This window comes from Lactuca serriola, chromosome 5 (assembly GCF_051521515.1).
Source record: "Lactuca serriola cultivar US96UC23 chromosome 5, Lser_US96UC23_V15, whole genome shotgun sequence".
Lineage (NCBI taxonomy): Eukaryota > Viridiplantae > Streptophyta > Magnoliopsida > Asterales > Asteraceae > Lactuca > Lactuca serriola.
Window position 1 is genome coordinate 435,427 of NC_136412.1, and position 72,089 is coordinate 507,515.

The 72,089-nt window shown below is 42.0% G+C and overlaps 1 protein-coding gene across 1 annotated transcript; it reads right to left on the reverse strand.

Moving 5' to 3' along the window:
* Positions 1-30,450: 30,450 nt before the first annotated feature.
* On the reverse strand, positions 30,451-30,970 carry LOC145053516 (uncharacterized). The gene is made up of 2 exons (XM_079001568.1): positions 30,865-30,970; positions 30,451-30,794 (listed from the first exon to the last, which is right to left on the reverse strand). Exons 1-2 carry the CDS (start codon positions 30,968-30,970, stop codon positions 30,451-30,453), a joined length of 450 nt encoding a protein of 149 aa, XP_078857694.1.
* Between the last annotated feature and the right edge of the window lie 41,119 nt (positions 30,971-72,089).

Below are 72,089 nucleotides of genomic sequence, written 5' to 3' on the forward strand. Positions count from 1 at the left end.
CACTGGCCGACTCTCGGTAGCTCTGATGGCGGCAGGGGCAGATCTCTGAGGTGCTCCCTGAGATGATCCTCGCAACTGCGGACACTCTGCCTTCCGGTGTCTGGTCTGATTGCAGTGAAAACACACTGCAAACCCCTTGGGGCAGTCCTTGGCCATGTGCCCCTCCTTGCCACACTTGTAGCAAGATCACGCTCTACAGACTCCATCATGACCCTTGCCACACTTCCCACAAGTGCGGCCCTTCTGGCTCCCTAGTTTGGGATCAGCGGGCTTTTCCCGCTTGGCTGCCGGCTGAGACTGTGCCGGTCGCCGATCCCTCCCCTGAGACTCCGCCTCCTCCCTGGCCTAAGTCTCTAGCTCAATCTCCCTCTTCTGGGATTTTGCCTGAAGCTCAACAAATGTCCGGTACGAGGAGTTCGCCGCGAACTCCCGAATGTCTCGCCTCAAGATACTCAGATATCAACTCATACGTGCCTGCTCGGTGGACACGTGCTCAGGGCAGAACATCGCCCTCTCATGGAACATCCTGGTAATCGCTGTAACCGACTCAGTACCCTGCTTGAGGGTCAGAAACTCTTGGGCCAAACGCTCCCTCTCCACCTGGGGAACGTACTCATCTCGGAACATGGAAGTGAACCTCTCCCAGGTCACTGCCGCAAGCTCAGCAGGCGTAAAGTGCGTCGTCACAAACTTCCACCAGTCCTTCGCTCCCAAGCGAAGCTGGTTCAGCGCGAACCGAACCTTCAAATGCTCAGGAGAGGAGCAAGTGAAGAAACACCCCTCTATGTCAGAAATCCACCTCATAGCTGCCACCGGGTCCTGGGTCCCATCAAACTCTGGCGGTTTTGTGTTGCTGAACTCCCGGAACAGCAACACATCACCACCTTGCGGCCTCGCGGCAGCAATAGCTGCGGTGGCTGCTGCAACAACAGCCTCAGAAAGAGCGGCATAACGCTCGTCAAAGGTCTCAATCAGCGTGGTCTTAATAGACCCGAACATCTCTGGTATCTCTGCCCCGATGGCCGCAACCACCTCCTCGTGGATGATCCGGCGGATCTCCTCATCACTGGTATCACTGCTCTCAGGCATCAAACGTGTCCTCACCATGATCTACCTCTGAAATACAACATACGATAAATTAGAATCCATTCGAGCATACTCACACTCGACAACTCATCCCTCCTTGATCATTGGTATTCCAAAGATTCTTACTAGGGCTGTACACTGCTCCGGTGCTTTCAGTAGTACGGGCCCAATACTACTGTCCGCACCGTATCAGAATACACCCCAAGTCCTCCTCTTCGGATCCCAAATTCCAAGTACTCTATCATGCATAGGCCACTCTCTAATAGATCTCTCATAAGCCCCTCGCTGCTACCTACTCACTCCCAAGCATCTCATAGCAGCTCACCTCTTCCAAGGCTAAGGCATCACAAATCAGGCCACTCTAGTCCTAATAAGAATACCTAGCCTACTCTAGCATGCGAATACATCATATCAATATCAATATCACATAACATGAGGGTATTTTGGGAAATCACCGTTCGGGCGCGGACCGATCGTACACACACTCTGCTCTTCGTTTTTCCAAAATCTTTTACTCTTTTTGAAAATACTTCTCAAATCCTCAGTTTGAGTTCAAATACGCCCGAAGGTGTACTCGAATCCCTCAAACCAAGGCTCTGATACCAAATTGTAACACCGTGAATTTCAAAATAATTTTTCGCATAATATAAAAAAAACATTTTCATTTAATTTTCATAAAAACATGAATGTTTTAAGACTCCAATCCATATCATACAAAATCCCAAGATCACATATCATAAAAATCCCATGCGTGTGTACAGATCAAGCCGGCGCCTTCCCACGGTCATCACTAGTACCTGAAATAAGCAATACTAACACTATAAGCACAAAGCTTAGTGAGTTCCCCGAAATACCACACATAACACATATTAGCCACTCGAGGCTATAACTCTGTGGGTCCGTAGACCCTGCTCTGTGAACCCACTGGTTCTAACTCTAGGAACCTTCCGGTTCCAACTCTATAAACATGCACAATATAAATCATATAGAAATAATGCAGTACAACACATAACAGATATATAGCATACAAATACTCTATCACATAACTCTGATTACCTACTCAAGGTAAAGTATAGTGGGAAGACTCACCTCGTATATCTCGACAACTCGCAAATCCTGGAAATCACTCGTGCTCGATCCTCCGAGCTATAATCCTCCTATAACATCATATATCTCTAATTAACACTTTTACCACTAAGGTTGACTACCCCTATCAAGTCAACACTGGTCAACTCTGGTCAACAGTCAATGGTCAACTATGACCGGAATCGGCGAGCGCACTAGGGCGACTCGGCGAGTCTATACGTGTTCACTGACTCCTTAGGATCCTCTCCTGACACGTCGAGTACACCCCCAACTCGACGAGTCCCAACTGGCATGAATCGCGGGGCCACCACGACTCAACTCGCCGAGTCTCAAGAACAACTTGGCGAGTTCCAGCTCGACTCAGTCCACCTATCAACCCTCTCTAACTCTCCCTGACTCACTGAGTCAACCCTTAACTCGGCAAGACCACTCGCTGAGTGGTTAAGGACAATCTTCAAGCTACTCGCCGAGTCTGTTCTTTGGACTCGGCGAGTCCATGCCATGCATCAACTCAATCTCGCTTCTGAGGTCAGATCCGCTCCAACAACTCATAGATCTGGCCCTCCCAAGCACATTCATCACGTAAAGTCACAGTCTTGGCTACCATGCAACGCCTACAAGGCTTCTTTTGAAGAAATGACCTCTAAAATGGCAACCTAAGTCTCCAACTCAAAAGGAAAGACATAAAGCATGGCATTTGGGACTCTCTGGACCTACTAAGGTCCAGATCTAGGTACCATATCCCCATGGGATCTCTTACACTCCAAATACAAGGCAAACAAGGCATGAAGAAACCCTAGATTTGACCATATCAAGAAAAACACGAGAATAAGCTTTGAATGTTACCTCAAATAGCTTCTCCTGCCGAAATGGGAGTAGATCCAAGCTCCCCAACTCTTCTAGTTTGGCCTTCCTCTTCCATTCTTGCAATCACACACAAAATTGGTGAATAATGGCCTCTTATCTCACTCACAAGAACTCTCAGCTATTTTGGTGCTCTCAAGGTCAAGGTAGCCGCAATGAAGGGCCATCAGGTCCTTTAAATAGGGCTCAAGGCCGGGAAATTAGGGTTTCATTAAACAACATGGACTCGCCGAGTCCATTCCTTGGACTCGCCGAGTCTAGGCGCGAACCCGCGTCCAGAACTGCGATCCTACTCGGCGAGTTTGAGCTCCAACTCGCCGGGTCCCCTCACAAAACACCAAAAATATATGAATAAAAGATACTTGGAAATCCGGGCTGTTACATGTATTGTTTTAGAGTGTTTATTTCATTTGATTAGGCAGAGGCTAGATCGGATTTTACAGAGTTCGATATTTTACCGAGTTACCCGAGGTGAGTCTTCTCACTATACCTTACCTAGAGTGGTAATTAGAGTTATATGATAGAGTATTTGTATGTTTGTGCATGATGAGATTTCTATGCATTTTGTGCTATGCATGTTACAGAGTTTTCAGAGTTTGGACCGTAAGGCCCACAGAGTTAGGGCCAGAGGGCCCACCAAGGTTATGGGACCGGAAGGTCCCACTGAGACACATTGACCAGAGGGTCAAACAGAGTTATAGCCTCGAGTGGCTAATATGTGTTGCATGTGGTATTTTGGGGAACTCACTAAGCAATTATGCTTACAGTGTTGTGTTATGTGTTTTAGGTACCAGTGAGGATCGCGGGAAGGCGCTGGTTTGATTAGTACACACTCAAGGAGCTTTTACATAATTTGATCTTGGAATGTGATGTTACGAGTCGATTATCTGATACAATGATGTTTTTATGACAATTATGAATGCAAATGTGTTTTTATAAATTTGAAAAATTATTTGAAAATTTGGGTGTTACAACAAAAAGTTTGTCTTAAAGAAGATGTTGCACGTGTAGACACCTTGGAACTATTCTTGGGATTTGGTAAAATGCCTTTCCATTTGTTGAAACTTTGAGGTGATTTTAAAAGTGTTGGACTGGGTGAGATACCCTTCCATTTTGGATCATCTGAGGAATAAATTTGAAAACCACTGTTTTGAAAAGACCTTTCTTTCTTTTGGGTTTCGTCAGATGAGTTAGGAACGGATGTTGGAACAGCACATTCATTTTTCCATGGTTTCTTGATGGGAGAGTTTTTTGAAAGATAGTGAGCAAAAACAAACTTTTCTGGACTCTTAGATTTTGGAAATCTGATATGTCTTTTGTTTTTAGAAAAGATTTGTCGATTTGTGCCTCGAGATCGAATATCCTGTTTGAAAGGATTTTTTGCTTGAAGTTCTTGGAGATCCGCAGTCATTAGTGTTTAAATGTGGTTTCCTGGAAGCCTTTGAAAATTTTTGACACTGAGGGCTTGAATCATCAGAACTTGAAAATTCAGGATTTTGAGAACATTGACATACTTCAAACAATTTTATGGGTAGTTCATGGTCAATTGATTGAAGAGTCACAAAACCTTTGATTGTGGATTCTGGTAAGGAAGACAACAGTGAGAGGCACCGCGGTCTGAGGACAAGGGTGGAAAGTCCTGTGAGAGTTTGGGACTTTCTATGACTATTTCATCAACAATAGATGAGGTCAGAGAACTTGGACTGATTGTGTCACAGATACGAGGTTGATAACTTGTGTGATCCGAAGCCTCAGGCACAATTTCCTCAATGAAACAATTATTACTTAGATTATGAAGTCTACCGAAGTGTGTTCTGATATCTTCGGGAAAAGTCTTCTCATTGACTGGAAAATGAAATTCTCGGTCCGGAGGGACATAAAGTCGATCTTTGTTAAACCGGGGTGAGGAATCCTCTGCGGTAGGATATCCATTAGACCAACCCCAATTGTATGTATTGTCCACAGTTCCATTATTAACTAAATTTTCAATAGCTTCACTTTCATTGAACAGTTTTTCTATTAAAAGATTTAAGCATACAATCTCACTCTGAGCTAAATCTCTTTGATTCAAAGCTATTTCTAGTTGGGTTTCACTCAACATTCTTGCATATTTTTCTAACTCTAAATCTCTTTCTAACATAGCCATTTTGAGTCTTTTGTTGTCCAGTCGTCCTCTTACATGAAACATCTCTTGGGACGCTATGTTCTTCTCATCTAAGGCTTTGTTGTAGTCTGAAAGGACGATAACACATGTGTCATTAAGATTGTCTATGAAAGGTTGACAGTCATGCATGTTATAGTTTAGAGTTCGGATCATGAGTTTTACCTGATCGACGATGCTTAGAGTTCCATCCTTTTCCATGAAGAGTAGTTCCTTTCCAGCTTCATAGAGCCATCATCAGCAGCAGTTGCTAGCATGCAGATCTTGCCTTTCCCTTTGATGTTGCTGATGTTTTCTTCTTCATCTCCAGATGACCAAACATGATGGTCTCTTTTAACATGATCCACATACGCCCTAGCCTTTTCCTTTTCTTCCAGTTTTTGAGCCATTCTAAGGTAGAATGCTCTGTCTTTCACTACGTTGGCTTTGCATTCCTTTGCAAAATGATTCTCTTTGTTGCATTTGTGGCATATTACAACATCACTTTTGTCTTCTGAGGGGGTACCGGAGTCAGAGGTTTGCATGGACTGCGGTGTCTCCTTTGGTTGAGTGTTTTGAGATTGTGGTTGTGGCTATGAACTTTTAGGATAATGAGAGTGATTGTTTTGTGGATTGAAGCTACGATTGAAAGGAGGTTTGTTGAATTGTTGATTTTTGCGAAAAGACTGAGGTGGTAGTCGGTTGAACAGTTTACTAACTAGATCAATAGCCTTCTGAAATTCTTCTCCATCATCATACTCTGAGTCAGCTTCGTATGACTGCGGTGTAGTATCATACGAGGGACAGTAAGACTGGTTGTGAGGAGCTTGTGCTACAAGAGCAAGTGGTCCTCCGAAGTCAGCACAATCTTTGAGTACGGTGGATTCTTGTCCTTGTAGTTCCCCATATAGCTTGTAAAGAGACAGGGAATGAATCTTTCTATCTCCTTGAACTATCATATTAGCAGTAGTCCAATGTCTTCCTAACTCGTTGAGAATTTGAAGGTTTGTTTCATGGTTACTGTGGATGGTGCCAGCATTTGATAACTTAATAACAATCAGATTGAACCTTTTGAAGGAGTCCTCTAAACTTTCACCAACATGAGCTTTGAAGTTGTTGAATTCATTGAGTGTAGTTGTGAGCTTCTTATCTTGATCGTGTTCTGAACCTTCATACAAGTTCTTGAGAACATCCCATATCTCCTTTGATGATTTACAGTTTATGATAATGTCGAAGTTGTCAGAAGCAACTCCACAAGAAATTTCATAAAAAGCAACAACATAATTTTCCATTTTATCAAGATCATCCTTGGTGGGACGGTTCAAGACTGGTTATCCTCCTCCTAGTCTGGATGTGGCGACATCAGTTTGAAAAGGTGTAAGAACAGGGACATGTGGTCCTTCTTCAACATATCACCACACATCTCTACCAAGTCTCCTTAAGTATCTTTCCATTCTTTGAGACCAGTGATGGTATTCATTTGCAACCAATATTGCAACTCAATTTGAACCACCAACACTGTTGGAAACTTTTAGAGAAAGTGCTTGTGCCATTTTTTTTTTGTTTAAAAAAAATGAATTTCAGTGGTATAGAAGGCCTTTTGAAAAATCAGAGTTCCGTTTTTCAAAAAGCAACCACTATGGCTCTGATACCAATTGTTGAGAGAAAAACTTGAGACACAATTGAACAAACGTTAGAACAAGTATGATTGCAGAATTAGTTAATCTCAAAGGATATAAAAGCTCAACAATAATAAGTTAGTATGTTAGATGGTTAGATAGTTAGTTGCAGAAATATAAAGAAACATAAATGACAGCAAGTGATATATCAAGTAAACACATAAGTTGATTCATAGCATGTAATGCATTCAAACCAAGTTAGTGAGTGAGATCAATCTTAGTGATAAAGTCACGAATGACTTGCTCTGAAGAGAACTATTAATCAGTTATGTTTGAGAGCTTTTTAGAGAGTAAGAAAGATATGAGATAACTTGAAGATAATTAAGATCTAGAGATGAGTAAGAAGAGATCCGTATAGATTGATAAAGTGTAGTCTCTATTTATAAAGACTAAAGAGATACAATATATTTACTCTCTAAGAGTAGCCATGCAAGGCACACTGGAAAATAGATAGTATTACAAGAGATATATACAAAATAGACTAAGTACAGAATGAAAGATTGTGGTAGCTTTGATGACTTTGGATGTGATTGCTGAAGGAGCTTGACTATGGAGAGCTGTAGATTGCGGTAGGCAAAATTAAGAGGGCCACTTCATGTATCAGCAGTGTGTCACTTTGTGATCCTCAGCCTATCAGGAAGAACCGCAGGCACAGACAACATGGGCCTCAAATTACTGGAACTAGTTGGAGCATCTTCACGGGCCATGATGTCAGCTACGGCCAAATCTTATGGGATGATTTCCTTCAGTACATTCCCAAGGAAAATTCAAGAGAAAACCCCACAAAGCTCACATTTGCAAGATTTTTGGCTCTCTACATTTCAAATCTTCACTCCAATGCCAAGATCAGTATGGGCAATGATATCAACCTCTTTATCACATGTGATCTCAAAAGGTATGCTCCTTTGAAAGATCAATCTATTTTTGGACCAATTCGACGCTTACCTATCCATATCTTGTCTACCATTGGACTTGAGATGAAAGAAGTATCTGGTCAAATTTAGGCTATAGAAGATATTGAACCATACATTTCTACCCCGACTCTTCTCAGTCAGAATATAGTATTCTCTACTGACCCCACCAATCCAGGGCATACCGCAGATCCATCTTCCACTACTTTATCTCACTTAACCTTAGCTAAAAGACTCAAGAAGTTAGCCTCACCCCAACAAGGCCCCCGCAACATTGTCAAGAAACATGCAACACCCAAGAAAAGTAATCCCCCAAGAAATCTGAACCAACCAAGAAAAGAAAGCTCAAACACGTTGTGTCTTCATACGACGAATTTGATCACAATCGATCTCCTACCCTTGAACTTGAAGATGAGTCTGATGATGATGAATCCCTACCAATTGATATTCTCAAGAAAAGGAAAACCAAGCCCTATAGCCAAATGCGTGACCGAACAGATACCTCAGTCTCTCAAAAGGCTCCGGTAGTCCTCGGGGTGGCCGCAGACCCATTCGCTTCAATCATTCCTAACTACTCAGATACATCAAGTGTATCTGTTTCATCATAATGTCGAGACTCACCACCAGCTAAATCCGAAGAGTATTTATTTGGTTCTCCTCGCCCTAAGGTTTCCATGGCTTCCAAACTTCATGTCTTTGAGGAACAGGAGTTGCGCTCCATTCTAGACCTTGTAATCAAAACACTCGATACACCTTCCCAATCGCAGGGCAATTCTTTAGCCCATGATAGAACGGAGCCGAGGCCAAACTTGACCACGGGTCAAGAAGACTGAGGAAGCTCTGGAAATCCTACTCTACTTACATCTAATACAGGTGGTTTAGGCACAGTGAACACAAATGTGCAAGGATCCGTGAACCCGAGGGACACCTTGGTGTGTTTTCAAGGATTTGATAGTGATGAATCTAACGATTCCTGGAGACATTACAAACCAACCACAAAATCCGAAGCCAAGAAGTATGTCGCTTTCTATAGGGTATTTTAAGAAAGAAAAGACCAACAAACCAAGCAACTTCAGCAAAAGCAGCAAGAAATTCAAACGGTAGCCAAATATTTGGCTGATGCAATCAACAATGCAAACACCGTTGCCAATATTCTCAAAATATAGGATTGGATGTCTACAATGGCTGAGACAATCCACAATTCTCAATCAAGTCCTAGTGGTGCAGGTCCATCTCAGCCCCCTCCAACTCAAACTTATAGAGAATCACAAAATGATGGAACCGAGATTGAAGTCAGTTCCGCGCCAACCTTCTACTTTGATGACTTCGACATAAATTAGGTAAACCAACCTGATCCCTCTGATGATCTTATGATTTTTGATGAAGAAGAAGAATCAAGTGGTTCTCAGCACTCAACGTCAAAGCCCAAGGAGAAGAAAAAGAACAAGAAGTAAACCGTTTCCAGAAAAGAATTTATGAGTTTGCAAAACAAGGTTAATCGGATCTTAGCCGTAGTGAAATCGGACCAACCGCAACCAGATGATATGACTAGACCACAGTTGCTAATTGACCGGATAGAGCAACTTGAAGCCAGAGAATGACTTGCTGCAAAAAAATCTCACTTAAAGTTGAAATGTGTTTTCGAGCCCTGGATACCAACCGCAAAGCTGATCATCAGCAATTTTTGGCAACTGCTGAGCGACTCATCTCTAAGGTATCCGCAATCAAGTTAGAACTTCAAGCGATAATTGTGGATCAATCCACTCAACAGAAGAAGTTTTTGGATGAAACTCATTATGTATATGAGTCCACCATTTCAGTTCTACAGTCCACTATCAACAACCTACGTTGATCTTTGACATCGAACTTTCATAGTACAAAACTCTTGCACCTCACCAAGGAGATTCACATATTGCTTTTCAACACCGCAATCCCAAACAACCAATAGCTTGCTGATGCACTAAAGGCTCAAGTCAACGAAGTTTGTGGAAAGATAGATGGTCTTAAGCAATGGATTGAGGAAGTACCAATTGCTCCTTCCTCAAGAAGGGGAAGTGAAGACCGAAACTCAGATCAAATGTTTCATCAACATTCTCATCTGCACTATCCCATTCAAACAAATATTGGTCATCAGCATCCCATCATTGAAGAAAAAGTCTCTACTCCACAACCTTCACCACAGTTATCTCCACAAAATAAAACACTTGTTCCCTCTCCTCAAAAGAGTCCAAGTCATCAGTCACCACCGCAACATCAAACAATACGAGAATCTCATCCTTCTCCCGAGCGACCGATGACTCCCCCTCATTTCAAAAACCTAGCTTCTCATATGTCATCCGAACATTCCCTCGACTCTCCCGCAACAAAACAGAAGAAAGATGACTAGAAATCAGCTACATTTGCTGAGTTGATCTGGAGGGAAAATGGCATTGACATCACAATGGATGAATCCGTCATCAATTCTTGGGTCAATCCGCACAGAAGATTATTTGATGAGGATTACAAGCCTTATCTTACATGTGCAGAACCCCCTCATGACGATTATTGGGACATTCCAAATGCAAAATACTTCACAATATTTGAATCCTTTGACCGTAGTCTCCCCGACGATAAGAGGTTTCCCCTAGAGTTTGAAAGACTTAACAAATTCCAAGCCAAGCATGGTATTCAATTGAGAAAATCTGGTCGAAAGATAGGCCCACTGCAGTCAAGAACTTCAAGTCTCGAAAATTCATGAAAGCAGATTTCATCCAGTACACTCTCACCAGAAGAAATCAGGACTATGTACGAACCCATGCTGACTTTTGTAACACCCAAATTCTGGTATGATATTTATATATTTATTTTCTTCAAGTTTTAGGAGGAACTCGATGAGTCAGTAGCCGGACTCGTCGAGTAGAGTCGGGATTTCGAGCATGTTTAAGTTGGCGACTCGACGAGTCCATATTCTGGACTCGGCGAGTCCGCCAGTCTGCATGAAACCCTAATTTCAAGGGTTTGGACCCTATTTAAACAACTTTTGGGGCCTCAAGTCAGCCCCCATCACCCCTCAGAGCATCATTTTCGAAACCCTAGAGCGATCTTTGCATTTTTGTGTGATTTGGTGTGTTTCTTTGAAGATATTAAGAGAAAAAGGAAGGTAGATCAAGAGGAGAAGAAGGAGATCCTAGATCCTTGAGGAATTTCAGAATATAGTAAGGTATATCTTGGCCCTTTTTTGTTTCTATGCTTAAATCCCCTTTTTAAAGCCATTAAAGCTATTCTTGAACCATTTATTGGCTTAGTAGTAGCATAGAGGACTCATTGAGATGATTAGCCTTCGGATCAAGCTAGGTTTGAGTTCCAGAAGCTTAGATCTAGTATCTTTATGGAGCCATTTTGCATGAAAGCTCTAGATCTACTCTTATAGTGTGCTTTGAACCCTAAAACCTTCATTTGATGTTATTTATGTTGGATTAGTGTTTAAGTCCATAACTATTTTGGTATGTACTTGACCCGATGGTGCATGGTCCTTTTGGGTTGCCTTCACCAAAGCAACTTGATAGGATGAATTATGGAGAGAAAGGATTAATTATGATTTATTAATGTATTATGAGAATAATATATTAAAGGAGAAATCATATTGTTTAATTAATATTAGTCAATAATTAATTAGGCATTAATTTTGTGGCTAAAAGACATTAGTTAAACTTAAGGGACTAGAATTGTCAATTGTATGATAGTTGAATATTGAGCTAATGGACTCCATATTAAAGGGGTGGACGAATTCTATGGGGAAACCCATTAGATATCGTCCTAGGCCTTTAAGGAAGGGGTCCATGGGTTGCTTAGGGCCTAAGCATCCAAATTAGGGTTTCCTTGTTAGATAACCCTAATAGCCTCACTATTTAAAGATCCCTAGAGCACCAAAAACGTGTGGAATTAACTCCTTAGGGTTTTGAACGGTTTTGGGCTGCCTCCTCTCTCCTCATTCTTCATCCTCTTGCTCTTGATGTTTGTGAACCATTAGAGGAGTGACATTTGTGACTCTAAGCTTTCTAAAGTCATTACAAGGAGGAATTGAGATTGTTATTGCTACATAACAATCAAAGGTAATTCTTTAAACCCTAATTTCAGTTTATAATCTGTTAGATCTAAGATTGTAAGTCTTGGATACATTGCATGTACAATAAAGAAACCTAGATCCAAGCATTAGGGTTTGCATGAGCACATAGGATGTTCTTATGGCTAAAACCCATCATTTGTATCAGAGCCTTGATTGGTTTCTGTTGTATGTGATGCTATGTTGAATTATTTACTGAAAATCGAATTCTGGCCTTTTGTTCGATCTGACTCGGCGAGTCACTACATGGACTCGGCGAGTCTGCCCTGCTCGGCGAGTTCTAAAGTGTGACTCGGCAAGTCGGAGCGTCAGACAGAGGAAATTTCGGATTTACTTGCTGTTTTGCTTAAGGATAATTACTATATTCGTTTTAAACTAATAAAATATGATTTTTATTGTTTCTAAAAGATTATCCTTACCAAAACACAAGATAATTACCAATTGATTAGATAATAACTTCCTTATATGATTAAAGATTGATTATTTGTATTAATTGGGTAACTTATCTTGCAAGAAATTGAAATTAGGTCAAATATAGATAGTGATGAAATTAATTGTTTAATTTCTATTATTTGTTATTTGATCCTTGTGTTGTGAAAAAGTTTCAAATGTGCCCATTTAAGTTTTATGGTTTAGATTTGAACTTAAAGGTTTTGTTTTGAAATTTAAATAGTTAAAACCCTAATGTTTAGAAATGTTTCAAAACTTGCCCTCAAGTTTTTGGATTTAAAAGTTGATTAAAAGTTTAATTTAGAAATGTTAAATTCTAAAACCCTAGTATAGTTTTGAAAAGTTCAAATCACACCCTTATGGTTTTATTAATTAATTAAAGTGTATAATTAAAAGAGATTTAATAAATCCATAAGTTTTGGTTGACAATTTAATTAAATTAAAAGTATAATTATTAAATTTTACCATCTAGTATTTTAAAAGTGTAAAATACACCCTATACTATATATAACATTAAAAGTCTAACATTATAGATATGTATGAGTAAAAAGTCAGTCTTACCGTTAGTAGGCCTCATTCACGAAGGTGGTCTATAAGGGGTGTTTAAGGCCTATAAAATGGCGATTGAATGGGTATCCACTCTTACCCACCGCACTCCTGACTAGTGGAGGGTCGTTAGCCGAACGGGTAGGATAGGACAGAAACCTTCCATTATAAGTATAATGAAGTACAAAAGTAACTAAATGTTTTTACAAATCCCCAATCTTAGTTACTCTAGGCAAAAGTGAATTGATGCAATTCCATGAAATTACACTTTGTACCCTTGCGAAGACGTTAGTGGAGCGTGTGTGGTTAACCGACACACTAAATGGGTCTAAGCAAAGCTAGCAAAGGGTGACTCAATGTTTGTCATAGTTCGGTGGAGCGTGTGTGGTTAACCGGCACATCGAATAGGTGACTGTAACATGTTGGGGCACCATGTAAGTTTGCATGGTTGTTCACACCCGCTTTGTGATCCTCGGTATCCCAGTCACAAACTAGAGGGGCATATCGAGATTTAAACATGCCATTGAAAAGTTCAATGAATCTCAAAAGATCTAGGAGTTTTCATAGATTTAAAACTTAAATTTCTTTTTCGTTTTTCATGGTGGAAATTAGTGAATCGTCATTCACTTACCTTCAAATATTCTGCAACTAGATTACGACATCCATTTTCTAGGTTGTAGCGTATTGTGTTGGGTCATAGCCTTAATATCTCTTCTGGGTGATTAATTAAGGATTCAAACAATCAACTAAATTGAATTCGTTTTCTCCCGTTTTGTAGATGTCAAAGTTCGACAACTATGGTCTTCCCAAATCCCGTGGAACAAGCATTCCACATGAAGATGATATTCCACGATTCGATCGAGGAACAAGAGATCATGTTTCACTTCCTCCTCCTCCTCCAATTATTCTCCCTAACCCACAAGTTCAAAGGCTTGAAAAGTTCAAGCTCACTCAAGCCCTTTTAGCAAGTAAACATAAAGAAGGAAAGTCGGTGTGTGCACATGTCCTAGGGATGAAGTCACACATTGATAGGTTAAGAATGTTGGGATCCGTTGTTTGTGAGGAGATGGCTGTTGACTGGGTTCTTCAGTCACTTCCTAACTCGTATAGTGAGTTCGTAAGAGAGTACTATATGATGAACCACGACGTGACCCTTATAGATCTCACTTATATGCTTATTGTTGCTGAATCAGCAATGGTTTGGCGCAACGGAAAAGCAAAGTTGATTGGTGAATCTACCTTTCAGACCTCTATGGATATAGGCAATGGCAACGAAAGACATGCCATGATCGAAGAGTTTGATCATAAGAGAAAGGCAATATCTGGAGTAGTTCCATGTACTGTTCCAAAAGAGTCAATTTGCTTTTATTGCCAAGAGAAGGGGCATTGGAGACGAAGCTGCCCTATTTACCTAAGAGATCTAAGAGATGGGAGAGTCAGAACGTATGGCTCTGCTTTTGGTAAAAATCCATTGACTAACTCCTTTAAGCTCCTATTCTAGATTCTTAATACATAATGTGATAAGATTACAATTGATGTTTTGTAGGTTCGAAGAAAAGAAAGGAAGATTAAGGGAAGAAGTGAGCAGAATATAACCATGAAGGAATGGATTTCGATCGCATTACTTGAAGATTAGATTCTTGAGCTGCTACTTAGAGTTAGAATTAGATTGCTAAGAAAGATGTATTAGCATAGTTTTTCAATGAATTGCATTGTAAGGACAAATTTTTCCGCAATAAAATAAATTTTGACTTTATATTATTTATTTATCCTTGCAATGGCGTGTATGAAAAACTGATGTTTGAATGTTTCTATTATTAGCAATAATGGGTTTGATTCTTAATCATGGAAATGTCGAAAATTTACCAAATAAGGAAAGTTTCTCATCGCCCAAGTTTCAATTGGACAGAAACTTGGAATCATGCAACATGGTTGCACGATGAATGAGAAATTTCATATTTAGAAATTAGACTAATTCATTGACAAAGCGTCAAGTGAAGGACTAGGAGATCAAGTACACAAGGTTGTGTGTTGATCAAGTCCACCACAAGAATGACAAAGATATTCTTCATGATTTACTAAAGTTTTAGTGGATATGATTATACTTATAAGATTAAGTGTAATTCCAAGTTGATTTGAAGGAGTTTAAATCAATAGCAGAACCAATAAGAAGAATCAAGTAGGCAGAAAGATAAAAGTTTCTCTATTCTAAGAAGAAGGGAGAGTACATTTTATTATGTTTTATGATAGGTCTTAATGATTAAGAACCAAATCTCAATTGATCCTCTAAGTGAGTATTAGTACAATTGTATGTCTGAGAAGAGGAATCAAGAATTGAAGAAATGGTTAAATCAAGAAGTCCATCATACTTCGTTCCAAAACAAGTCTTAGAGTTAAGATTGTGACATTGAGTGACAAGTCTTAAGAAGGTTTATAGCATTCATCAAATGTAGAATTTGGAAAAAGGTTTTCTTATTCTTGCACATTTAAAATTGGTAAGTTGTGATGTCTTGGATTAGACAAAGACCTATGAGGACCAATTTTGTGAAGTGTTTTGTCTTGATAAAAGCTACACTAACTCTTGAATATTTGTTTGTCAAGAAATGTTTATTGACAAGAGAATCTTATATGTCAAGGAGTCAGTGGGAGTCTTAAAGGTCTTGAAAGGTTTCAAGAACAAATCAAGAATAAACCTTATCGATCATCACTAGCACACGAATTGAGGTTTACAACCTATCGTGTTGACACTATCTTGTTTTTGTGTCGTTCCAATTGAGTTAATTATGCATGTGAGTTCTATGAGTTCTCATTTGAATGCATAAAAGGCAAGGACCTTGATCAATGAAAAGTACATTGATAAGAAAGGATGAGCTGCTTAACTACTTGGAAGACATGGTGGGCACTCGTGTTACTATAAAGCAAGAAATCAAGATTAAGAAACTTCGGTCCATAAGAGTTTGTATTTGTCTCAAACTTTAGTTTTGGACAAATTCGCATGGATAGGAACACATACACCATTAAAATCTAAGTGTCATAAGATTCCCTCCTTCATGAAGATGACTGTGAGGAAATGCTTTCACTAAGAGAGATTTCAAAAAGATAGTGATTGTGAAATTGTATTCTCGAATTCGATTATAGTTACGGTATCCCTTTCCATGATTCGAATTGTGAGATTTGGCAATTAGTCTGAATTGTTTAGACACGCATATGAGCTATCTAAGGAAAAGGTGTATAAGTTTAAGAAGCTTAGATAAAGGATTATAATGTCAAAGCTAGTGGGAGCATAAGTATTATGCTTATTTGATAATAATCATCATGATAGTGGGAGCATAAATGTTGTGCTTGTATGATTATTAAGGCAAGTATTGCAAGTTAGCAATACTAATTATAGAAAACAAGAGTTATACTTTGCAAAGTCGTAAGGGTTAAATAGTTGTTTTGCTATAATTAAGGGAGAAAATATTATGCTTCATTTCAAATCTAAAGGCTTAGGTTGTGGAATGTTAATAAATATAGTCAAGGATACATAGTGTATTCTTAAATTTCGATTATGATTACGGTATCCCTCTTCATAGTTCGAATTGTAAGAACGAGACACATAAAATATTATGGCTGAAGATTGATAAAGTATCAAATCTTTATGTAAGACATTATGCATCGTGTCTTATATGCTTCGGGTATAGGATTGATTGCCAGTGCTATTATATTTGACCATTCTAAAATGTTCCAAATGTCTATCGCATTTAGTGGGAAAAAAGGACAAGAATCGGTTTTGACTAAGATAATTAAACAACTATCAAAGGACGATCCAAAGTTCGCCGAGGATTGGTCGCTTGTGAGTAGTTGGAAGTATAGTATTGGATGGACCATATCAACATTATTATGAATAGATAAGATTCTATTAAGAATGAGTTGTCATATGGAAAATATAGAAATGGTTCCATATTGGGAGTTGGATATTGAGAGTCTATGTCTAGATTAGAAATTTTATGCAAGAGGATGTTCAAAGGAATGTTCTTTGAGTGAGAGACATCATGTCTATGGAATTGTATTGTAATCTCAGATAAAGGACTTTGTAATTTCATTGGCAATAGTCATTGTGACTTTTGTGCTATAACATTATGAAAGGATCATTGCATAAAATGTTAGAATCTAGCATATTATATAAGTAGTAAGAATTTGATATTCTTTCACTTGTGAAAAAGGATTAGGGGTTGTGAAATGAGTATGATTGGAAATGTGTTCATTTGATCTATTTTACAAAGTAAGAACCGTAGGTAAACATTGTGTGCATGCTAAGAGCATGAGACAAATGTAGTAATGATTCAAGTAAGAAGTTGATTACCCGAAACGACAAATAATGAGTAATCGATATGGTGATAAATAAAAGGTGTTTTATTTATACTCAAAGGTTTGAGGCCATATGGGATTAGTATTATTCTTGTGTTTCACTTTGCATGTTTTGACTTCCTGAATAATTTAATTGGTGCAGAACAGTCAAATTATTCGAACGGACCACAGTCGTTCATATGTTGGAAGTAGGTATGAATGAAGACTGTTGTGAATTGGTGTGTGGATTGTATAAAGTGTATTAGACATAAGCAAATGTTTGCTGCAACGTTCATGAGTGCTTATGAATATGATTTGACCATTGGATTAAACCCACACTCACTTGGATCACTCCATGAATTGTATCACGAGTGATTGGTGAGATGATAATACCTTATATTCTTGAAGCCGAGATGTGTGAGTTGTATCTTGCGAATCGGTTGCACATTGATAATATGTAAACACACCAGTAACTTGGTGTTATAAAACATATTGTTGTGTGTAATTCGGTAAGTGAGTGCAAGCGAGCATTGAGTCAAAGTTTATCCGTTCCTTTTATCCAAAGTAGGATAAAAGCGATATCTTTGGGCCCCTCGATGATTTAGTGATGACACCCAAGCGCTTGGCCGAGCCAAGACTAAATTAATGGTTCAATTGTAGTCTATTGTCAGTCGTCATAAATCGGAAGTCGGGAAATAGTATAGAGGGGATGATTAAGTTCATGTCTCATATCTATACGATATCAAGAATGGAGGAATATATGATCCCTTATCTAAAGGACACACGTATCTGATAAGATAAGAGTTGACAGCGGCTTTAGAAAGCTACGATTGCAGATCAGAATCTGAAGTCATACGCATAATAGTTATTAGACTTATCCAAGTGGGAGACTGTTGGATTAGTGTCTAAGTCCATAACTATTTTGGTATGTACTTGACCTGATGGTGCATGGTCCTTTTGGGTTGCCTTCACCAAAGCAACTTGATAGGATGAATTATGGAGAGAAAGGATTAATTATGATTTATTAATATATTATGAGAATAATATATTAAAGGAGAAATCATATTGTTTAATTAATATTAGTCAATAATTAATTAGGAATTAATTTTGTGGCTAAAAGACATTAGTTAAACTTAAGGGACTAGAACTGTCAATTGTATGATAGATGAATATTGAGCTAATGGACTCCATATTAAAGGGGTGGACGAATTCTATGGGGAAACCCATTAGAAATCGTCCTAGGCCTTTAAGGAAGGAGTCCATGGGTTGCTTAGGGCCTAAGCATCCAAATTAGGGTTTCCTTGTTAGATAACCCTAATAGCCTCACTATTTAAAGATCCCTAGAGCACCAAAAACGTGTGGAAGTAACTCCTTAGGGTTTTGGACGGTTTTGGGCTGCCTCCTCTCTCCTCATTCTTCATCCTATTGCTCTTGGTGTTTGTGAACCATTAGAGGAGTGACATTTGTGACTCTAAGCTTTCTAAAGTCATTACAAGGAGGAATTGAGATTGTTATTGCTACATAACAATCAAAGGTAATTCTTTAAACCCTAATTGCAGTTTATAATATGTTAGATCTAAGATTGTATGTCTTGGATACATTGCATGTACAATAGAGAAACCTAGATCCAAGCATTAGGGTTTGCATGAGCACATAGGATGTTCTTATGGCTAAAACCCATCAATTTACACGTAAAGTTGGAAACTTTACGTGTTAATCAAGCCCCAAGAACCCAGATCTATGAATGGAATGGACTGGTTTCAAGCAGAATCGAGTATATAGTGTTTGCATGTATACGACTCAACGAGTCGTTCTTCAGACTCGGCGAGTCGAGTCGCGAGTCCCCTGTTTTCCCCTTTTCGAGTTATACTGAGTGGAACCAATGAGTGAGAGATGGACTCGGTGAGCTAGAGGGTTAGACTCATTCGTGGAAAAACTCGGCGAGTCAATGCCCTGACTCGGCGAGTCCAAGGCAATCTTCATGCCTCAAGAATAGACTCGACGGGTTGTTCATACAACTCGGCGAGTCACAACTAGAGTGTTCATCTGATGAAGGAGAACTCGACGAGTTATTCATACAACTCGGCGAGTCGGATGCAAATTGTCGGAGTGTTAGTAACGATGAGGAACTCGCCTAGTTTATGCCAAAACTCAACGAGTAGTAGCAAGTAGAAGCAAGAAAGTAAGAGTAAGGACTCGACGAGTTTGTGACCCAACTCGACGAGTTAGGTCAACTGAATGTTGACTTTGACCGTTAGGTTGACTTGGACCAGGGGTAAGAGGGTCATTTTACCCTCAGTATTATTATCAGTATTTGATTGATGGTACTTATGGAAGTTGTAGCCGGGGTGAAACCAGAGCCGCAGCAGTCAGATTCCGGAGCAGTTCCTTCAGCAGCTAGGCTACGAGGTGAGTTTCCTTCGAATAGGAACGGGTCTACGGCCACAAAGCCGACCCGATTAGCTAGGAGTAGTTTCCGGACTTCGGTCTGATGTAGCATATAGTGTGTTTGATGCCTTCGTGGCTCAGACGGTATTTATACGTTATGTGTTTCGGGTTACAACTTGATGCAGTATGTAGTATATGTGTTCATGTTAGATGATGTGTGTTATGCTAGTTGATATGTGTTCCGGACTTCGGTCCGATGCCGTCAGTTTCGGACTTCGGTCCAATGCAACTAGTTCCGGACACCGATCCGATGCAGGGGACAAGGTCACAGTTAGTTCTGGACTTCGCTCTGATGCAGTTTCCGGGCCTTGGTCCGATGCAGAGGGCAGGGCCCTAAGTAGTTCCGGACTTCGGTCCGATGCAGTTTCTGGACTTCGGTCCGATGCAGTGGGCAAGGCCCAGTATGTGTTATATGCTAGTGTATGGTATGTGGTAGCTTGGGGGAGCTCACTAAGCTTCGTGCTTACAGTTTCAGTTTTGGTTTCAGGTACTTCCGCAAGTAAAGGGAAGAGCTCGGGATGATGGCATCGCACACACCACAGCTTCAGTCTTATTCTTGGGAGTTTGTTTTGATTCATAGTTTGATTTGGCATAAATGTTCATGATATTTTATTATGGGTGGAGATATTTGACACATGGTTTTATGATGTGAAGATCAGTATATCATTTTTATTATTATTAAAACAAAAAATTTTCGGTTGTATTTTTTTTGGAAGTTACAAGTTGGTACCAGAGCCTTGGTTTGAGGGATTCGGGCACACTTTCGGGTGTGTCTGAACTCAAACTAAGGAAGTGGTAAAATGTTTTCAAAAGAAAAGAGTTTTATAAAAGTGAAAAGAATTTTTAGAAAGAAAGAACTATGAAAAGAGAAAAGGGGTGTGGTGCATGCGATCAGCCGAGCTCATGTAAGTACTCCCAAATTACCCATAAAAGTTATGTTAAGATTATCAGTTTCAGTTTCAGTTTTAGTTTCAACTTCAGTCTCAGTAGAACAACATGCTAGTATAGGACTAAGGATCTAGGAGGATGCCTTATGTTCCTGCTTTATGTGTTTTAGCTTGATAAGAATTTTATGCTAGTACTGAGTAGACAGCAGTAGGATAGCCTATTTAGGTTATGCCTGATAGTAAGAGCTTAGCATTGTATGCTAGTATAGGTCCTTGTTATGAGGATATAGTTGCTTGAGTAGTTTTTCTGTGTCTGAATGCTGCTTGCTTTGTACTTTGTGGGGCTCTGAGTGATGGGAGTTAGCCATTAGGTGAATACGTCACGTCACATGTGAACAGGGTTGAATAATCTCAGAGTGCTAGATTTGGCCCTATTACGCAGCTCTGGTATGAGTTTGACCGTAGTAGGGACGGGCCTTTACTCGAAGGATTATCCGAGCCTCGCCACATGTGATGGTATTCAGGTAATGGTTAATTGGCATTACAAGGAGGCCTTCAGCAGCTGAGGATTGGTTTGGGTGGAGTCAGAAGTTCCCTAGGGCAAGCCTAGGAAGGTAGTAGCAGAGATCAGTAGCAGTAAAGTGACTTGGTGGAGTCAAGTCAGTTCTCGAGGAAAGTACGGATAGATGTGGAAGGTAGTATGGTCCCGTACTACTGAAAGCAAAGGATCCGTACTCGAATTAAGAAAGCTGAGATGAGACCAGGAAACTTGTGATAGTAGTGATCCCTCGAGATATATTTATGATCCTAAAGTTTATTATGATGTGTTTTTAGAATGGTGGTATTGCGCCCTCGACCAGCAGTCGGCAGTTCAGGTGCCGAAGGGGGATCAGGATTAGACCCGGAGGCCGGCAGATGGATGAGCAGACTAGGGAGTTTCTCTCTTCAGAGATTACTCGCACCATACTTGAGCAGACTCCTGTGATATTCGGTTCAATCAAGGAGGGCATCTTAGAGTTGATGGACGAGAGGTTGAGCACTTTCCGTGCTGAGGTAGCGGCCATGATGGGGTCACGCACGCTTACTTTCAGGGAGTTCCGGGCATGTGGAGCTCCAGATTACCACGAGGCGCGGGACCCCATTGCGAGTACCAGATGGTTGGTGGATGTAGCCAACGCATTCCGCACGAGCAGGTGTCCCGAGGGGGATAAATTCAGATTGGCATCCTGTCTTCTGAAGGATAGGGCACGAGATTGGTGGGAGGAGGTTGGTCATGCCATCGGGGATGACGCAGCTTTGGATGCCATAACCTTGACACACTCTTCTACCAGGTTCAGAGCTGAGTTCGCACCGGTTATTGAGGTGCAGCAGTTAGCACGCGAGTTCCAGGATTTGACTCAGACTATAGAGACAGTGGCGGAAATTACTGCCAAGTTCAGAGAGAGGTCACTTCTCATTCCTCAGTACGCAGCTGATGAGGAAATGAAGAAAGCCCGTTATCATAAGATGTTGTGGAGTGATATCCGCCAGTTCGTGAGCCGGTCCAGCTGTAAGACCCTGGATGACATGATTGCTAGAGCCCGAGAGAGAGAGAGAGAGAGAGAGAGAGAGAGAGAGAGAAAGAGAGAGAGAGAGAGAGAGAGAGAGAGAGAGATTGATCTCGAGATGGAGAGAAAGAGGAAGCCGGAGGCGGCTCTAGGTTCAGGGAGTTCGGGCAAAAATCCCAAGGGTTCAGACCACAAAGCTAGGAGTCAGTAGAGCCATGCTCGGTGTGGCAAGTGTGGGAGACTGCATGATGGGGCGTGCAAGGCAGGGAGTGCCGGCTGCTACAAGTGCAGCCGGACTGTGCATATGAGCAGAGATTGTACAGCCACTACTACCACCGTTGCGACATCAGATCTGATTTGCTTTCAGTGCAATCAGAGGGGACATAAAAAGTCCCAGTGTCCGAGTTTAGCTGTTGTAGGGAAGGTGTCAGCACCTGCTCCTGCTACTTTGAGGATTTCAGATGGTTGCCAGGGCCGAGTCGAGACGCCGGTCGCGAAGACTAGGGCTTTCCAGCTGACAGCAGAGGAGGCGCGAGCGACTCCTGATGTGGTGGCGGGTATGTATTTTTTCCCCTTATCTCAGTATTTAGTTTTGATTGTTTCTTATGGTTATATGTTTTGTATAGGGTCGTTCTCGGTGAATGGCATCTCAGCTACAGTATTGTTTGATTCAGGGGCTACCCGATCATTCGTCTCTCTTGCACTTAGCAAGAGGTTTAGCAGAGCTCTAGGGGAGCTAGATTGTCCACTTGAGGTTGAGATAGCAGCTGATAGGACCGTTAGGGTTGCAAGGGTACACAGAGGGTGTTCCCTACAGTTATTCAATGAGCAGTTTCCGGTGGACTTGGTCCCTATTCCCCTGCGAGGGAATAAGGTCATAATAGGCATTGATTGGATGAGCCCTAATGAGGCGGTGATAGATTGTGAGCTACAGTTGGTGAGGGTTCGCACTCCCAGTGGGGGAGAGTTAGTGATTCAGGGCGAGAAGCCATAGCGCGGACCAATTCTATGTTCAGCAACGAGAGCAAGGCGCTACTTTCAGCAGGGTTGCGCCGGCTATATTGCCTATGTTTTAGATGCCCGGGAGAAGGGCAAGATGACAGTTGATGATGTCCCGGTGGTGCGAGACTACCCAGATGTATTTCCGAAGGACTTGCCGGGGATACCTCCTGAGAGACAGGTTGAGTTCGGGATTGATCTAATCCCTGGTGCGGCTCCGATAGCCAAGGCACCATATCGGTTGCCCCCCCAGAGATGCAGGAGTTGTCTACGCAGCTACAAGAGCTGCTAGACAAGGGATTTATCAGGCCGAGCAGTTCGCCCTGGGCTGCACCGATTTTAGTCGTGAAGAAAAAGGACAAGTCGCACTATATGTGTATAGATTACCAGGAGCTAAATAAGGTAACAGTAAAGAACCGTTACCCACTGCCGAGGATAGATGATTTATTTGATCAGCTTCAGGGAGCGTCTTGGTTCTCCAAGATTGATTTACGCTCCGGATATCACCAGATGCAGGTCAGAGGCGAGGATGTGCAGAAGACTACCTTCAGGACCAGGTATGGTCATTATGAGTTTGTGGTGATGTCGTTTGGGCTCACCAATGCTCCGGCCGCATTCATGGACCTCATGAACCGCGTGTGCAGGCCGATGCTAGATCGGTCTGTGATAGTATCCATAGACGATATCTTGGTGTATTCCAAGACTCAGGAGCGGCATGAGGAGCACCTGAGAGAGGTGCTAAAGGTTTTGAGGAGGGAGATACTTTTCGCGAAGTTCTCCAAGTGCGAGTTCTGGTTGTGAAAGGTGCAGTTCCTTGGTCACCTCGTCAACCAGAAGGGTATTCTGGTAGATCCGGCCAAGATTGAGGCCGTGATGCAGTGGGAGGTCCTGAAGTCTCCATCCGAGATTCGGAGTTTCCTAGGTTTGGCAGGGTATTACAAGAGATTCATCCAGGATTTCTCCAAGATAGCAGTACCGCTCACCCGACTGACCAAGAAGTCAGTAGCGTTTCGTTGGGGGCATGAGTAGCAGGCAGCGTTTGAGACCCTCAGGCAGAGATTGTGCGAGGCACTGATTCTTACCCTGCTAGAGGGAGTAGAGGATTTCGTAATCTACCGTGATGCCTCGACAGGTATGGGAGTAGTGTTGATGCAGCGAGGCCGTGTGATAGCTTACGCCTCGAGATAGTTGAAGCCTCACGTGGCTAATTATCCTACGCATGATTTAGAGTTGGGGGCAGTGGTGTTTTCCCTCAAGATTTGGAGGCATTACCTTTATGGGGTCCGTTGTACCATTTACATGAATCACAAGAGCTTGAGGTACCTCATGGACCAGCCGAATCTGAACATGAGGCAGAGGCGATGGTTAGATGTGTTGAAGGATTATGACTGTGAGATCCTTTATTACCCAGGGAAGGCCAACGTGGTGGCCGGCGCCCTGAGCCGCAAGGCAGTAGCGGCCCCGATCAGAGACATTTGTTTGAGGATGATGGTGATTACTCCATTATTGGAGCAAATCAAGGAGGCACAGGTAGAGGGCCTCAAGGAGGAGAGACATAAGTGTGAGAGGATTGTGGGCCGAGTAGCTTCTTTTGACTATGATAGTAGAGGATTGTTGACCCTTCATGGGAGAGTTTGGGTGCCGTACTGGGGCGGAGTACGGCAAGTGTTGATGGATGAGGCTGATAAGTCTCGATTTTCCATTCATCCAGGGGCGACGAAGATGTATAGAGATCTTCGACCCTATTATTGGTGGCCCTGCATGAAGCGGGATGTCGCCTGGTATGTGGAGAGGTGCCTGGCCTGCAGGAAGGTTAAGGCAGAGCACCAAAGACCTCATGGAAAGATGCAGCCGTTAGACATTCTAGTGTGGAAATGGGAAGACATCACCATGGATTTCATCATGAAGCTTCGCAGGACTGCGCGTGGAGTGGATTGTATATGGGTTATAGTAGATCGGTTGACAAAGACTGCTCATTTTATACCAATCCAGGAGAGTATATCAGCAGAGAAGTTAGCTGATATTTAGGTGAGAGAGGTGGTGGCACGTCATGGAGTGCCTGTTTCAGTGGTGTCAGACCGAGATGTCCGTTTTACTTCCAGATTCTGGAAGCGGTTTCACGACGAGATGGGTACTCGTCTCCATTTTAGCACCACTTTCCATCCTCAGATGGACGGGAAGAGCGAGAGAACGATTCAGACTCTCGAGGACATGCTGTGAGCATGTGTTCTAGACTTCGGTGGCAGTTGGGATACGTATCTTCCGTTAGCGGAATTTTCGTATAACAACAGTTACCATGCGAGTATTGATCGACTTCCTTTCGAGATTATCTATGGGAGGAAGTGCAAGACCCTGATTTGTTGGGGCGAGGTTGGTCAGCGACTCATTGGAAGCACCGAAGTGGTGCTCAAGACAGCAAAGTTGATCCAGCAGGTTCGTGGCAGACTGCAGACTGCGCAGAGTCGGCAGAAGAGTTATGCCGATAGGAGGCGTTTAGATTTGGAGTTCCAGGTGGGCGATATGGTCCTCCTGAAGGTATCACCCTGGAAGGGTGTTATTAGGTTTCGGAAGAGGGGCAAGCTGGGCCCCAGGTTCATTGGTCCTTTTAGGGTTTTGGCCCGGGGGTTCGGGTTGCTTATCGATTGGATCTTCCGTCAGAGCTTAGCCAGATCCACAACACTTTCCATGTTTCTCATTTTAGGAAGTGTTTGGTGGATGAGTCGGAAATAGTGCCCATTAAGGATATTCAGGTTGATAGCATCCTGAATTATGTCGAGAGCCCAGTTGCGATCTTAGATCGGAAGGTGAAGACCTTGAGCAACAAGGTGATTTAGTTAGTGAAGATGCAGTGGCAGCATCGAAAGGGTTCAGAGTGGACGTGGGAGTCCGAGGAGGAAATGCGGGGGCATTACCCAGAGTTGTTCCCAGATTCAGCGGCAGCAGACTTCGAGGACAAAGTCAGTGACAAGTGGGGGAGGGTTGTAACACCCTAATTCTGGTATGATATTTATATATTTATTTTCTTCAAGTTTTAGGAGGAACTCGACGAGTCAGTAGCCGGACTCGTCGAGTAGAGTCGGGATTTCGAGCACATTTAAGTTGGCGACTCGATGAGTCCATATTCCGGACTCGGCGAGTCCGCCAGTCTGGATGAAACCCTAATTTCAAGGGTTTGCACCCTATTTAAACAACTTTTGGGGCCTCAAGTCAGCCCCCATCACCCCTCAGAGCATCATTTTCGAAACCCTAGAGCCCTCTTTGCATTTTGTGTGATTTGGTGTGTTTCTTTGAAGATCTTGAGAGAAAAAGGAAGGTAGATCAAGAGGAGAAGAAGGAGATCCTAGATCCTTGAGGAATTTCAGAATATAGTAAGGTATATCTTGGCCCTTTTTTGTGTATATTCTTGAACCATTTCTTGGCTTAGTAGTAGCATAGAGGACTCATTGAGATGATTAGCATTCGGATCTATCTAGGTTTGAGTTCCAGAAGCATAGATCTAGTACCTTTATGGAGCCATTTTGCATGAAAGCTCTAGATCTACTCTTATAGTGTGCTTTGAACCCTAAAACCTTCATTTGATGTTATTTACACGTAAAGTTGGAAACTTTACGTGTTAATCAAGCCCCAAGAACCCAGATCTATGAATGGAATGGACGAGTTGTTCCTTCAACTCGCCGAGTTCTAGGCAATCTTCATCCGACTTGCCGAGTTGTTCATCCAACTCGCCGAGTTCATGGCAATATTAATCGAACTCGCCGAGTTGTTCTTCCAACTCGTCGAGTCCATGTCTACCTTCAAATGACTCGCCGAGTCACCCCGTGTGACTTGCCGAGTCCTATCAGATCTCAAGCCATACAGACCCTTTTTGAGCCATGCAATGCTTCTAAACTACAGATCTAGGTTCCTGAGGTATGCTTTCCACGTAAAGTTGCAAACTTTACGTGCATGCAAGGCTTTAAGGCCCTAAAATAGCAAATCTAAGCTTGGAATGGGGTCATACACTTGAGGGAAGGTACATGCTAAGCTCAACTAATAACTTTATGCATCTTAAGGCCAAAAGGAGTTCAGATCTGAAGTTACAACTTCAGATCTTGGCTTAAACACAAAAGCCCTTTCTTAGAATCCATGCACAAAAGGGTTTTGGGTGGAAATGAGCCAAAAGACAGCTTATACCTTCAGAAAGTGCTCCACAGAAGTAGATCTAGAATCCCCACGAGCCCTTGCTTCTTCTAGCTTGATTCCTTCACCAAATCCCTCCTTCAAGCTTTAAAAATCACCAAGAACACACTCACACTCGAATCAGGGTTTTAAGGAGGTATAGGGCTGTAAAGGGGAGGCCAAGGGAGGCTTATGACCCTTTAAATAGGCTGCAAGGCCCTGGAATCTAGGGTTTCATCTGCCAGCATCTACTCGACGAGTACCATAATGGACTCGGCGAGTAGATCATTAAACCCCGTGTCCAAAGCCGCTACTACTCAACGAGTAGGGAGGCCAACTCGCCGAGTAGGTCTTCCAAAATCCAAACCAAAATGTTAATATTAATACTTGAGGATCAGGGTGTTACAACTCTCCCCCACATAAATTTGGCTTCGTCCTCGAAGCCTGCTGGTCCAAACAACTCCAGATAGAAGCCTCGCATCTCACTTTCCGGCTCCCAGGTCCATTCGGAACCCTTCCGGTGCTGCCATTGCACCTTTACCAACTTCACTTCTTTATTATAGAGGTTCTTCGTCTTCTTGTCTAGGATCGCAACTGGTCTCTCGACATAATTCAGACTTCGATCCAACTGAATGTCGTCCAAGAATATGACTGAAGATTCGTCGGCAACACAATTCCGGAGCTGAGACACATGGAAGGTGTTGTGAATCCGACTAATCTCCTCCGGGAGCTCCAAACGATATGCCACCTTGCCCACCCGGGCTATGATCCTGAACGAACCTATGAACCGAGGTCCCAATTTGCCCCTCTTGCGGAACCAGATAATCCCTTTCCAAGGTGACACCTTCAGTAAGACAAAGTCTCCTTCCTGAAATTCGAGGTCTGATCGACGCCGGTCCGCATAGCGTTTCTGGCGACTCTGCACGACTCGCAATCTATCGCGCACCTTGCCCACCCGATGCCCAACCTCATCCCATCATACTGGGGGTCCTGCACCTGTGACCATATAACATCTCAAATGGTGCTCGGTCATTACTGGCATGATAACTATTATTGTATGAAAACTCTGCCAGTGGGAGGTACGTATCCCAACTCCCTCCGAAATCTAGCACACATGCCCGCAACTTATCCTCCAGTATCTGGATCGTCCTCTCACTTTGGCCGTCGGTCTGAGGGTGATATGTCGTACTAAAATGCAACTGGGTACCCAGTTCCTCATGGAACTTCTTCCAAAACCTGGATGTAAACCGAACATCCCTATCTGAAACCACCGATACCGGCACTCCGTGCCTGGCCACCACCTCTGGAACATAAATGTCCACCAACTTCTCTATAGATATACTCTCGGAGATCAAAATCAAGTGAGCACTCTTCGTCAGTCTATCCACGATCACCCATATGGCATCGAATCCCCTCGCTGTCCGCGGTAGCTTCGTGATGAAATCCATAGTGATCTCTTCCCACTTCCACATGGGAATGGGTAGTGGCTGAATCTTACCATGAGGTCGCTGGTGCTCGGCCTTGACTTTCCTACAGGTCAAGCATCGCTCCACATACCCGGCGATTACCCGGCGATCTCCCACTTCATGCAGGGCCACCAATAGCTCATCCTCAAATCCCTATACATTTTTGTCGCTCCTGGGTGTATAGAAAATTTGGACTTATGTGCCTACTCTAACAATCTCTGCCTCACTCCCCATGACATCGGCACCCATACTCGGCCACACTGCATCAACAAGCCATGAATATCCTTAACAAACAAAGGATACTGTCCTCGAATTCTTTCCAATTTCCAGTTCTCCTTCTTAAACCCCTCGACCTGAGCCTCTCGAATCATGTCTATCAATGGTGAGCTTACCGTCACCCTCAAACAAATATCCCTGATCGGCGACCCCGTCGCTTTATGACTTAAGGCATCGGCCTCCAAATCTTGAGGGCAAACACCACTGCCCCCAACTCCAGGTCATGTGTTGGCTAATTTGCCTCATGAGGCTTCAACTGCCTTGAGGCATATGCGATCACACGTCCCCTCTGCATCAGTACTGCACCCAGTCCTGAAATCGATGCATCATAGTACACTACGAAATCGTCCAATCCCTCGGGCAATACTAGGATCAAGGCCTCACATAACTTCTGTCTCAGAGTCTCTAAAGCCCTCTACGGATCCTCACCCGATCGAAAAGCCACATTCTTCTTGGTCAAACGGGTCAATGGCACCGCAGTCTTGGAGAAATCCTGGATAAATCTCCGATAATATCCTGCTAAGCCCAGGAAGCTACGAATCTTCGAGGCATTCCTCGGTACCTCCCATCGCATCACAGCCTCCACCGTCGCTGGGTCAACCGAAATACCCTCTTGATTAACGACATGACCCAAAGACTGCACTTCCCGCAACCAAAAGTAACACTTGGAGAACTTTGCATATAGCTTCTCCACCCTCAAGGTCTCTAATACCTCTCTCAAATGCTACTCATGTTGTTCCCTGGTCTTGGAGTAGACCAGGATATCATCAATAAAAACAATCACTGACTGATCCAATATCGATCTGAACACCCGGTTCATGAGATCCATGAACGCGACCGGAGCATTGGTGAGTCCGAATGGCATCACCACGAACTCGTGATGACCATAACGAGTCCTGAAAGCTGTTTTCGGTACATCCTCATCCCGAATCCTCATCATATGATACCCTGATCGGAGGTCAATCTTAGAGAACCACGATGCTCCCTAAAGCTGATTAAACAGGTCCTCAATCCTAGGCAAAGGATAACGGTTCTTCACCGTCAGTTTATTCAGCTCTCTATAATTGATGCACATCCTCTGCAACCCGTCCTTCTTTTTCATGAAAAGGACCGGAGCTCCCTACGGAGAACTACTCGGACGGAAGAACCCTTGGTCTAGTAGCTCTTGAAGCTGTGCAGATAATTCCTGCATCTCGGGTGGTGCCAACTGATATGGTGCCTTTGCTATCGGGGCGGCACCGGGTACCAGGTCAATACGAAACTCCACCTGCCTCTCCGGAGGCACTCTGGGTAATTCTTTGGGAAAAACATCCCGAAAATCCCGCACCACTGGTAAATTATCGATATCCGTCACTGCCTCCACTCGCGTATCTGAAACATAGGCCGAAAATCCCATGCAGCCGTGGTGCAGAAACCTCCTTGCCCTCGCAGCTGAATAGAGAGTCAGACCCTGCGTGGTCCTCTCGCCGTGGATAACTAGTTCTCCCCCCGTGGGGTTCGAACCCGGACTAGCTGCTGTTCGCAATCGATCATGGCCCCATTGGCCCCCAACCAGTCCATCCTAATAATCACCTTCAATCTTTGCAATGGTATGGGAACCAAATCAACGTGAAACCTTTCTCTGTTCACATTCAGGACGCAATCCTGACACACCCTCGCAACACTCACAGTGCAGTCATCTTCAATCTCCACCTCGAGCGGGGTATCCAAAGTCCCCGGTGCGTATCGGAATTTCTTGCTAAGCGTAAGAGACACAAAAGATCGGGTAGCCCCCGAATCAAATAGGACATGGGCCGTCATACCATTCACCATAAAGGTCCCTATACAAAGCATAATAAGCATACATACAGACATTTAGCATAAAAGAGAAAGAGGATAATGAACACATACCAGCCACAACGTCTGGCGTGGCCTGAGCTTCCTCGGTAGTCAGCTGGAATGCGCGACTCTTCACCGCTAGAGCTTCCGCCATAGGGCGGCCATCAGTAATCCTCATAGTTGCGGGCGCGAGCGCTGCCACAGATCCCCCTCCTCCTCCTCCTTGCAACCTCGGATAATCGGCCTTTTTATGGCCTATCTGGTTGAAGTGAAAACATATCAAGCCCTTCTTGGGGCAATCCTTACTCAAGTGACCTTGCTGGCCACATGAGTAGCATCCCGACATCCCAGCTGTCCGACAAGTCCCACTATGAAATCTCCCTCACTTAGCGCACCGGCCCTGACCTTGCTGGCCCTTACTCGAAGAATCGAAGGTCTTAGGCTTCTTAGCCTGGGCCTCCGCTGCCTAAACCTGTTTAGTCTTTAGCTTCGTGCGGGACTCCAACTCCATCTCCCTCTCACAGGCCTTATCGACCATCTCATTCAGGGTTTTGCACCCTGTAAAGCTCACAAACTCTCGTATGTCCTCTCTCAACATAGAGTGGTATCGGGTCCTCCTCAAATCCTCATTTGCCGCATACTGAGGGATCAACAAAGCTCGCTCTCGAAACTTGGCGGTGATCTCCGCCACAGTCTCAATAGTCTGCTGTAAGTCATGAAACTCCCTCACCATCCGTTGCACCTCAATAGGTGGTTCAAACTCCTGATCGAATCGTCGTAAAAACTCGGCCCACGACATGTCAGCCACACCAGCTGCTCCCACCTGACTAGTAATCTCGCCCCACCAATCTCAGGCCCTGTCCCTCAGCATACAGGAAGCAAATCCAACCTTTGCCTCCTCCGGGCAAGAACTCGTGCGTTGGGCATTCTCAATATCCGCCACCCAGTGTCTGCTCACAATGGGGTCCCTAACCCCTGAAAACTCCGGAGCTCCACATGCCTTGAACTCCCTAAACGAGGGGTTTGAGCTCCACCCTGACCCGTAGAAATATCAGCCCTGAATGCTCTAAGTCTCTCCTCCATGATCTCCATCATACCCTCCTTGATCGTCCCGAAGATGACTGGGGTAGCGTCAAGGATGCCCCTCGGAACCTCGGCCGCAATCAGCTCACGCAGCCTCTCATCAATACCATCATTAGGGCCGCCCGACCCACCCCCGGATCCTGATCCTAATCCCGGTCCTGTTCCTAATCACGTAACCACCATACTGAACTATCATTTCACAAAACATAATGATCAGGATACCCATAACGAGGTTACTTCCATACCATTTCCTTTGGAATTCCTAAGTAGAACATGGGTTTGGGTACGGGTAATGTGCTTCCAGTAGTACGGGCCCAATACTACCTTCCACACCTACTCATACCTTACCCCGCTACTTTACCTGGTACTTCCAAAGCTATCCACACAAACCATGACTCACAACCCTCGCATGAATCAAACCCGGACACCCTATGGTTGTCCTACTCATAACAGTCAAACCAATCACTACAGGTTGCTTTTAGGCATGCAAATTATACACAGAAAGGATCAATAGGCTAAATCAATCATCCTGAGGCTATCAGCTCCTAACCGTATATAATTTTAAAACATACACTTAGCAATTTCATATAACATACTATTCAACTTGGGAAACTATTTACTTGGCTCGGCTGATCACGCGCATTGCACTCTCCTCTTTTCGTCTTAAAATCCTTTTTAAGTTTCTTTTTGAAAACATTTTACCACTTCCTTAGTTTGAGTCCCGACACACCCGAGAATGTGCCCAAATCTCTCAAACCAAGGCTCTGATACAAGCTTGTAACGACACAGTTTTTATCAAGATTTTTTTTTCATTTTTAATTACTCAAACAATTCCCATAATTCATAAATTTCCAAATCATTTGTTTCCCAATTCACAATTATTACAATTTCATTGTACTTTTGAAAACATCAGAGAGTCCCATCACATAAAAAGAGAGGTAGAGTGCACGCCATGTCATCACGCCTTGCCTTTGCCCTTCGGCTCAGAAGTACCTGAAACAATCAACAACCTGTAAGTGAAATGCTTAGTGAGTTTCCCAGAGCATACCACACACACACAAACCACATATCGTATATGTTGTTAGCTATAAAAGCTACACACATATATCACATAAGCCATGCATACATGAAACCTGTGAAAATGCCATGGGCTACCCGACATGGTCTTTGCCTAGGACTGCCATGGGCTCCCCCGCATGGTCTTACATCCAATGCCATGGGCTACCCCACATGGTCTTCACCTAGGACTGCCATAGGCTACCGCACATGGTCTTACATCCAATGCCACGGGCTCCCCCCCGGGGTCTTCATACATAACATGGAATCACATAACAGAACACAGAATGTCTACCACATATATCATAATCACATAATGGGCTGGACTTGGTGCCTTAGGCCCTTAGGTATGGTGAGAAGACTCACCTGTCACGAATGTTGGACTGACACTTTGCGACCAAATGTACCCCACGGGCTGCTCCATGCAATTGCCTAAAAAGTGTCATACAATATCCAATGATTTCCTAAAGTCCATCCTGGTCAACTATAGCCAAGGCCAAGTCAATGGTCCATGTTGACCCTGACTCGCCGAGTACAGCTAGTGACTCGCCAAGTTTCCTGGAATAACATCTACTCGAGTTCATACAGTCTTGATTGATAATCCAAGGTCATTTGTCGAGTTCTCTTGCTTGACACTCGACACATCTACGAACATCCACCCATTGGGAAATCTTACTCGACTCGCCGAGTTTTCCTTCAACTCGCCGAGTTCTAGGCAATCTTCATCCGACTTGCCGAGTTGTTCATCCAACTCGCCGATTTCATGGCAATATTCATCGGACTCGCCGAGTTGTTCTTCCAAGTCGTCGAGTCCATGATTGCCTTCAAATGACTCGCCGAGTCACCCCATGTGACTTGCCGAGTCCTATCAGATCTCAAGCCATACAGACCATTTTTGAGCCATGCAATGCTTCCAAACTATAGATTTAGGCTCCTGAGGTATGCTTTCCACGTAAAGTTGCAAACTTTACGTGCATGCAAGGCTTTAAGGACCTAAAATAGCAAATCTAAGCTTGGAATGGGGTCATACACTTGAGGGAAGATACATGCTAAGCTCAACTGATAACTTTATGCATCTTAAGGCCAAAAGGAGTTCAGATATGAAGTTACAACTTCAAATCTTGGCTTAAACACAAAAGCCGTTTCTTAGAATCCATGCACAAAAGGGTTTTGGGTGGAAATGAGCCAAGAGACAGCTTATACCTTCAGAAAGTGCTCCACAGAAGTAGATCTAGAATCCCCACGAGCCCTTGCTTCTTCTAGCTTGATTCCTCAAGTGATTCCTTCACCAAATCCCTCCTTCCAGCTTTAAAAATCACCAAGAACACACTCACACTCGAATCAGGGTTTTAAGGAGGTATAGGGTTGTAAAGGGGAGGCCAAGGGAGGATTATGACCCTTTAAATAGGGTGCAAGGCCCTGGAATCTAGGGTTTCATCTGCCAGCATCTACTCGTCGAGTACCATAATGGACTCGGCGAGTAGATCATTAAACCCCGCGTCCAAAGTCGCTACTACTCGACGAGTAGGGAGGCCAACTCGCCGAGTAGGTGTTCCAAACCGAAATGTTAATATTAATACTTGAGGATCAGGGTGTTACAGTATGAAGTATTTGCTATTAAATACGTGCTATGTGTTTATATATTGTTGTTTATTTGAGATGTTGGTGGAATGGATGAACTATATAGGTTTTAATAAGTTAAACTGTATTTGTATTTTGTAACTACAAATATGTTGGATAGAACATGGGTAGATGAGATCCGCGAGTATGGATCAGATCAAGAGGTTAGTTTTAGATTCGTGAGTAGGGATCAGATCAAAAGGCTAGTTTTAGATCCGTGAGTATGGATTAGACCAAGAGGTTAGTTTTAGCTCCGGGATTATGGTTCAGGTAAAGAGATAAAATTTGTTATTAGTCCGGGAGTATGGATTAAGACTAAGTTAATTGTCCCTAGTCCGGGAGTATGGATTAGGCACCGTTATTGATCTGGGAGTATGGATCAGATCAGGATTAAGGTATAGTTAATTGTCCCCATTACGGGAGTATGGATTGGGTACAATTATTGATCCCAGAGTATGGCTTAGATCAGGAGGTTAGTTTTAGATCCGTGAGTATGGATCACATAGTTTTAGATCCGTGAGTATGAATCAGGTGAAAAGGTTAGTTTTAGATCTGTGAGTATGGAACAGGACAAAGGTTAGTTTTAGATCCGTGAGTATGGATCAGGTGAAAATGATAGTTTTAGATCCGTGAGTATGGATCGGGTGAAGAGGATAGTTCTAGATCCGTGAGTAGGGACTAGGTAAAGAGGAAAATTTTAGATACGAGAGTTAGATCGTGTCGTTGTGAGGATCGATGGGGAGGGATAAGAGTTTCCTTTATATGGTGAAATTGTACAAATTTGAATGTTCTATTTATATAAATATATTATATAACATTATGGGATGAGAACCCTATATGCTCACCAGGCTCCCAAGCCTGACCCTCTCAGTTTTCTTTGTATTACAGGTTATGACACGAGAGCATAAGTTGGCTGACATAACGAGAGATTTTGGCTGACATCCCGAGATTTTATTATTTAATGAAAATACATTCTCTTTTAGAAATGTTTTGATAAATGGTTATCATATTTTGTTTTTGGGAACAAATTCCGCAACAGCTTTCTTTAAATGATTACTCTGATTTTAAAAACAAAGCATAAACAAATCGGTATTTTCTGGCTGTGAAATTGGGGATGTCACAGTTGGTATCAGAGCATTAGTTTAAGCGAACGAGGAATTTTTAGGATTTCTAGACTTAAACTTAGAATGCTAATTGATGATCGTGAGATGAGTGTCTACCATATTTTAGACACGAGCACTAGTATATTTTAGGAAAGATGCCTAAAATGCTTTTATGTGCTAAATGTTTTGTGCGATAGCTATATTGATGCTATTATTTGTTCGGATCTATGGTCTGTTGCCAACCGGATCTGGAAACCTTATTTGTTTAGGATTCTAAGCGTATGACTACGATATTAGAACTAACACGTAAACGTTTCGGAGTGATAAGGATGATTTAATTATCTATCGTGATTGAAGATCTAAATTCACCTTATTCGGTGTGTAAATCAAAAATGGTAAGAACCAGGAGTGGAGTTGGAAATCTGAACGAAGATAGGAATTGACCACCTGTAGTTGAGCGAGTACCTATTGTAGCAGTAGCACCTGAGCCAATAACAATGGCTGGTGTACAACTGATGATTCAGACGATGTTGGATCATCAAATGGATGAAACTAGACGTCTTCTTCGGCAGAAACGTGAAGAAATTTCAATGCCAATTGAACAACCCGAGTTGAATGAAGGGCATTCGGAAGGAGGTAACTTCAGTGAGACTGTTGGTCAAGCCAACCCACCGTTGGTCAGACAAAACAAACAAGAGGGAGGAATTGATGGACTTGGATGCAAGTACAAAGACTTTTCGACTTGCAAACCATCGACCTTCACTGGAAAATTGGATCCGATCGGAGTGATGGATTGGATCTCAGAAATGGAGCTAGCCTTCATGACGTGTTGTTGCAGAGGCAAGTTGCATACCATGTTTGCAGTACATCAATGCAGAGGTGGCGCTGTTCGTTGGTGGAATAGTCTGGGGAAGACCATAAGCCCTAAAGAGCCACTTCAACATAATTGGGCAAAGTTCTTGGTGCAATTTAAGCGCAAGTTCTGCTCGGCCCAAAATCTGCTAGAGTTGGAGAACAAGTTTCTGACATTGAAAAAAGGTAGCATGTTAGTTGATGAATACACTAATGCCTTCACAGACAAGATGGAGTTTACTTTGTGCATCGTCCCAGACGAGCTGACTAAAGTTGGCCGGTACGCAAATGGACTCCCATGGGAGTAAGCGGTGCCATTGCATCAGGCACTTACTATGGAGACAACTATATGTTGGGTTTAGAGCATTCTAACACTCCTATGGTGTACATGCAACCCTAGAAACCTTGGATCTATGTTTGACTAAGACACATGCAAAATGATTTTCCAAGGTTCATAATCCTATCTATCATACATGGGGATCTTTTATTCTAATAGTTAGTAAGAATTACATATCTCTTTGTAGCTTGGATACCTTTGAAACCTTGTGAGCCTAGCACCTCAAGTGTGATGCCTCAAATGCTTCACACAACACCAAGTACACTTGGAATAAACTCTAAGAGAATAAGAACACTTGGATTCTCGGCTAGCCCTCTTTGATTCGCTCTAGTCGCCGAAAATGGTGAATAATAGCTTCTTTATATAGTATGTTACAATTAGGGTTACACCATGTAAACCCTAATTGTCATGAACTTTAATTTCCATCATCCATGGGTTATGTAAACCCCATGGAGCATCCATGGAGCATCTTATGGGTTTAGCCCAACTTAATAATCCATGGAGCCTTGGCCCACTATATAAGTTATGGATGATTGACACAATCAACCCAGATATTTAATTAGTCTTCTTTTGATCACATAATGAATTCTAAATTAATTATTGATCAATACTAACTAAATATTATTATTCTTATTATTAATATAGTAGAACTTATAATATATTAATAAACCGAAAGTGTCTTATTTCTCTCATTTAGTCTATCCAAGTGCATGATGCCATGCAACCCAAATGGACCATGTCGAGTCGGGTCAAGTACCTACCAAATATAGTTATGGACTTAGACACTATATCAAACAGTCTCCCACTTGCATAAGTGTAATAACTATAGTTGCAACTATGACTTCAGGAACCGATCAACAATCGTAGCTCTTTCAAGGTCTCTCGGAACTGAGAAGATGATAGTGTGCCATTTTTAGATAAGTGATCATATAATCCTCTGTTCTAGAGATCAGCTGGACAAACACATGGAACAATGTCTTTCAATTGTCTAGGAGTTGTTTCCCGATTTCCAATTTGTTTGACATAGAACTTAATTGAACACATCAATCTAGTTCTGACCGGGCCCGATGCATGGGTCAAAACAAAATCATCGAGGGGCCCGGATATCACTTCTAATCCAAGAAGGAAAAGATAAACATCGACTCATATGTTTGCTCTACTACTTGTTAAATTACACACAAAGGTACATTTTATAACATCGAGTTACCAATGCGTTTTCGTATAATAAATGCATAACCAACTCATAGGTAACAATTCATATGTCTAGGTTTGAAGACTTATATGATATTACCGTCTCATGATCACTCAAGATAAATTCCATGAAGTGATACCAGTGAGTGTGGGTTGAATCCAATACTCAGAACTTATGAGCACTCATAAGTGTTGTAGCCCCCTTTGTCCAACATCTTGGACCTCTACAAACCAACCCATGATAGTCTTGATTCATATGTACTTCCAACATATGATTGACTGTGGAGAATTTGAATAATATGATATATACTATAACATAATTATTCTGGAAGTCAAAACATGCAAAAAGAAATACTAGTAAAAGTTTGACAAGAGATAGCAACACTTTACTCATAAATAACAACTTTTATTTATCATCAAATGTCAATTACATTTTACATATTTCAAAATTATCTAACTTCTAAAAACTAATATCATCTCTTAGCCCTATGCACCTAGCATGCTGAAGATGCTTAACCCTACTCAGTCCCTTCGTGAGGGGATCTCCCGGGTTCTCATCTGATGATACCCTCTTTGCCTCGAGGATTCCTTCTTCTATTCGATGTCTGATAAAATGATATTTTCTGTTGATGTGCCTGGATCTCCCGTGATCCCTTAGTTCCTTAATAGCTGGTACAACTCCAAGGTCTCTGATGAAGTTCCTTAGCCATATAGCCTCATTAGCTGCTTCACTTGCTGCTATATACTCTGATTCACAAGTGGAATCAGCCACTATATCTTGCTTGGAACTTTTCCAAGTAATTGCCCCTCTATTTAGGGTAAAGACCCAGCCCGACTGAGAGCGGAAATTATCCCTATCAGTCTGAAAGCTAGCATCACTATACCCTGCTACTTTCAATTCATCACTCCTACCAAGGGTAAGGACCCAGTCCTTAGTCCTTCGTAGGTACTTGAGAATATTCTTTACTGCAGTCGAGTGAGCCTTGCCAGGATTACTCTAATATCTGCTAACCATGCTTAAAGCAAAAGCAACATCAGGACGAGTACAAGTCATAGCATACATGATCGAGCCTACAGCGGAAGCATATGGGACTCGACTCATCTTATCTATCTCTTCATCTTTACTCGGGCTCTGAGTTTTACTCAGTCTGACATTACACAGAATAGGTAAATCTACTTTCTTGGAATTTTCCATACTGAACCTCTTCAGCACTTTGTCCAAGTAGGTACTCTAACTAAGTCCAATTAGTCTTTTACTCCTGTTTCTCAAAATATTTATCCCAAGGATATAGGCAACTTCTCCTAGGTCTTTCACAGCGAAACACTTCGAAAGCCAGGATTTCACTTCCTGCAAGGTTGGGATGTCATTTCCTATGAGTAGTATGTCATCCACATACAGTACCAAAAAGCTAAATATACTCCCACTAGCCTTGACATATATACAAGATTCATCTTCACATCTCGAAAAGGCAAACTCTTTGACTTTCTCATGGAAGCAAAGATTCCATCTGCGAGGTGCTTGTTTCAATCCATATATGGAGTTTTCAAGCTTACACACCCTATTAGGGTATTCTGTACTTACAAAACCCTCTGGATGAACCATGTAAACATCCTCAGCCAACTTTCTATTAAGGAAAGCGATTTTGACATCCATTTGCCATATTTCATAATCATGAAAATGCAGCAATGGCTAACAGAGCCCTAATAGACTTAATCTTGGCCACAGGTGCAAAGGTCTCATCATAATCAACTCCCAGAGTTTGATAATAACCCTTTGCAACCAGTCATGCCTTATAAGTGTGTACATTACCATCCATGTCGGTCTTCTTCTTGAAGATCCATTTGCACCCTACTGTCTTACGACATGGTATATTGTCAACCAAGTTCCATACTTGATTGTCATACATGGATTGTATCTCGCTATCTATAGCCTCTTTCCATTTAGCAGACTCAGGGCCTGCCATGGCTTCCGTGTAGCTGTTTGGCTCTTCCAGATTTATCAGTGTATTATCACTGATAAGGGTAGCACCTTCTGCAGTAATATGGAAACCATAATAATGTTCAGGTGCATTCCTAACTCTGGTGGAACGCCTCAGAGGTATGGACTCTTCAGTCGGCTCAACAGGAGTTTCCTCTTCAGGTTGAGGTATACACTATATCAGTGTATTATCACTGATAAGGGTAGCACCCTCTGCAGTAATATGGACTCTTCAGTCGGCTCAACAGGGTTTGAGGTTCCTTCACCGCTTGACTCTTCAATTTCTTCAAGGTTAACTTGCCTCCCACTGTCTGCTTGGCTTATGAGTTCTCTCTCTCGAAAGACTCATCTTGTTGCTACAAAGACCACGTTGTCACTGGGTATGTAGACGATATAACCAAAATATTTATGTGGGTAGCTGATGAAAATACACCTCTCACTTCGAGGTTCGAGCTTGTCGTGAGTCTCGCGTCTCACGAAAGCCTCACAACCCCAAACCTTGATGTGGTCTAGATTTGGAACTTTTCCAGAACACATCTCTTGAGATGTTTTGGCAACCTTCTTTGTAGGGACTAGATTAAGGATATGGGCGGCAGTCTCTAAGGCATACCCCCAAACTGAGATTGGTAGCGAAACTCGTCTCTTCATGGAATGAACCATGTCCAACAAGGTTCGATTGCGCCACTCAACTACACCATTCAAGTGTGGTGTTCTGGGAGGTGTCAATTGTGAGACTATCCCACATTCCTTAAGATAGTCAAGGAACTCGGTACTAAGATAGTCACCACGTCGATCGGATCGAAGCATCTAAATGCTCCTGCCCAACTGATTTTCCACTTCTTGCTTAAACTCTTTGAATTTATCAAAGGTTTCTAACTTATGTTTGATTAAGTAGACATATCCATATGTACTAAAATCATCAATAAAAGTCACATAAAAGTGATTAGCATCTCTAGTGGTGGTTCTGAAGGGTCCACACACATTTGTGTGTAAGAGATCCAACAAACCTTCACCCCTAGCACAAGTGCCAGTAAAAGGTGACTTTGTCATTTTTCCAAGTAGACAAGATTCACAACTATCATCTGAATTTAGGTCAAATGATTCCAAGACTCCATCCTTTTGGAGTTGGCCTATACATTTCTTGCTTACATGTCCAAGATAACAATGCCATAAGGATGCTTTATCTAAGCTAGTGGAAGACTCGATACACAATACATTATTTCCTAAGTTATCTACAATAGATACAGTTTCATACACACCATCACAGGGTAATGCTTTAAAATAAAGAACACTATTATAGAAAGCATCTATACCACCACTCTTATTATTAAAATAAAAGGTGAAACCTTGTTTATACAATGCATGAAAGGAAATAATATTTCTTTCCATTTCTGGCGAATAACAACATTTATTCAAGTCTAATGCAAACCCACTATCTAGTAACAAGGAATAAACTCCAATCTTGGTGACAGGTGAAACTTTCCTATTCGCCATGATGAGGTTTATCTTTCCTTGCTCCAAATCCTCACTTCTTCTTAGTCCCTGTAGATCAGAACATATATGAATTCCACAACCTGTATCAAGGACCCAAGACTTAGAATGAGGTGATTTATTAGACAATATAGTGTATATACCTGCATGGTTTGGTTTTACTTTCCCATCCTTAACATCTTGCTGGTATTTAGGGCAGTTTCGCTTCCAGTGCGACTTTTCATGGAAATAGAACCATTCAACCTCATTAGGGTTAGGAGAAGGAGTGACAAAACCTTTATTGGTTTTGCTTGAAGAGGAGCCTTCAAGGGTCTTACCCTTGGTGCCCTTAGAAGGGTTCTTTCTCTTCTTACCTTTGCCATGCCTGATTGCCAAGACATTAGCCACAGTAGGAGTAGGAGGGGTAGTAACACCTGACTTACCCTTAAGACTACTTTCTACAGTCTTTAAGAGTCCTTGAAGTTTACTAAGTGCAACTTCTTCCTTATTCATGTGGTATGTCATTCTAAATTGAACATAACATGAAGGTAAGGAGTGCAAAATGATATCTATTGCTAACTCCTCAGGAAAGTCAACATTCAGTTACTTCAAGCGATCCACAAATCTTTGCATTTTCTGCATGTAGGTCGTGAGGGACTCATTATCCTTCATTTGGGTGGTTATCATGGAGGAGATGCCGTAATCCAAGCTATAAGATATTTGAAGGTAGGTGAATGACGATTCACCAATTTCCACCATAAAACGTAATAAATCTTATTAGGTTTTAATTGGTTTAGAAATTCCTAGGTTCTTTGAGATTCATTGAACTTTTCAATGGCATGTTTTAATCTCGAGTGTTCCCTTCAAGTTTTGTGACTGGGATACCGAGGATCACAAAACAAGTTGTGAAATAACCATGCAAATTACATGGTACACTTAATGTATTACCCCTCAATCGAAGTGTCGGTTAACCACACACGATCTAACGATACTATGATAAACATTAAGTTGCCCTTTGCCTACCTTGATAAGTCCAAGTTAGTGTGCCGGTTAACCACATACGCTCCACTAACGACTTAATCAAAGTGCAAAGTGTAATTTCATGGATTAGCACCTTATTCACATTTTCCTAAAGTAACTAAGATTGGGAATTAATAAATGTTTAGTTACTTTAGTATATTCATAATAATTATTATGAGAATTTATAGTCATTGTTCTACCTTTTCGGCTAACGACCCTCCACCGATCAAGCAAGCGGTGGGTGAGAATGGACACCCATTAAGTTGCCATTTTATAGGTGACAACCTTATAACTCCCTTATAGACCGACTTCGTGAATGAGGCCTACAAATGGTAAAACGACTTTTATCTTATACATATATAATTATTATTCACTTATAATATTATAAAGTATAAAAGTTGAATTTTAATATTTAAAATTCTAAGGGTTCGAACTAAAGTTTTAATTATGACTTTACTTGTTCCAAAACATGAGGGCAAGTTTTGTAAACTTTCAAAACTTTTCATTTCTCATAACTTATGAATTTATTAGAGTATTAAAATGAAGACTCTTCATTTTCATAACTCTTGTGTTCTTTGAATGGTTTTAATTCAAGTGTGACTCTTGGTTTTCCACAAATTGAGGACAAGTTATGGACTCCATTAAAACACATAATGATCAAGAATTAACTAACATGGAGGTTACAAATAATTCCTATGATCATATAAATTCATAAGTTTAAGAACATGATTATCAAGAATTTCAAGAATCATAACAAACTTATATAAAACTTGTAATTTTTGATAATAGCCATTGTAAATGGATTAGCATAAACATTACACCAACTAAAACAAGTTTTAAAACACCAAAACAGTTTAGGGTAATGTTTCTATTCCATTTCCAGCAGCATAACTCGAAAATCTGGACACTGTAGCCTCTACTCGTCGAGTGCATGAACAAACTTGACGAGTAGCATGCATTTCTTCATGGACTCGTTGAGTCCCCCCCCCCCCCCCCGCATGGACTCGGCGGGTTCATACGTGCAGTGAACAAAAAAAATTTGTTTTTCAGTTATTTTGCATCAAGTATCAAGCAAACAAGCCTAGTCTCTGATACCACTGTTGGGTTTAGAGCATTCTAACACTCTTATGGTGTACATGCAACCCTAGAAACCTTAGATCTATGTTTGACTAAGATACATGCAAAATGATTTTCCAAGGTTCATAATCCTATCTAGCATACATGGGGATGTTTTATTCTAATAGTTATTAAGAATTACATACCTCTTTGTAGCTTGGATTCCTTTGAAACCTTGTGAGCCTAGCACCTCAAGTGTGATGCCTCAAATGCTTCACACAACACCAAGTACACTTGGAATAAACTCTAAGAGAATAAGAACACTTGGATTTTTGGCTAGCCCTCTTTGATTCACTCTAGTGACCAAAAATGGTGAATAATAGCTTCTTTATATAGTATGTTACAATTAGGGTTACACCATGTAAACCCTAATTGTCATGACCTTTCATTTCCATGACGCATGGGTTATGTAACCCCCATGGAGCATCTTATGGGTTTAACTCAACTTGATAAGCCATGGAGCCTTGGCCCACTATATAAGTTATGGATGATTGACACATTCAACCCATATATTTAATTAGTCTTCTTTTGATCACATAATTAATTCTAAATTAATTATTGATCAATACTAACTAAATATTATTATTCTTATTATTAATATATTAGAACTTATAATATATTAATAAACCATAAGTGTCTTATTTCTCTCATTTAGTCTCTCCAAGCGCATGATGCCATGCAACCCAAATGGACCATGTCGGGTCGGGTCAAGTACATACCAAATATAGTTATGGACTTAGACACTATATCCAATACTATCTGGGTTGCCTAGTCTATTGAAGTTATGATTAAGGGAAGAACCGCCAGCAAAGTTGAACATGGCATGAAAAGAAAGTTTGAAGGATCCTCAAGGTCCGATGAGAAGAGAAAAATTTTGAATTTTGGTTCGAAGAAGTTCGAAGAAGAAGCACAATGGTGTGATAAGTGCAAGAGGAACTACATTGGGAGATGCTATAAAGAAATGACCTGCTTCAAATGCGGGAAGACTGGTCATTATGCCAGCGAATGCACAAACAAAAGAGAGGCCTGCTTTAAGTGTGGTGAAGAAGGACACTTCAAGCAAAACTGCCCAAGAAGGGAAGAGATTACAAAGCCAAATGTGCTGCAAAAGCCAAAGGCAAGAGCATTTCAAATGATCCTTGATTAAACAGATGACAACGCGAGGAATCAAGGATGAGGAATTTATATCCAAAGATCAAGTTATGAAGTAGCAGTGTGAATAGTAACTTATGGTGTAGCCTATTAGAGGCATAGTATAGGGTAAACTTGAACTTTTGTGTAATAGTTTCAAGAAAATAATATAAACCCAAGTTTTGTTATCTGGTGAGTTGAATGATTGTATGGTTTTCTTATATGGTGACTTGGTCGACTACGGGACAATACTTGGGACGAGTATGAGTAGGTGTGAAAGGTAGTAGATGCATATACTACCGGAAGCACATGACTCGCACTTGGATCAGGGAAAGTCACAAGGTTACCAAGAAGCTAGTGATTGATTACGTTTTATTCTGGTATGTCATTACCATTGTTTCGACAATGACTAGTATGATGGTTGTTGTTCCGACCCTAGTGGTCATATCCAATTGGAGTCCGAGTACGGTGAGTATGTTACGTCGTTTGGAAAACTAAGTTCGAAGTAACATCTGACGTAAGTCAAAAGATTGAAGTCATTGCGATCATTGGTATCGCGCTCTTCGTTCATAAAGTTTGTAGCTAGAAATGCTACATGCTGAAATGTGATTATATCACATTAGAATATGAAGGAAGGTATATTCCATTCTGGAATTTAACTTTAAAAAACCGAGTCTAAGCGTCGCATCGTGCGATGAGAGGTCAGTAGAGCAGGACCAATCGGTCTGTTACAATAGATAAAGGAAAGTATTTATCCTAAGAAGAATAAGGAGTCCACAATAAGGACTTATTTGGTAACTCGAAGGTTACGAATGAAAGTACAACATAGTACGATAAGCAGATGCAAGATTGGGCATCGTTTACGGTCAAGAAAGCCATAGAGTTAAATACTCTTTCGAGGAAATATAGAAGTTACGGTTATTACCTAGGATGAAGAAATAACGTGTGGAATCATTATGCAAGTCTTATTTCTTTGATGCTACCGGGACGTAATCATCCTAAGGGGCAGATAATTGTAACGCACGTAGATCAGGGCCAGTCAATTTAGAGACGATAATAATAAATAATGACCTTTTGATAGAAGATTATTTAGGATGAATAATCTTAACTAAGTTGTATTATATGTTACAAGGATTGTGTACATATAAAGAACGCCGAAATCCGAGTTATAACGAAGAAGTTATGACCTGTCGAAGTTTCACGACAGAACCGGTACAACACTGAATGACGTAAAAAGTGAATTTACGTTGGAGTGATTCTTAGCCTTAGTGATCTAAAGGAAATTTGTAGTGTTCGTTAAACCGAGAGCGTGCATAAAAAGAATGCTCAAATCTGACTTTGCATGAAGAAGTTACGATTTTCAGAAGTTTCAGCTTAGCGGTATGCAACCCGAATACTCGATTTGAGATCGAGTGATTTTTAGCCGAAACAATCTAAACGACAGTCGAAGATCTCGTTAATAGTACTGAAATGGTAAAAAGACAGATGAAAACGGACGTCGGATGAAGTTATGAATTTATAACGGAGTTTTCCTGTCCCGGCCTACTAAAATAATATAATAAAAATAAACTCCAAATTAGCCGACAAAGTCTAAACGAAAGTTGTAGATCATAGTCTCACCTACGCGTGGATATAAAGAACATCGAAACCAGAGTTCGTATAAGGGAGATATGAATTTTTGAATTTTATTAAATATTTAAAAATATTAAATTTAAATATAAATTCGGATATTATCCGAAGGAGGAGGAGTCACTGGTCTGATCCGGGTTATGCCCAACGTAGCTGAGCATTAAGCCCAGCGTAATGCGTGGTTCAGCCCCTATAAATGGGACGCGAGGGCAGCCGAGTTCCTTGCTCAATTCCTCTTCTCTCTTTCCCGTTTTACCTCGTTTTTCGTGCAAGAAATATATCGAAGCCCCGGTATCATTCCCGAGACCTGAAGCAAGTCCTGAAGCCCCGAAAATCCCAAGAAGTAAAATTTCCGAGCCGAAGCTCTTCCTGCGAGAAGCCCGGTTTTCAAGAAAGCAACCTGGTTTCACCGAAGAATACGACTTCTTCAAGCTGTAGCATTGTCCAATCATCTTCTAATCAAGTGAGTGCATAGTTACTTTCTTCTAACACATAAGTATGAAGTATTTGCTATGAAATACGTGCTTTGTGTTTATATATTGTTGTTTATTTGAGATGTTGGTGGAATGGATGAACTATATAGGTTTTAATGAGTTAAACTGTATTTGTATTTAGTAACTACAAATATGTTGGGTAGGACATGGGTAGATGAGATCCGTGAGTATGGATCAGATCAAGAGGTTAGTTTTAGATTCGTGAGTAGGGATCATATCAAGAGGCTAGTTTTAGATCAGTGAGTATGGATTAGACCAAAAGGCTAGTTTTAGATCCGGGATTATGGATCAGGTAAAGAGATAAAACTTGTTATTAGTCCGGGAGTATGGATTAAGACTAAGTTAATTGTCCCTAGTCCGGGAGTATGGATTGGGCATAGTTATTGATCCGGGAGTATGGATCAGATCAGGATTAAGGTATAGATAATTGTCCCTATTCTAGGAGTATGGATTCGGTACAATTATTGATCCCAGAGTATGGCTTAGATCAGGAGGTTAGTTTTAGATCCGTGAGTATGGATCACATAGTTTTAGATCCGTGAGTATGAATCAGGTGAAAAGGTTAGTTTTAGATCTGTGAGTATGGATCAGGTGAAAATGTTAGTTTTAGATCCGTGAGTATGGATCAGGTGAAAATGTTAGTTTTAGATCCGTGAGTGTGGATCTGGTGAAGATGATAGTTCTAGATCCGTGAGTAGGGATCAGGTAAAGAGGAAAATTTTAGATACGAGCATTAGATCGTGTCGTTGTGAGGATCGATGGGGTGGGATAAGAGTTGCCTTTATATGGTGAAATTGTACAAATTTGAATGTTCTATTTATATAAATATATGATATAACATTGTGGGATTAAAACCCTATATGCTCACCAGGCTCCCAAGCCTGACCTCTTAGTTTTCTTTGTATTACAGGTTATGGCACGAGAGCATAAGTTGGCTGGCATAACGAGAGATTTTGGATAATAGTCCAGTAGTTATGAATAACTGTTGTAAGGTCTATTTTATTATGTTTATGCTTTTGGTCTGTATTGAACATGACATCCCGAGATTTTATTATTTAATGAAAATACATTCTCTTTGAGAAATGTTTTGATAAATGGTTATCATATTTTGTTTTTGGGAACAAATTCCGCAATAGTTTTCTTTAAACGATTACTCTGATTTTAAAAACAAAGCATAAACAAATCGGTCTTTTCTGTCCGTGAAATTGGGGATGTCACACAAGGCCCAGTTATGGCCCATCTATGGCCTAATTTTCCAAATTGGGCCCAAACCCCTTATATGGGCCTTAACCTAAAGCCCATCCAAATATTCTAGTCCATATGTTTGTTCTTGGATGGCCCATCAATAGCCTAATCACCCAACCCTAATAAAAAAGGCCCAACTTAAAGCCTAAGCAAGATTAGGGTTTGCACATAAAATGACTATTAGGGTTAAGTGTTTCTTACTGAACCCATTAAGTCCTTCACTCTAGTAGGTCAACATACAATATGGTCGGGATTAATTCATGATTCCAATCAAATGGTCTAAACTCGCAGGTCCTGACAATTCCAAATTAACATAGGCATAATTAGGGTTTTCTAAACCCTAATTAGGGTTTCCAATCCAGTCACATCCCAATTAGTCCATTAGTTAAACTTCTAGATTAATTAACTGTTAATTAAGTCGGGCACTACCCACTACCACCTTAGGTAGTTGTGGTCAATGGCGGCTCACGGAGGCGGCGGCCACCTTACGGTGGTGGTGACGGATTTCCTTAATTATTCTGATCAAAATAGAATATTACAACACAATATCCAAATGTAAACACACATAAAATAACACACACACACACACACAACTACCCTTTTGCCGACAAGCGGTGGTTGGAGGTGACAGCCACCAGCTCACAGTGGTGATGATGGCTTTTCTCGTGAAGTTCGGCCAAGCAATGGTACACACGAAACACCTTTGCCTGGAATATGACACAAACCACCCACATGGTGGCGTAGGGCGACAACAATGTCCTGAGATCGCGACAACAGCAGCGGCTGATGGTGAAAAAAGGTGGTGACCACCACCTCATGGTGGTGGCTGTGAATTTCCTTCGGTTTCCAGGCCAAGCAAAGATACACACAATGCTAAGCTTATGCAATACGTTCATAAACCCACCAAATCATGCACACAGCCACCTCCTCACAGTGGCTGGTGGCGGCGTAAGAAGATGATATGGCGGCAGCTACCATGGTTGGCAGCCATGGTGGTTTTTCCTCGGGTTTTCACGCCAATCAAACACCCATAAGCACTTCTCGGTTACACAACAACACTCATCTATCCAAAGCATGAAATCACAGCTCCCAACCACCAGCTAGGCGGCCGAGGAGGCTGGAACAAGTTGAAACGACAACCATAGGTACACCGACGTCAATAACTGACGTACGTGATGCCAATCCACCGAGAAGAGAGAAGGAAAGGAGAGAGAGATAGCAGATGGCCTTACCCGAGGATTTATGTTCGCTCACGACCACGCAACAGCAAACCGGGTCCTTTCTTCGGCTCCGAAGGTCATCCCTTTTGCTCCCAGCGTCACCGGTAGCGAAACTATGGTGGTGGCGATCGTCGGCAAGCAGAAGTAGACTAGAGTGTTCCCAATATAGTGGCGGATAGAGAATGACACTTCTAGGGTTAGGGTTCCAGATGTCATCTCTTGAAGCGCGATATGAAATAAGTTCCGGGTCTGAACCCGTGTTCTTCACAAACTTCAACCCATTTTTACAAGTTCGGCCCTTACTCCACCAATACTTTTCAATATAACTCCAATAGTTACCATTCAGCCCATCTCTTCAAGATGTTTTGCAAAACTAATCCAGAAATTACCTTTGTAACCACCAAAATCTCAATTATTACATATTCAACCCTTCCTTCTCTTTTCGTCTGAAATTAAATCCAAATTTGCCCAAATAGCCCCTCTTTCTACAAAATGTTTTCAATATAAGTCCACGAACTACAAAACAAGCCCGATTGATTATCCTTTAGCCATATGTTCAAATATTCTTTCCACTAAGAATCCCGAAAGCATTCTTTAGACATCGAAAACAAATTATAGTTCCAATTACACATTTTTTTCACTAAACTCTTTATTTAAATATATTCATATATCGGAATAAAATAATACTTAAAACGCATCTTCAGATTTTAGGGTTTGTCTTCGAAACGGGGTGCTACATTTCATGCTTAGTCAAGTATGCAAATCACAAACAAAGAATATGCAGGGCGTACTAGTAAAGAAGGCAGTATGCGGGGTGTACCTTGGAGTACACCGGACGTACTAACCAGGATGGTCGCAAATGTTCTTCGAAGTATGTTGGGCATACCATATGTACGTTAGGCGTACCCTAGTCAGATCAGATTTCTATTTTAGGGTCTTTGACCCTATTTAAGCTCCTTGTCTCATAACTTGACCCTAATATCTTCAGCCTCCACCCCTCTAAACCCTAGAGATCGACCCTTAGCCCTCATTTCAGTGATTTTGGATCTTGGATGGCCATTATAGGAGTATTTTGGTGCTTTTGAAGAAGGTGTTCATTCTTGAAGACTTATTGAATGTAACATCCAAAATTTCAAAACAATTAAAACTTTTCAAAAGCCACTCATTTTAATAATTTTGTTACAAAGAGGTTTTCAATACATTATTTAACAGAGTATTTCCCAGGTTCAATTCATAAAACACCAACGCGAGGAACGGTACGATCACGCCTTTGCCTCGTCACAGACTCTTGAGAACCTGAAACATAAAACCACAACTGTAAGCCCGAAAGATTAGTGAGATACCCCCAGAATACCAACCACGTATACGCCTTTCCAGGCCCTGACCTTCCGGTCCATCACACAACATATCGCCTTCCGGCCCATAACATATTGCCTTCCGGCCCATAAGCATAAAATGCGTATACAACATAACGAATAATCATATAGTAGTTCATAGACAACAATCGATCAACAGATTACATATCATAGCATTGCTCTAACAAGATACTGGTCTAGCCGGTCACTATCATAACATTACCCTATGAATCAGTCAACATACTAAATGCATACATACGCCTTTCCAGGCCACGACCTTCCGGTCCACATAGTAATGCCTTCCGGCCCATAACATGTATTGCCTTCCGGCCCATAACATATAACAACTGACAACTACCCGGATTTCCATCCGATAAAAGGGTTGGCATTGGTGCCATAAACCCTAGCGATATAGTGAGGATAACTCACCTCGAAACTGCCGACGGAACAGATAACTCAAGCTGCTCCGATCACTGATACGATCTCCACTTCTGGATAGCCACCAATGCACTGAACTCAAACGATAAACAAAAATTACCAAAATACCCCTGGAACCACTGGCCAATCCTTGGTCAAAGACAAGGTCAAAGTCAACCCCTGACTGACCCTACTCGCCGAGTCAACCCTATGACTCGCCGAGTCTCCATACTCAGAACTTCACTTAACCCGCGACCTAACTCGCCGAGTCACCCCAAGACTCGCCGAGTTCAACGACTCCGAGTCCACTCGCCCTTGACTCACCGATTCATTAAGATTCCCTTTCTACACGTCGAGTATCCCCTTTTTACTCGACGAGTTCCTCCTGGAAGAATCGCGGGGCCACCCCGACTCAACTCGTCGAGTCTGAAGAACAACTCGACGAGTCCCAGTTATTCTTCAAGCTACTCGCCGAGTCTGTTCATCGGACTCGGCGAGTCCATGCCATGCAACCGCTCAAACTGCCTTCTAAGGTCAGAACTGCTCCGACCATTCATAAGTCTGGCCTTCCTAGACTGATCCACCACGTAAGGTCCTCATTTCCGTGCTCATGATACACCCCATGATTCATAATTCACATTTTGACCTAAGGCATAAGGATTCCAATCCAAAGCCTTCATCAATTCCCGAAATGCACAGGCATGGGACATTATGGACCTACAAAGGTCCCAATACAGGGTTGCAATCGTTTGGGGGACTAGGGTAGCATTCAATCTAATCACAAAGGGGTTCCATAAACCCTAATTCCATGACACATCAACATAGCAGAGCATAACTCGAAATCTTACCTGAATAATGTGCCCTCTGTGTCCCCAAATCCTTAGAACGTGACTCCCTTGCTGTTCCTTTAGCCAAGCCCTTCTCTTCCTTGCACAACAACTCTTCCAAGATCAACAATGGCTCTTAAACTTTGCTCCAGATGCACCCAATCGATTTAGGGTTCTTCTCAGAAGGCCAAAATGAACAATGACGGCCAATAAGTGCCTCTTATACGTCCCAAACCTGAACGGTTAGGGTTTTCGCCAAACAGCGCAGACTCGCCGATTCCATATCTGGACTCGTCAAGTCCAGTCGCGAACCCGCGACCCGGTCTGCAATCCTACTCGGCAAGTCTAGGCTCCAACTCGCCGAGTCCCCTCTTAAAACACCCCCAAAATCATAATTATATCAATATTTGAAATTTCGGGCTATTACATTGAAGAAGATAGAGCTTTTAGATTCAGAACTACACCAGCTTTTGGCTCTCATTGAGGTATAAAGTCTTAAACTTGGTGCTTATTTCCTTAGATCTCTTATGTTGAGTTTTTGGACCCTTTTGGTCCCAAAGAGAAAGCTTTATGGTTCAAATCCGATTCTTAGGCTTAAGGTTGCCACCCTTGGTGCTAATTGAGTCCCTAAGACAGAAAGTTGCCATCTTGAAGGTCTTAATAGGTTCATGCAAGAGTTAAGACCATTTTTATGGAAGTAGAATGTTATTTAGTCTTTTTGGACCATGCAAAGGCATAAAGTTGCCAACTTTATGCCTTAGGACTCATCAAACGAACTAGATCTGAGTTTGGGACATAAAGTCTTCAAGTAATAAGCACTTAATTGATTTTGTGCTTAAGCAGGTTATATGTTGGGCGTACAGCCTTTCGCCCAGTACGCTAAGCGTACAAAAGAGGTATGCTGGGTGTATGCTCTCAGGAGGAATTGGCCCGATGTGGACTTCGGGCCTTTGGGCCCTAATGGTATGGGCCTGCATTTGCTGATAGTTGGGCCTGAATGTATCTTTGGGCCAATATTAGAATAGTTGGGTCTATTGGGCTTTATGGCCCAATATAGAAACGAACTTCGCATTTGGGCCTCAGTTTGGGCCAATTCTTGGACTAGGTTGTTGTGGGCCTTCGTGGGCCAATTAGAAATAGGATTATGGACTACAGAAGCATTATTGGGCCTCAGGTTGAGTCCCATGTGAAGAGATTGGGCTCAATTGGAAATTGGACCATATATTGGGCCTTGAATGAGTATTTATCTTTAGTAGGCCTAATGGGCTTAGTCCTTGGGTCATCGGAGAATTATTCTTGGACCATCGGAATGCTAAGTGCATTGGACTTAAAAGAATGATTGGGCCTCATGGCAAGACCCATGAAGAGGTTCGGGCCCAATTTGGAAAATTGGGCCATTGATGGATTTATGGACATTATAGTGTTGGGCTTTTGTTTTGGTTTTGGGCCTTAGTTTTGGATCATACTAGTCTAGGGGTAGAATGGTCATTTTACCCCATGCATGGATTAAGGATTATGGTATGACACCTAATTGCTAATTGGGTATATGGATCGTTATTGATAGCTCAGGAAGTGGACAGGGCAGCAACTAAGGATTTATTTCAGGAAGCTTCTACTTGCGAGGTGAGTCTCCTCACCATGCCAATGGGTCGAAAGCACCAAGGCCGACACATTTTGTGATATGTGGTACATTAGTTGATGTAGTGATATGTGGTACACTAGTGGGTTATATGTTATGTGCTATGTTAGTTGTTTTGTGATACTTGAATGTAAGACCTCAAGGGTTCCCGAGGAACTTGGGTGTAAGACCTTGGAGGGTTTCCATGGCATCCTAAGTAAAGACCTCAGGAGGTTCCCGAGGTACTAGGGTGTATGACCTTGGAGGGTTTCCATGATTTCCTTAGTCAAGACCTCGAGGGGGGGGGGGGGGGTTCCTAAGGCATTGGGCTAAGAACATGTGGGGGTTCCCATGCACCCGGTGTAAGACCCTGGAGGGTTTCTAGGGCATCCTTATATGTTTATACACATGGCTTATGTGATTGATATGGTTATATGATTTTGTGGATTATCTGGTGTGTGCTCTTGGGATTTGACTAAGCTTCGTGCTTACAGTTTGTTTATGGTTTCTGGTATCATTGGTTTGGAAAAGAAGGGTCCAGCTTGATCGCAGCGCGCACACACCCATGTTTTCCGCAACATGTGATTTTGGGACAAACTCTGATAAATGTTTTAATTAGCAATGTTTTTGAAATACTTGGAATTAAAAGATATCTGTACTTTGACTATAATAAAAATGAAATTTTAACCTATGATTTTTGGGTCGTTACAATATATATATATATATATATATATATATATATATATATATATATATATATATATATATATAGATATATATATATATATATATATATATATATATATATATATAAGTGTATTTATCTATGAATACGTATATTCATATATGAATAAGTATCGTAGAAGTGTTTGTTGATATACAAATTTGACGGCGCTAGGTGGTGGCGGAGGTCGCCGTGGTTGGTTGTGGAGGTGATGGTGGTGGTTTGTGGCGGTGATAGTGGTGGTTGGTGGTGGAGGAGAGGTGGCGTATTCATATATGAATACAATTATATTTATATTCATATATGATTATTACTTATCATCCGTCAGCCTGATACACCAAAGCATTTTCCGGCAAAAATTAATGATGGGCTGAGAATCATTCCCCATTATCAACCTTTTTTTATTTTTTTCTCAAGTGAACTTATCTATCTCTCTCTCTCTCTCTCTCTCTCTCTATATATATATATATATATATATATATATATATATATATATATATATATATAAGTTCAAATAAAAACAGTAAATAGTGTAAAAATGTAAAAGTTAATGTGTTCCTTATATTTATTGTGCGGTAGATGACACCAATAAGAATTTTATAAAATTAAATAATTATTTAATTAAATAAAGATAGATTTTAAATAATTTTCATAATTGTATGTATATTAAATGATATCAATAATAATAATTTTTTTTATGGAAACTAATTAAATTTCTTATTAATGTCAGCAATAACATTCTTTAGAATGAATTCGCATCTAGGTTTTCATGAATGAGTTCGTGTTTTATTTTTGTCACTCACTTAAAATACAACATAGTTGCATGGAATATGAAGAACGAGAGGGTATTTTACTAGAATACAATTTCATTCTGTTAGAATATACTTACATTCTTTTTGAATAAACTCTTATTCTAATAAAATACACTCTTGTTCTTCATGTTTTAGCCAACTTTGTTGTATTTTGATTGAGTAGCTCATAAAACAAAATACGAAAAACACCAAAAAAAACAAATTTTGTCTATCACATGCATTCGGGCAAAGTTGGAAACTATTTGTTCATTCATACTATGTATTTCTTTCGCTTAACTTTTATAGAAATAGACGTTTATCGGTTTTCTTAATTTGAGAAAAAATAACTATTTGTTCAATCTCTCTCTCTCTCTCTCTCTCTCTCTCTCTCTCTCTCTATATATATATATATATATATATATATATATATATATATATATATATATATATATATATATATATATATATATATATATATATTAACATTAACATTAACGCACATACTTCATGCATACTTAAACTAAAATTAATATAAACGAAGGTGACGACAAATATTTCAAAGTTTCTGATTGGGCAGGGATAATTACATTCGGCGTTAACATGCAACGAATAATGCAATAACTTTTGTTTTCGGATTTTGACACTTTAGCCTTATGTATACATGATTAATTGAGGAGGATGTGTGGCCAAATTTGGATGCATGCCCTGGCCTAACCTTACTTATCTCGTTCACTGCCCACGTGCTTGGCCCTCACACAACACCCAATTCTTCGTCTGATTAAATCTAACAAAGCTGGTCAATTTAATAATATATATGTTTTTTTCTTTTTAAGGGGGTTGCATTCTAGATATTAAAAAAGGAAAATAGGTTGTGATTCTAAATGAAGAGTCACTTCTATTTTGATGATAATGTAGTTATATAAGTTAGACAAAATTGTAAAAATTGTCATTGTGGTATGTATTTTTTTATGGTTTAATCTAAACCACGATTCTTTTGGCTTCATGGTCCTTTTCAATTAGTTTCATTGTGAAATTGATCCATGTTAAACTTGAAAGACCAATCTACCATTTTCATTTGTTTTTTTATTTTCTTAAACATTTTATTTTTATTTTTCTATAAATATTAATGTTAAAACAATTAAAGAAGGGGCCCATCTCTCTCTCTCTCTCTCTCTCTCTCTCTCTCTCTCTCTCTCTCTCTCTCTATGTCCGTCTATGAAAATTAGAAATCAGAAACCTAAATTGATTTCTTCAATATGTGGGTGTGTATGTTTAAGAATCTGTAAAATGTGTTGTATGCATGTTGAAGAATAACGAACACATTTGATTCTTTCCTCTTAATTTGGAAACCTAAATCAATTTCTTCACAATTTCCGAATGGATTTCTTCAATGTGTATGTGTTCAATAATATGGAACAAAATCTATTTTGAACCACAAATCTGGAACAAATCTAGAACCTAAATCATTCTAACCCTTTTTAAATAATTTAGTTGGCAACAATGGTCCCTTTTGTACATTGGGCGTACATAAGGGTACGCTTAGCGTACTATGGAGGAAGGATCGCGGAGGAGTATTGCATACACGGGGCGTACATATAGGTATGCGACAGAGGACCAAAACCATAATTTTTTGACTTAACACCTATTTAAGCATCCTTAAGTCATTAGGACTAAACCCTAATCTGCATCTTGAGCCTCATTTCATCCCTTTACCTCAGTTTTCCTTTGGGAGTGTGATTTTGGAGCATAGAAGTGTGTTGGTGGCCATTTTGGAGCTTATTTGAGAAGGAGTTAGTGAGCAAGCTTGAAATAGAATTATGCTCCAAGAATTTGCATCTAGATCACCTTGAAGATCTTTTAGAGGTATAAAGTCTTGATCATTCCATCTTATTCGTTAGATTTAGCTAGGGTTTTCCATATTGTCCCTTTAGTTGGTTTTTGGACCTTCTCTTGAGAGTTCAGCAACTTGAAGGGTATCTAGACTCCATGCATGAGTTTGCAGCTTTATATGAAGTCCTAATGTGAAGAATGAAGTTTTGAAGTCCTATATAGCATTCAAGGGCATAAAGTTGCCAACTTCATGCCCTAGGACGTCTTAATGAACTTAGGTCTGATATTGGACATTAGAACATCAAGTATTAAACACTTAATGGAAGTATATGCTTAATATGTTTATACGTTGGGTGTAGTTTAGTATACACAGTACGTACTGTAGGGTTTCAAAGCACTCCATGGATGATGGCAATGGGCCCCTTTGATGAATTCTAGGTTAAAAGCCCAAGACTTGTCTTTTCCCTATAAATAGTCATGTATTATTCATTATTAGGGTTAAGAGAGTGAGGCAAAATGTAGCCGCCACGTTGTGAGGTTTCTTGTAGAGTTAGATTCTTATTTCTTAAGTGTAATTTGTTCCTCACAATTCAATAAATCGAGTGATCATTCAACATAATCTTCATATTTGTGTTTGTTCTTATTTTCCGCATCTTGTTCATCAAATCTCAATTAGGGTTTTAATCCCAACAAGTGGTATCAGAGCGGGTCTTTGAAAATCTATTGATTTTTGAAGTATCGGTTCTTCATTTGGTGATTTTCTGCATATATATATTGAAGATTATTGGTGTTTTGGCGGTATGGAATCAAGATTCTTGTTCAAGAAACTGTTCATGGAGATTTATGAATTATGCTACTGTTCATCTGGGTATTATTTCAATCCAAATCTTATTTTGTTCATATTCTCTATTGGATCTGATTGATTTTTTTTTCTAAATCAGTCGATTGCCTCGTAAATCAATTTCTTTTGATTTGGGCCAAAGTTTTTGCTCGTTACTGTTCATTTTTTTTAGCCCTAATATCATATCACAGAGTTTCCATTTGCGTCATTTGCTTCTGTATCTCCTTTGTTCGCTACATCCATATGTTCGACCACTCATGGTTTGTCTCAATTAACAATCGATGATTATGTCTTGATCGACTGAAGATATTATTATTCTTGATAAGTTACTGTTCGTCAAACATTATCATTATTGTTCATATGATTCAATTTGAAGCCCAAATCACTTTCTGTGTAATCGATTCAAGCTCCTTCTGAATCGTGATTCTCGTGATGTCGATCTTTCATCATATTTATTCTTCATTTAATTGATTTATGTTTTACAATCGAAACATTTTCATCTTCAAAATCAGTTAGTGATTCGTGGATTTATCCAGAATTGTTATTCGATGTTTTTGAGTTTAAAGAACAGATGAAGATGGTGATAAATTCGATTGAAGTGGTGTTTGATCTCTAAATCGAAATTGTGTAAATTTTGTTTCAATTCGCAACGATGATGAACGCAATCAAAATGAAGGAATCGGAACAGATACATTTTTCCGTATCTCGATGTGAATAGTCAAACCACAAAAGTCAAAATCGGAGGTGTGAAAACATTCTTTTATCGGAACTGTAAAATCAGATTGTTAGAATAGAAATTGGAACGAAGGAGATTTGTGGTCAATGCCTGAACTTGAATCGTGATCTAGCTTGGGTACTTGCATTCGGATTTGTCTTGACGTCCTGTTCGCTTCGCCAACCAGGTCTCTTAATAGGGGCTTTATAACATCGATCGAATGGAAGTCAAAATTGGTTTGAAAATCTCACCTGCAAACGAATCGATCTTAATTGGGATGAACATTGGTCAACAGAAAAGTCGCTATGAAAGCCTTACCTGTGAAAACTCGTTTACTATGCTTGTCTTTGGGGTATAAGCGACGATATTGAAGCGAATCTATGATTGGGTTCTTCTGTTGCCTTGGAACGAATGAAGGGAAGTCAGAAAGCAAACCTGTTGTTCGGCTAGGATAAGGTTTCACTCCTTGTTTGCATCGTGATGCTTGATTTCGCTTTTGTATCAATGGCCTTGGAATGTACCTGGAACGAACTTGAGTTCGGTTGGTAGCTCTTGGAACGAAAGGGGGGAGATTCGCGTTAGCAGCTCATGGAACGAACCTCGATCTTGGGTTCGTGTGTTTATGCTGGGACTGAAATAGGAGATGAACCGAAAGCGAACCTGTAATTCGGCTTGGCTAAGGTTTCGCTCCTTATTCTAATCGGGATGCTCGGTTTTGCTTTTGAAACTGGGTTCGGTTGTTAATGGTTGGAGCGAACAAAGGATGAACCGAAAGCGAAAGGGGTTTCGCCTGATGAAGCTTGATATGAAACGAACCGAACGTTCGGTTTGCGTGAATAGATGGCAATCTTGAAACGAACCTTGGTTCGGTTGGTTGTGCTTGAAACGAAAGTGTGATCTGCGTGTTTTAGATTTTGGGGTCTAGCACTTGTTCCAGTCGCGCATTCCTTTTATCAGCGTCTAATTTGGGGAAGAAGATAGTAATGTTTCATTTTTGCTCCCTGAAGCTTCAACGATCTGACACTTTTGGTACCTGTTGTTTTCACAGCCTGGTAATTTTGGCTAAAATTCAGAAATTGTTACAAATCAAGGAGAAATTGATGCAGAATTTCTATCTAGTCCCCTGACTTTCAGCAAAGTGACAGTTTTAGTCTATATTTCAGAAAAGTTTGCAATTTTAAGGGCTGGTGAACAGTTTTGGATTTTTCAACGCTCATATTTTTTCGTGAACAGCAAAATAAAGATTCCATCAAGTCTTGGCGGTTCGGAAAGTCGTTTTTTTTAACGTCAAGTTTTCACGATTTTTTTCGGATTTTTTTTGTGTATATCTTTTTGTCGCGGGGGAGCATAGTAAATTTTTATCCATTCAAGATCATTCTCATGACCTTTTGAAGGCTTTATAATCATGTTTTTGATTATAAATCGGGGGAGAATTTGGTATGGCCATTCGAAATTGGATTTGTGACTTTTCAAAGTCGAAGATTTTTGATAAAGCTTGTGGGAGAATTATGAAGGTAGCTTTTTTACAGAAGTTCTTCATCGAGCTCTACTAAGGTTTTTATAGAGAAGTATCCTTTACAGCAAGAGTTCTTCATCGAGCTCTGCTAAGGACTTGTTATATCTCCGACTTCTTGTATTTTTTCGATCAAGTGGCGTTACGAATCTTAAAGTTTGGGTTGTTACATGATATTTTTTGATGGCTTATATCATTAGCTTATTTGAAGATCGTTGTGACCTGGAGGGGGAGCTCTTCAAAGACAAGAAGTGATTCAGTTTCTTTGTTCTGAAATGGGTTTTATGGCGGGTTTGGTTTTCATGAAGATTCTTTGGGATTACATTCGAAAATGAAGTTTAAAAACATTACTTCAGTGCTTGATTTATATATCCTAGAGCCCGTGTTTGAAGACTATTGAAGAATCAAGATTCGTGGATTGCTTCATATATTCCTCGTTGCAGATTTTTTTTATTTGCTAGATGCTTGTTTTGGAAGTTAAAGCATTGTCATCCATTCCATACTTTGAGGAGGAGATTGTAGGGTTTCAAAGCACTCCATGGATGATGGCAATGGGCCCCTTTGATGAATTCTAGGTTAAAAGCCCAAGACTTTTCTTTTCCCTATAAATAGTCATGTATTATTCATTATTAGGGTTAAGAGAGTAAGGCAAAATGTAGCCGCCACGTTGTGAGGTTTCTTGTAGAGTTAGATTCTTATTTCTTAAGTGTAATTTGTTCCTCACAATTCAATAAATCGAGTGATCATTCGACATAATCTTCATATTTGTGTTTGTTCTTATTTTCCGCATCTTATTCATCAAATCTCAATTAGGGTTTTAATCCCAACACGTACAACTTAGAAACTTAGTACGCTACGTGTACAAGAGTGCTACGCAAGGCGTACACACTTAGATAAGCTTGGACTTATTTTGGGCTTGTAAGCCCTTTGGTCCTTAATCAGTAATTGGGCCTGGTCATGTTTTGAGTTATTGGGCCAATTTATCTGTTTTGGGCCGTAGTTGCTATGGTTGGGCATTACTGGGCCATGAGACCCATTAATGATTTTGGACATGGACTTTGGGCTTATTAGCAAAGGGAGACTTTTGGGTCATAGTGAAAGGATTTGGGGATTGGGTTCTTTAATTGGATTACATTCAACCCTATCATTGGGTTAATGGTATTGTTGTTCAGCACGAGTGGTCACAAACTATTAGGAGAGTAAATTTTTGATTCAGCGGACAGATGTGAGTCTCCTCACCATAATAATGGGTCAAAGGCACTAAGGCCGACCCATTTAGTGATATGTGGAATATTAGTTGATATAGTGATATACGGTATGCTAGTGGTTATATGTTATATGTTACATGTTATGTGGTATACTAGTTGTTTATGTGATACTTGCATGAAAGACCATGGGGGAGCCTATGGGACTTGGATGTCAGACCATGTGGAGGAGCCCATGGCTTTTCAGGTAAAGACCATGGGGAGAGTCCATGGCACTTGGATGTCAGACCATGTGGAGGAGCCCATGGCTTTCCAGGTAAAGACCATGGGTGGATCCCATATGGGGGAGCCCATGGCATCTTGGAGTAAGACCACGGGTGGAGCCCACGACATCCTTATATGTTTATATGCATCTCTTTGTGGTTGTTATGGAATATATGATTATATGGTTATGTGTGGTATGTTCTGGGGAACTCGATAAGCATTAGCTTACAGTTTGTTGATTGTTTCAGGTAGTTCAGATCCTAAGGGCAAGGGCAAGTTTTGATGGGTGGCATGCACTCTCTGGCATTTTATATGGGGACACTCTGATATTTGATATAAAATGTTGATGTTATGGATTTTGAAAACAGTTGTCATTGATATTTCATATTTTATGGGAATGTTTTGCTTAACTAAAAATTAAAAAAATGTTTGCAAATTTAGGTCATTACATGTTGGTATCAGAGCCTTGGTTTGATGGATTCAGGAACACCCCCGGGTGCGTCGGGACTCAAACTAAGGAAATGGTAAAAAAATTGTTTTCAAAAATCAAAAGTTAACAACTTCTTAAAATGGAAAAAAGTGGAGAGTGCAATCCGCATGATCGGCTAAGCCAAAGTAAGTAGTTCCCCAATATGTTATCCATGCTATACTGATATTTGGATTATTATAATCGTATGAATCTTGCTAGGTGTATGGTTTCAAATTTGTATCCAGTTGGGGTCTTATAGCCTCATAATGATTGATTTCACCTTTTTTCTTGTTCCTTGTCTGGTTGTGGTATTAGGGTAGAGTCTGCTATTAGAAAGTCTATTTGATCCTGTTTTGTGTATAATTTGCATGCATAAGACAACCTGTTATGATTGATTTGAGTCCTAGTATGATGGGAGTGAGTAAATCATAAGATAGCCTAGGATTTGAGTTATGCGGTAGTCATTGAAATATGTTTTTGTTTTTGGTCGAATTAGAGTTATCAGGTAGAGCCTTGTGGAAGGTACATGTAGGTGTGGAAGTTAGTATTGGGCTCATACTACTGAAAGCTCACAACTTGTACCCGAACTAATGTTAGATTTGGAGGCTCTAAGGAGAACCGGTGTGGAAGGGTTCGCTTTTTGAGCATCCTGATCATTAGCTCTTGAGGTATTTCAGTGCAATATGGTGATGACACGACACGGAGAAGGGGGATCGGGATCATGATCAGGATCTGGGTCTGGGTCCGGCTATGCAATTGAGCCTATTGATCAGAGGCTATGCAAGCTTATCGCAGTCGAGGTTATGAGAGTCATCATTGACTCTACCCTAATGATCTTTCGGACGGTCAAGGAAGGGATGATGGAGATCATGGAGGAGCATCTTAGGTCCTTCTGATCCAAGATTGTTGAGGGCCAAGTTGGGGCCCGAGTTCCCTCATTCCGAGAGTTCAAGGCGTGCGGAGTGCCTGAGTTCTTTGGGTTCCGGGACCCCATAGTTAGCCTACACTGGGTAGCTGACATTGAGAATGCCCAGCGCTCGAGCTCTTGCCCCGAAGCAGAAAAGTTGGAGTTTGCTTCGTGTATGTTGAGGGATTGAGCAAGGGATTGGTGGGAGGAGGTGACCTATCAGGTGGGGTCAGCTGGAGTCGCTGAGATGTCTTGGGAGGAGTTTGTCAGACATTTTGAGTTGGAGTTTATACCGTCCATTGAGGTGCAACGGATTGTGAGGGAGTTACAGGAGTTACAGCAGACCACCGTGACTCTGGCGGAGATCACCACCAAGTTTTGGGAACGAGCACTATTGATCCCGCAGTATGCGGTGGATGAGGATATGAGGAGGACGAGGTATCATTCCATGCTGAGGGATGACATCTGTGAGTTTCTAAGCTTCTCAGGGTGCAAAACCCCGAATGAGATGGTGGAGAAGGTCCACGAGTAGGAGATGGAGTTGAAGTTCAGCACCAAGCGAAAGCTAGAGCAGGCACATACATCTGTAGGTCAGGCTAAAAGCGTAAGACCTCTGATTCTTCTAGTACAGGCTAGTAGGGTCGTGGGCGATGTGCCAAGTGTGGTAAGCCGGACAATAAGGTTTGTGGAAAGCGGGCTTAGGAAGTTACGCGTGTGGCTAACCGCGCCATTTGAGCAAGGATTTCCCCAAGAAGGGTTTGATTTGTTTCCACTGCAACCAGACTGACCATAAACGAGCCGATTGTCCTAGGTTGCAGGTACGAGAAGCGGCAATGGCGGCTCCTGCACCTGCCACAATGAGTATTACCGATAGTCGCCCTGCCAAGGCAAAGGTTCCTGCAGTAAAGAGCCATGCATTTCAGCTGACCATAGAGGAGATGGAGCTGCACCAAACGTTGTGGCTGGTATGTACTCCATTTTTCTTTTATTGTTTGATATTATTTGATTATGCTTATATGTATACACATGTGCACTTGTATAGGGACCTTTTTGGCCAATGGTATGTCAGCCCATGTTCTTTTTGATTTGGGAGCTACCGATCATTCGTATCTCTTGCGCTTTGCAAGAAGTTTTAGGATTCTCCGAGGACATTGGATTCCCCACTGGAGGTTGAGATCACTGATGACCACACCATGAGTGTTGTGAGGCTATATCAGGGCTGTGACCTGTATATTTTTTAGGAGAGATTCCGTGCTGACTTGGTTCTGATACCGTTATGAGGACTGAAGGTGATTGTCGGGATGGACTGGTTGGGGGCCAATGGGGCCATGATAGCTATGAGCACCAGTTTGTGAGAGTTCGAACCCAAATTGGAGGAGAACTGGTTATTCATGGAGAGAGGTCCTCGCAGGGGCCAACCCTCTATTCTGCTGTGAGGGCTCGGAGACTTCTCCAGCAGGGTTGTTCGGGATTTGTAGCGTATATTGCGGATACGAGGGTTGAGACTACCATAGATTTGGGCAGTGTACCAGTCGCTCGAGATTATCGGGATGTTTTTCCTGAGGAGTTACTTGGAGTGGCTATGGAGAGGTAAGTTGAGTTTCACATTGATTTGGTGACGGGTGCATGTAACAGCCCGAAAGCCAGGTTAGTTTTATGATCCTTCTATTTTGGAGAATTTACAAATTAGTCCTTTAAAGATTGAAAGGTGGATTTAGTGAGTACGCTGGGCGTACCCAAGGTTACACCGGGCGTAACCGGCCCAGATGCAAAACCCTAATTCCTGGCCTTGCACTATAAAAGGAAGATGTAGTCCTTTGCCCTAGCCACCATACACCCTTGAGTGAGTCCTTGGAGAGCTGAGATTTATGCTTTGGCTTGTGTGTGTTTTTGAGCTTGAAGTTGTCTTTTCAAGGTGAAGAAGGAGAAGAAGGAGCCATTGTTGGAGCTAGAAGTTGAAGAACAAGTGTAGATCCGAGCTCTACAGTGGTTAGAGATCCTTTCTGAGGTATAAAGCTCAAAGCTTTCCTTGTTTTTCATAGGTTTTGCTTGTTGGACCATTTTTAGGGTTTTTGGTTCAATGTTGGAGACTTTAAGTGCAAAGAGTCTCCATAAGCTTAGATCTGACCTTTTCTAGTGTAATATGTGTTGAGGAGTCATAAAAATCTAGTCTTGGACGTGGATCTTGTGTCATGCATGAGTTATAGCCTCATTATGGAAAGAGGAAAGGTGTTTTGAGCACAAAATGACCCTTACAGCCATGCAAAGGCTTAAAGGTTTCAACTTTATGGATTAAGACACATTAGAGGAGTCAGATCTGACGTTTGGATGCAAGTCTTAGCCGATTAAGACCTGAATGTGTTGGATAAAGAAACTAGGCATTACGCTGGGCGTAATCCCAGTACGCGACGCGTAGAGGGTCACGTACCCCGTTTCTGGAAAGCAAGGGTACCCCCCGCGTACAGGATCAGGTATGCCCCGCATACTGCTTGCTGTTGACTTTTAGGGTTTTAGTCAACCTATGGATTTTTGGGTCAGGGAGGGGTAAAATGGTCTTTTACCCTTCTATAGAATTTTAGAAAGGAAAATAGTATAGCCTTGAGAGCCGTTAATGATTTGTAATAATTATTTATGTGCTTAGGCGAGGCTAGGTTGTTGTTGCGAGATTCAGAGATTTCGAGCACCTGAGACACTAGACATGATATGAGGTGAGTCTTCTCACTATACTGTACCTGGAAGGGTATCTTTGTGTAACCGGAAGGTCTGGTATGTTATGAGATATATGCATCGTATGAGTTGCCTGTTTCGTATGTGCTATGTAAGTGATTTGTATGCCATGTTGATATGGGCCGGAAGGCATTATGTTATGGGCTGGAAGGCATTATGTTATGGGCCGGAAGACATTATGATGTGGACCGGAAGGTCACAGAGTTATGGACCGGAAGGTCGACACTGGTAAGACCGGAAGGTTTACTAGGTTGGGACGGAAGTCCCCTGAGACACATGGACCGGAAGGTCATGGCCTGGAAGGGCGTATGTGTGTAAGTGGTATATTGGGGAACTCACTAAGCATTTATGCTTACAGCTGTTGTGTTATGTGTTTCAGGTACTAGCGAGGACCGTGGGAAGGCGCCAGCATGACTCGTACACACACCCGGAGGCGGATTTGGATTTAGTTGATCTTGGGATTTCACATGTTTTGTATGATGACTATGTTACATTGGATTTTTATGGTTGGTTTGGAATGAAATCATGTTTTAAAGAAATGAAAATTTTGTTTTGAAAATTTCGTTGTTACAAGTTGGTATCAGAGCCTTGGTTTGAGAGACTCGGATGCACCTTTGGACGTGTCTGAACTCAAACTGAGTATTTGAGAAATTTTCAACGATAAAAACTAAATTTTCTAAAAGAGCAAGAGGTTTTGAGACAACCAGAAAAAAGCAGTGTGTACGGTCAGCCATCGCCCGAATAGTGAATCCCCAATGTATCCTTACATTATGTGTTATGAGATATGCTATGTTATATTATGCATGCTAGAGTAGGCTAGGTATTCATATTAGGACTAGAGTGGCATGATTTGTGATGCCTTAGCCTAGGAGATTTCTGCTACTGAGTTGCCTTGAAAGCGATTAGGTAGTAGTTAGGAGCTCATGAGAGGTCTATCAGAGGGTAGACAATGCATAGCGAGAGTAGAGTAGTAGAGTACTTCTGATCCGGGATCCAAGGAGGAGGACTTGGGGTGAATGCAGATGCGGTGTGGTCAGTAGTATAGGGCCCGTACTGCTGAAGACATCGGATCGGAGGACGAGTAGGGTTGTGTCTTCGAGTGCGAGTATGCTTGATCGAGTCTCTGATATTTATATGTTGTATTTTAGAGGCATCATGGTTGGGACTCGACACACACCTGGGAGCAGTGGTGTAGCGACGAGGAGATCCATCGATTGATTCATGAGGAGGTGGCTGCTGCCATCCGGGATGAGATTCTAGAGATGTTTGGGGATATCAAGACCACATTGATTGAGACCTTTGATGAGCGGTATGCAGCAGTGACTGAGGCTGTGGCTGCTGCAGCTACTACTTCTGTTGCTGCTGCCAGACCTCAAGGAGGTGACTCGTTGTTGTTTCGGGAGTTCAGCAACACGAAGCCACCAGAGTTCGATGGGACGCAGGACCCGATTGCTGCGATGAGATGGATCTCTGACATCGAGGGATGTTTCTATACATGTTCTTTCCCAGAGCACTTGACGGTATGGTTCACTCTGAACCAGCTCCGCTTGGGAGTGAAGGATTGGTGGAAATTCGTGATGGCGAGCTTCACTCTGGCAGAGATTTCTGAGGTGACCTGGGAGAGGTTCATCGCTATGTACAGAGACGAGTATGTTCCCCCGGTGGAGAGGGAATGGTTGATTCAGGAGTTCTTGACCCTCAAGCAGGGTAATGATTCGGTTATTGTGGTTACCCGGAAGTTTCATGAGAGGGCGATGTTATGCACTGAGCAGGTGTCTACTGAGCAGGCATGGATGAGCCGGTATTTGGGCATTTTGAGGAGGGACATTCTAGAGTTCGTGTCGAACTCAACGTACCGTACATTTACTGAGCTTCAGGCAAATGCCCGGAAACGGGAGATCGAGTTGGAGACTCGGGCCAGGGAGGAGGCCGAGTCTCAGAGGATGGATCGGCGACCGGCTCAGTCTCAACCGGCAGCCAAGCAGGCCAAGCCCACTGATTTGAGGACTGGAGGCCAGAAGGGCCGCACTTGCGGGAGGTGCGGCAAGGGTCATGAGGGAGCTTGCCGATCGGGTGTTTGCTACAAATGTGGAAAGGAGGGGCATATCGCTAAGGATTTCCCCAAGGGATTTATAGTTTGCTTTCATTGCAACCAGATTGGCCATCGGAAGGTCGAGTGTCCACAGTTGCATCAGGGGTCAGCACAAGGATCTGCACCTACTGCTAGGGTTACCGAGGTCCGACCGGTAAAGGCTGAGGCTCCGAAGGCTCGTGGGAGAGCTTTCCAGTCGACTGCGGAGGAGGTCCGCGCAGCGTCCGATGTCGTGGCTGGTATGTATTATGTATTTATCTTTTCTTTTGAGATATTGTGCTTATATGATGATATGCGTAGGTACTTTTCTTGTGAGTTCTGTACCTGCTTTGGTGTTATTTGACTCAGGTGCGAGTCGGTCATTTGTTTCCATGGCATTTAGTCAGCACATTAGTATCCGTCGAGAGGCGTTAGGTCGACCTCTGCGAGTTTCCATAGCTGATAAGCGAGCAGTGTATGCTACGGATGTGATTCGAGGATGAATCCTTGAGATCTTCGATGTGGAGTTCCTGATAGATCTGGTCCCGATTGCGATGGGGAATGTGTGTGTTATAGTGGGAATGGATTGGTTGAGCCGAAATGGAGCTGTTATAGACTGCGAGCGTCAGTTGGTGACGATACGAGACCCTAGTGGGGGAGTACTTATAGTGTTCGTTGTGGGAACCCGATGTGGGTCAGCGTTTTGTTCGGCTGCCAGGGCGAGACAGAGTTTGCAGCAAGGCTGCAGTGGATTCGTAGCCTATGTGATGGACACACGAGTGGCCGTTGGGAGGCCACGTTCGATTGATGAGGTTCTGATAGTGTGCGAGTTTCCAGATGTTTTTTTCCGAGGAACTATCAGGTGTGCCTCCCGAGAGGCAAGTGGAGTTCCGTATCGATTTGGTTCCGGGAGCAGCACCTATCGCCAAGGCGCCTTATCGCCTCGCGCCGCCAAAGATGCAGGAGTTATCCTCGCAGCTTCAAGAGTTGTTGGGAAAGGGGGTTATTAGACTGAGTAGCTCACCTTGGGGAGCGCCGATCCTTTTTTTCAAGAAGGAGGATGGTTCACATCGGATGTGTATTGATTACCGGGAGTTGAACAAGTTGACAGTCAAGAACCGTTATCCGTTACCGATGATCGACGATTTGTTCGATCAGTTGCAGGGAGCGTCATGGTTCTCCAAGATAGATTTGAGATCGGGTTATCATCAGATGAGGGTTCGGGATGAAGATATCCAGAAGACAGTGTTCGGAACTCGTTATGGGCAGTACAAGTTCGTGGTGATGCCTTTTGGGCTCACCAATGCACCAGCTGCATTCATGGATTTCATGAACAGGGTGTGCAGGCCGATGTTGGATCCGTCGGTGATCGTATTCATTGATGATATTTTGGTGTATTCGAAATCTAGAGAGCAGCACGAGGAGCATCTGAGAGAGATTCTTGGGGTATTGAGGTCGGAGAGGCTTTATGCCAAATTCTCCAAGTGTGATTTCTGGTTACGAGAGGTTCAGTTCTTGGGACATCTCGTCAACCAGAATGGGATATTGGTCGACTCGGCTAAGACTTAGGCAGTCATGAAGTGGGAGGTGCCGAGATCGCCCACTGAGATCAGGAGCTTTCTGGGATTGGTCAGTTATTATCGGAGATTTATTAAGGATTTCTCCAAGATCACCGTGCCACTTACCAAGTTGACCCGGAAGGGTGTTGCATTTTCTTGGGGTCTGGAGCAGCAGACCTCGTTTGAGACACTTCGCCAGAGATTATGCGAAGCCTCGGTGTTAGCTCTTCCGGAAGGGATGGAGGATCTCGTGGTATATTGTGATGCGTCGATATCCAGATTCGGAGCGGTGCTTATACAGAGGGGGCTTGTGATAGCATATGCATCAAGGCAGCTTAAGCCCCATGAGTCGAGGTATCCCACTCATGATTTGGAATTGGGGGCTGTAGTGTTCGCCCTTAAGATTTGGCGTCACTATTTGTATGGGGTTTGGTGTACGATATACACGGACCACAAGAGCTTGAAGTATTTGATGGATCAACTCAACCTGAATATGCGCCAGAGGAGGTGGTTGGATGTGGTAAAGGATTATGATTGTGAAATCCTGTACCACCCGGGCTAGGCTAATGTGTTAGCCGATGCCCTGAGTTGTAGGGCGGAGGGCTCCCCGATTCGAGATATTTGCATGAAATTGATAATGATGGCTCCGGTGTTGGACACCATTCGAGGGGCCCAGGCAGAGGCTGTGAGACCGGAGAACCGCAAAAGGGAGCAGGTGATCGGACAAGTATTGGAGTTTGTTACCGATAGTCGAGGACTTATGACCTTCCAGGGTCGGGTTTGGGTACCGTTTGTGGGAGGGACGAGTACCGTCTTGATGGAAGAGGTGCATAGATCGAAGTTCTATATCCACCCCGGGGCCACTAAGATGTATTTGGACCTGAAGAAGGAGTATTGGTGGCCCTGTATGAAAAGGGATGTTGCATGGTTCGTAGAGAGGTGCCTGACCTGTCGCAAGGTTAAGGCCGAGCACCAACGCCCGCATGGTAAGTTACAGTCGTTAGAGATTCCCGAGTGGAAGTGGGAACAAATCTCCATGGATTTTATCACCAAATTGCCGAGGACTGCCAGGGGTGTCGACGCGATTTGGGTGAGCGTGGACAGGTTGACGAAGAGCGCTCACTTCCTTGCTATCAGTGAGAGCTCTTCTGGTGAGAGTTTGGTACAGCTGTATGTGAGGGAGGTGGTATCACGACATGGAGTTCCGATCTCGATTGTTTCAGATCGAGATGTGCGATTTACTTCCAGATTTTGGAAGAAGTTTCACGAGGAGTTGGGTACGAGGCTGCATTTCAGTACCGCATACCACCCACAGACGGACGGACAGAGTGAGCGGACGATTCAGACGCTCGGGGACATGCTTCGGGCGTGTGTTTTGGATTTTGGCGGAAGTTGCGACATGTATTTTCCCTTGGCTGAGTTTTGCTACAACAACAGCCATCACTCGAGCATTGGTATGCCACCTTTTGAGTTGTTGTATGGGAGGAGGTGTCGGACTCCCATTTGCTGGGGCGAGGTAGGGCAGCGTGTGATGGGTAGTATAGAGATAGTGCTTCAGACAACAGAGCAGATACAGCAGGTTAGACAGAGGTTGTTGACCGCTCAGAGTCGCCAGAAAAGTTATGCAGATAGGCGACGATCTGAACTCGAGTTCCAGGTCGGTGATTATGTGCTCCTGAAGGTATCTCCTTGGAAAGGAGTGATCCGATTCAGGAAGCGGGGCAAGATGGGACCCCGGTATATTGGGTCATTTAGGGTGATCGCAAGGGTGGGCAAGGTAGCGTATCGCTTGGAGCTACCTGCAGAGTTGGACCAGATTCATGTTACCTTCTACATGTCGCAGCTAAGGACATATATTGCCGATGAGTCGGAAGTGGTACCATTAGAGGATATCCAGGTGGACGCAAGTCTAAATTATGCTGAGAAACCGATCGCAATCTTGGATCGGAGGATCAGGGTTTTGAGGAACAACGAAGTGCCCCTGGTTCAAGTCCAGTGGCAACATCGGAGAGGGTCCGAGCTGACCTGGGAGCCAGAGTCGGAGATGCGGGAGCAGCATCCGGAGTTGTTCTTAGGATGAGACTTCGGTGGCGAAGTCTGGTTCTAATGGGGGAGAATTGTAACAGCCCGAAAGCCAGGTTAGTTTTATGACCCTTCTATTTTGGAGAATTGACAAATTAGTCCTTTAAAGATTGAAAGGTGGATTTAGTGAGTACGCTGGGCGTACTAGGGGTACGTCCCGCGTACTCGCGTGCTTATTTTGTACGCGGGTCCATCCGGGTATGCTTGGCGTACCCAAGGTTACGCCGGGCGTAACCGGCCCAGATGCAAAACCCTAATTCTAGGCCTTACACTATAAAAGGAACATGTAGTCCTTTGCCCTAGCCACCATACACCCTTGAGTGAGTCCTTGGAGAGCTGAGATTCGTGCTTTGTCTTGTGTGTGTTTTTGAGCTTGAAGTTGTCTTTTCAAGGTGAAGAAGGAGAAGAAGGAGCCATTATTGGAGCTAGAAGTTGAAGAACAAGTGTAGATCTGAGCTCTACAGTGGTTGGAGATCCTTTCTGAGGTATGAAGCTTAAAGGATTCCTTGTTCTTCATAAGTTTTGCTTGTTGGACCATTTTTACGGTTTTTCGTTCAAAGTTGGAGACTTTATGTGCAAAGAGTCTCCATAAGCTTAGATCAGACCTTTTCTAGTTTAATATGTGTTGAGGAGTCATAAAAATCTAGTCTTGGACGTGGATCTTGTGTCATGCATGAATTATAGCCTCATTATGGAAACAGGAAAGGAGTTTGGAGCACAAAATGACCCTTACAGCCATGCAAAGGCTTAAAGGTTTCAACTTTATGGATTAAGACACATTAGAGGAGTCAGATCTGAAGTTTGGATGCAAGTCTTAGTCGATTAAGACCTGAATGT

What these genes read in the sequence shown, in the direction of transcription:
- LOC145053516 (XM_079001568.1), bottom strand. Translation starts at nt 30,970, where the DNA reads ATGAGGATTACTGATGGCCGCCCTATGGCGGAAGCTCTAGCGGTGAAG. An exon ending in CACGCCAGACGTTGTGGCTG is followed by an intron (nt 30,795 to 30,864) that starts GTATGTGTTCAT and finishes TGCTTTGTATAG; the next exon opens with GGACCTTTATGGTGAATGGT.